General features: G+C 46.1%; 1 protein-coding gene across 1 annotated transcript; it reads left to right on the top strand.

Moving 5' to 3' along the window:
* The first annotated feature begins 4,278 nt into the window (after positions 1–4,278).
* Positions 4,279–31,129, top strand: MRPS5 (mitochondrial ribosomal protein S5). The gene is made up of 12 exons (XM_055399735.2): positions 4,279–4,523; positions 8,129–8,209; positions 10,600–10,737; positions 14,941–15,066; positions 16,337–16,570; positions 18,237–18,271; positions 20,542–20,632; positions 22,107–22,153; positions 23,356–23,413; positions 23,713–23,775; positions 26,610–26,746; positions 28,991–31,129. Exons 1-12 carry the CDS (start codon positions 4,466–4,468, stop codon positions 29,213–29,215), a joined length of 1,293 nt encoding a protein of 430 aa, XP_055255710.1. The 5' UTR covers positions 4,279–4,465; the 3' UTR covers positions 29,216–31,129.
* Positions 31,130–71,823: the final 40,694 nt, after the last annotated feature.

Genomic DNA, 71,823 nt, shown 5'->3' on the forward strand with positions numbered 1-71,823 from the left:
TTGTCACCCTGCTTACTTAACTTCTATGCAGAGGACATCATGAGAAATGCTGGGCTGGAAGAAGCACAAGCTGGAATCAAGATTGCTGGGAGAAATATCAATAACCTCAGATATGCAGATGATACCAGCCTTATGGCAGAAAGTGAAGAGGAACTCAAAAGCCTCTTGATGAAAGTGAAAGAGGAGAGTGAAAAGGTTGGCTTGAAGCTCAACATTCAGAAAACAAAGATCATGGCATCTGGTCCTATCACTTCATGGGAAATAGATGGGGAAACAGTGGAAACAGTGCCAAACTTTATTTTTTTGGGCCCCAAAATCACTGCAGATGGTGACTGCAGTCATGAAATTAAAAGACGCTTACTCCTTGGAAGGAAAGTTATGACCAACCTAGACAGCATATTAAAATGCAGAGACATTACTTTGCCAATAAAGGTCCGTCTAGTCAAGGCTATGGTTTTTCCAGTGGTCATGTATGGATGTGAGAGTTGGACTGTGAAGAAAGCTGATCGTCGAAGAATTGATGCTTTTGAAATGTGGTGTTGGAGAAGGCTCTTGAGAGTCCCTTGGACTGCAAGGAGATCCAACCAGTCCATTCTGAAGGAGATCAGTCCTGGGTGTTCATTGGAAGGACTGATGCTAAAGCTGAAACTCCAATACTCTGGCCACCTCATGCGAAGAGTTGACTCATTGGAAAAGACTCTGATGCTGGGAGGGATTGGGGGCAGGAGGAGAAGGGGACGACAGAGGATGAGATGGCTGGATGGCATCACCGACTCGACGGACATGAGTTTGAGTGAACTCTGGGAGTTGGTGATGGACAGGGAGGCCTGGCATGATGCGATTCATGTGGTCACAAAGAGTTGGACACGACTGAGTGACTGAACTGCTGGGTCTTAATTGTGACATGTGGATCCCTCACCAGGGATCAATCCCATGTCTCCTGCACTGGCAGGCATTCTTTACTGCTGAGCCACCAGGGAAGCCCACATGATGGGTATATACATCTAAGTATTGAAAGCAGGGATTAGAAAAGCTATTTTCGAGTATTTACATGACTGAACACACACCCCATGTTCACAGGAATATTATTCACAAGAGCAAAAAGGTAGAAGCAACCCAACTGTCCATCGGCAGATGAATAAACAATACAGTATAGAGTGGAATATTATGCTGTGCTGAGTCACTTCAGTTGTGTCTGATTCTTTGTGACTCCATGGACTGTAGCCCACCAGGCTCCTCTGTCCATGGAGTTCACCAGTCAAGAATACTGGAGTGGGTTGCTGTGCCCTCCTCCAGGGGATCTTCCTGACCCAGGAATTGAAGCTGTATCTTCAGCGTCTCCTGAATTGTATGCAGGTTCTTTACCCACTGAGCCACCTGAGAAGCCCCACAGTGAAATATTATCTGGTCTTTTAAAAGGAAGGAAATTCTAACACATCCTGCACATGGATGAACCTTGAGGACATAATGCTAAGTGAAATAAACCAGTCACGAGAGGAGAAAAACTGTATGATTCCCCTTTTATGAGACAATTAATCCAATTCATAGAGTAGAATAGAATGGTGCTTGCCAGAGACTAGAGAGACAGTGGAATGGTGAATTACTGCTTCATAGGTACAGAGTTTCTGTTTTTCAAGATAAAAATAGTTCTGGAGATGAATCTTAGGGATGGCCACACAATAATGTGAATGGACTCTATGCCGCTGAAGTGTTCACTTAAAAATGGTTATGATAGTAAATGTTATGTTATGCATATTTTATAACAAAATTTTTTAAATGTCAAAAAGGTACATGAATGTTCATGGCAGCTTTGTTTGAAATAGCCAAAAACTGAAGATAAACTATATACATATTCTACAATGATGAATGGTTAAACAAAATGGAAGAAACTACTGATGCATTCAACAACTTGGAAAGACATTAGGGGTATTATGCTGTAATCTCCAAAGGACATGTAACTAACTCCATTTACATAACATTCCCCAAATGACAAAATTTTAAACATGGAGAACATATTAGTGGTTGCCAAGGGTTAGGGATGGTGGAGGAAGACAGAAGAGGGAGAAAGTGACTCTTAAGAGAAAGCATGAGGGATCTTTGTGATGACAGCTCTACCATGATGGTGGTGGTTACAGAAATCCACACGTGATAAAAACGGTACAGAACTACACACTCCCACATCACCCCCACCCCCACGAATGCACGTAAACTGATAGAATCCAAATGAATTCTGTGAATTTTATCAGTAGTACAGGGGTTTTGATACTGTATTATAGTTGACCCTTGAACAACATGGGTTTGGACTGTATCGGTCCACTTATATGCAGTTTTTCAATAAATATTGTCGTACTGCATGCTATGCTTTCTTGGTGGCTCAGTGTAAAGAATCTGCCTGCCAATGCAGGAGATGTGGGTTTGATTCCTGGGTTGGGAAGATGCCCTGGAGAAGGAAATGACAACCTGCTTCAGTATTCTTGCCTGGGAAATCCCATGGACAGAGGAGCCTGGCAGACTACAGTTCGTGGGATCACAAAAGAATGGGACACGACTTAGCGACTAAACAACAAAAACATGATAGGCAATTGGCTAAATCCATGGATATGGAACCATGAATTCAGAATACCAACTATGGGACCTGAGCACCCATGGATCTTGGTATCCATGGAAGGTCCTAAAACCCATCCTCTGTGGCTACTAAGGGATGAGTGTAGAAGACGCTACCATTGAAAATAACTGGGTGAAAGGTGCAGGAGCCCTTTCTGTACTATTTCTGCAGCTCCCTATAAATCTATCATTATTTTAAAGTAAAAGAAAAAACAAAGCAGAACCTGAACGCTTGGCTATGGGCCAAATTCCCTTGTAATCTGAGCTGTCCATCATGAACTGGATGCCCTCTACTCTTGAGGGCCGTGACCATGGCCTCTACTCTTGCTGTATTATCCTCTCCCTTCGACCCTGACAGCTTCACGGTAACTTCCATGTGACCAGTTGCCTGAAGAACAAAACTCTTAGGTTCTGCAAGGTATGTAGGCATGGCCTAAAAGGACACAGCTGCACAAAATTCCACTTTGGGAAAGCTCTGAGGAACAGAGGCGGAGGAAAATCCTCTCAGTGGACAAAACTTTGAGCAGTGCACTTGGTTGTTCATTTTGCGTGATCAGGTGTATAGACCTATACTTTTTCATGGACCATGGCTAATGGCTTGGCTGGATTATCAGGTACTTGAAAGGAATGCGATTAGAAAATTCAAGGAGGCGTGGGGAAGAGGGTGTGGACAGACTTCTCTAATTTAGCATAGAATGTGAACTTAATTATGTTCCATGTGAATGCTTACCAAATAGGAGGATTTTAATGAGGTGGACAGAATAACCAACCTGAGAATGTCAGTCTGCTTCCTCCCCCAGCCAAATGGACTCAAGAGCGATGCACTAGGGATGGAAGTTATGTTTGAGTGCAACAACACAGACTTTCACTTAATGGCATCCCACTCCAGTACTCTTGCCTGGAAAATTCCATGGATGGAGGAGCCTGGTAGGCTGCAATCCATGGGGTCGCTAACAGTCGGACACGACTAAGCGACTTCACTTTCACTTTTCACTTTCATGCATTGGAGAAGGAAATGGCAACCCACTCCAATGTTCTTGCCTGGAGAATCCCAGGGACGGGGGAGCCTGGTGGGCTTCCGTCTATGGGGTCGCACAGAGTCGGACACGACTGAAGCGACTTAGCAGCAGCAGCAGCAGGGCCAATATGGCTATAGCCACTGCCGAGCGTTCAATATTCTAACATCAGGGACTAACACTGAGCCCCCAGTATGATAGAACACCCCTAAGGATCAGTCAGCTACCTTGTTGCAGATTGACTACATCGGGCCAGTTCGACTAAGGAAGGAGCAGCCCCTTGTTCTGACACTCTGGATATGGATTCGTCTTCATCGCCCGCAATGCTTCTCCCAAATCCAGAGCGTTACTGGAACTGGGTATGAAACGGATTTTTTATTCTTCCGTGTGCACCATTCTCCGCTTCGACCTTCACTTAGACCTCGCTCCGAGATCGTCCGTACCTCTCATTTCGGTTTGGGAAGCCCAGTATCAGCTTCATTTAGTGACAGGATTCTGTCAGCGGTCCACGCGCCCGCGGCTCTTTACATCTGAGGGTCCAGCCGGGAGAAGACCGCACGCCAGCCCCGCCCACCCGGCGGCCAGCCCCGCCCACCCCGGCGGCAGGCCCAAGCCCCGCCCCTGGGTCCTAACGCGAGGACCCCGCAGGGGGCTGTCCGCGGCGAGGCCGGATTCATCTCACCCCATTGCCTGTCCGGACACCCCCTCACTCGGGCCTGCGCTGCGGCGCGGCCCCCGGACCTCGGGGATTCAGTCTCGGGCTGAGGTCAGCGGCCGGTAGATGAAGAGCAGTCACGACAGGCGGTAGGAAGGCTGCTCGGCCGGAGGCGCTCGTGGCCTCCACCATGGCGGCGGCGGCGCGCGCTGCGGGCTTCCTCCCAGCTCTGTGTGGCGCTTCGGCGGGTGAGAGCCGGGACGCTGGGAGCCGGAGCTTTGGGCCGAGCGGGAGTGGGGGTGGGGGCAGCTCTCCCGGGGCTTGCATTCGCCCGGGCGGGAAAATGCAAGAAGCCGCAGCTCCTGGGCCCTCGTGCCGGGTTACCGGCTCATTGGGGTCTGCTGTGTGACCTTGCGTGCGTTCGCACCCTTGCTGGGTCTCAGGGCCTGGGTGTGTAAAGTGAGGATGAACTGGACGCGGTCCAGGTTCCCTTGCAGTTCACCAGACGGCTCGAGCATGCTCGGCTAAGTGAGGAGGATAGTTGCAAGCCAGCATCGCCTTCCCCGCAGGCGCGACTTGCGGGTAGATAGAGGCCAGAGAAACTCGAAGGGGAAATAGGCTGTCCTCCAGCTTGAGTCGGATAGGATTCGTGTCAGTTATTTTAGAATTCGGGCTGATCAATGCTCTTTATTAAAAAGAAGGATGTTGGTATTGTTCCCCACCCCATGTTCGTTGTTTGCAGCCCGAGGAGAGGCAGCCTACTATCCTCTAGCGCAACGTTTATTTCTAGGAACCAGTATAGGATTGACCTGACCTGTGATCGCTCTATTTTATTATAAACCTGCAATCCAGCATTCGTAATTCTGAAATCTAAAGACCTGTGAAAATCGAAAAGTTCTTTTTTGTAACTTGTTTTGTTAGGAAACTTGACCTGAAATCCTTTGTCGGAAAATTTGACTTGAGAAATATTTTTACTTTTATTTTTGTGACCACTCCTCTTTTTTCAAGGTCCTGTTCAAATAGCACCTAGTATCTGCAGCTTTCTTCCGTGAGTTCTTATGTGTAGCAGGGTCTATCTTAAACTCTGTGCATTTTTCCTTCATCTTCACAATGTGTTTATGACATAGATACCTTTACATTCCCATTTTACAGATTAGGGAATTAGGACACGCAGGTTGAGAAACTTGTTCAAGGTTAGACTGGAAGGACATCAGGTTTTTGCAGGCATACCACCTGGTTCCAGAGCCTTTTTCTTTCTTTTTCTAGTGTGTAAAAATTTTTTTTTGATAGTGGTTTTATTGGGATGTAACTTACACACCATATGATTCACTTTCTTAAACTATACAGTTCAGTAGTTTTTAGTATACTTACAGAGCTGTGCAAAAAAGATCTTCACGACCCAGATAATCACGAAGGTGTGATCACTCACCTAGAGCCAGACATCCTGGAATGTGAAGTCAAGTGGGCCTTAGGAAGCATCACTACGAACAAAGCTAGTGGAGGTAATGGAGTTCCAGTTGAGCTATTTCAAATCCTAAAAGGTGATGCTATGAAAGTGCTGCACACAGTATGCCAGCAAATTTGGAAAACTCAGCAATGGCCACAGGATTGGAAAAGGTCAGTTTTCATTCCAATCCCAGAGAAAGGCAATGCCAAAGAATGCTCAAACTACCGCACAATTGCACTCATCTCACACGCTAGTAAAGTAATGCTCAAAATTCTCCAAGCCAGGCTTCAGCAATATGTGAACTGTGAACTTCCAGATGTTCAAGCTGGTTTTAGAAAAGGCAGAGGAACTAGAGATCAAATTGCCAAATTCTGGATCATGAAAAAAGTGAGAGAGTTCCAGAAAAACATTTCTGCTTTATAGACTATGCCAAAGCCTTTGACTGTGTGGATCACAATAAACTGTGGAAAATTCTGAAGGAGATGGGAATACCAGACCACCTGACATGCCTCTTGAGAAACCTGTATGCAGGTCAGGAAGCAACAGTTAGAACTGAATATGGAACAGACTGGTTCCAAATAGGAAAAGGAATACGTCAAGGCTGTATATTATCACCTAGCTTATTTTACTTCTATGCAGAGTACATCATGAGAAACACTGGGCTGGATGAAGCACAAGCTGGAATCAAGAGTGCCGGGAGAAATATCAATAACCTCAGATATGCACATGACACCACCCTTATGGCAGAAATTGAAGAAGAACTAAAGAGCCTTTTGATGAAAGTGAAAGAAGAGAGTGAAAAAGTTGGCCTAAAGCTCAACATTCAGAAAACTAAGATCATGGCATCCAGTCCCATCACTTCATGGCAAATAGATGGGGAAACAGTAAAAACAGTGTCAGACTTTATTTTTGGGGGTTGCAAAATCACTGCAGATGGTGATTGCAGCCATGAAATTAAAAGACGCTTACTCCTTGGAAGGAAGGTTATGACCAACCTAGACAGCATATTGAAAAGCAGAGATATTACTTTGCCAACCAAGGTCTGTCTAGTCAAGGCTGTGGTTTTTCCCTTGGTCGTGTATGGATGTAAGAGTTGGACTATAAAGAAAGCTGATCGCCGAAAAATTGATGCTTTTGAACTGTGGTGTTGGAGAAGACTCTTGAGAGTCCCTTGGACTGCAAGGAGGTCCAATCAGTCCATCCTGAGGGACATCAGTCCTGAGTATTCATTGGAAGGACTGATGTTGAAGCTGAAACTCCAATACTTTGGGCACCTGATGCGAAGAGCTGACTCATTTGAAAAGACCCTGATGTTGGGAAAGATTGAGGGCAGGAGGAGAAGGGGACGACAGAGGATGAGATGGTTGGATGGCATCATCGACTCAATGGACATGAGTTTGAGTGGACTCCAGGAGTTGGTGATGGACAGGGAGGCCTGGTGTGCGGCTGACTGTGGGGTCACAAAGAGTCTGACACGACTGAATGACTGCACTGACTGACTGAGAGCTGTGTAACCATCCCCATAATAAATTTTAAAACATTTTAATCACCTGAAAAAGAACCTTAGCTATGGTGCTCCTCAGTTCCCTATTTCCCAGCCCCCAGAAACCACTAATCTTCTTTTTTCCTCTATTGTTTGCATGTTCTGGATGTTTCATATAAATGAAATCATGTAATACATGATCTTTTATGACTGTCTTTTTTCATTTAGCATAGTGTTTTTCAGATTTGTCCATGTTGTCGCATAAGTCAGTACTTCTTATGGCAGAATAGTACTCTATTTTGTTTTTGTACCACATTTTTGTTTAGCCATTCATCCCTTGAGCATGTGGGTTGTTTCTACCTTTTGGCTATTATGTTTAGTGTTGCTGTAAGTGTTTGTGTGCAGTGTTTTTGTGTGTCTGTTTTCATTTCTCATGTTTATGTACCTGGGAGTGGAAATGCTTGATTGAATGGAGACTCCATGTTTCACTTTTTGAGGAACTGCTAGACTGTGTTCTAAAGTAGCTGCACCTTTTTACATTCCCACCAGCATGAGGATTTTTATTACTCTACATCCTTGTCAACACTTACTGATTTTCTGTCTTTTTAACTATGATCTTAGTGGATGCGACGTGGTATAAATTTGTAGTTTTGATTTGCACTTGCCTGATGGTTAATGAATGCCTCTCTTTGAGGAGAATGTGTGAGGCTTGGTAACAGGTCAGGTGTGAGTGTGAAGCAGCCAGTGTGATGTGATGTCATCTACTTGGGCAAGTGTCCATGGTGCCCAGAAACTCTTCCTTTACTTGTTTTGGTTCTTTTATACTATAGATGTTGCTATTCCTTAGATGTTAAAAATGTTCCTTTTCATGTAGAAATATATCTTAACCTTTGTTTTTGATTTTTTTTTTTTTTAATTTACAGGTCATTTATGGTCCAGGCAGCTTTACCTAAACACCTTTCCAACAACTTCCATTTGGGCATTGAAGGCTGTTCCCAGCAATGGTGAGATTATTCATCTAACTCCCTTTTCTTCTAAGATCTGATGTAAGAGTACTTTGTGTAGTTTCTAAAATGTAATGAATGAAGTACATTTTTTATAATAGAAATGGGTAAGTTCTAAAGAGTATTTTTCAAATTTTTAATGATAATGGCTGTTATAATTCAAGGCTCTAAGACATAATAGCCACAATTTGTTGAATAATCATTTGTGTGTCAGGTAATAGTATGTTATCTTGGTTAATCCTCACACCAGCTTTTAGTGACGGAGTTGTTATTCCCATTTTACAGATGCTAAAGTGAGTCTCTTACAGGCTAAGTACTTGCTTAAGGTCACACAGCCAGTAATGGCAGGACTGGGTCCTGAGGTGTTTTGAATATTGTGACGCCTCCTTGAAACACAGTGTTTGCAGAAGGTTTTTGTTCCTTCTTGACAGTGCCAGGCCCTCTCTTCACTCACTCTCCGAAAAGGAAGGAAGCCAGCGCTTGCTGAGCCCATGTTACGCTTGGTGGTTGTTGTTTAGTCACTAAGTTGTGTCTGCCTGTCTGTGACCACTGGCCATAAGCATAACATGATATCCCCAGGTGGCTTGCTCAGTGGTAAAGAACCCGCCTGCCGATGCAGGAGATGGGAGGTCAGTCCCTGAGTCGGGAAGACCCCCTGGAGAAGGGATGGCAGCCCACTTGCCTGGGAAATCCCACGGACAGAGGAGCCTGGCGGGCTGCAGTCCTCGGGGTGGCAGAGTTGGAGGACTGAGGCGGCTTAGCGCTCACACACTAGGCGTCACATTATACCTCTGTCACTGACGGGTGTTGCCTTTGTATCAGTTTGAGGGACGTATACGAACCTTACCTCTTTGTGACCCTGTGAACTGTAGCCCTCCAGGCTCCTCTGTCCATGGGATTTCCCAGGCCAGAGTACTGGAGTGGGCTGCCATCCCTTCTCCAGGGGGTCTTCCCGACTCAGGGACTGACCTCCCATCTCCTGCATCGGCAGGCGGGTTCTTTACAGCTGAGCAAGCCACCTGGGGATATCATGTTATGCTTATGGCCAGTTCAGTCCTGCCTCTTCCGCGTGGTCTCTGGTTAGGGCAGAGTTGAAATCTCACTGTGTCCTCTCCGTGCTGGACTTTGCCTTTAGTCTTCCTCCTTTCATCTTGTTAGCCCTGCAGTTGAGATGCCTTTGTGCGTGTTCAGGTGGTCCAGCACAGGAGAAGTTAAAACAAAGTGTCACTGGAAAATGAGAAGGCCTAGCAAAGGGAAATGGTTTTAAGGTAAAAACCTTTTGGTATGCCTTGGAAGAGTAGTATTTTAAGATAGCAATCTTCAAAGTAGGAACTACTCTCCTCAGTCTGGGGCGCTGGCTCTGCCTGCGTTTGTTTCTTTCTTTCTTGTTCAGGTGATGTGTTCAGTCGTAAACTACTTACTCTGCCCTTGACTCTGAGCCAGGCAGAGTCCCAGCCTGAGCTGATACGGGGCCTCGAGAAGGGTTCTGTGAGAAAGGCCAGAGAGCAGCACTCTTGCTGGGCGGACAGCCCCACAGGAGGCTCTGGGGCGAGGAAAGGAATGACTGGTGGAGTGAAGACGCAGTTCTCCACTGTTTCTGCCTGTGCAACCGTGACCGAACGACACCCTCAGTTTCCTTGTTATAAAATGAGGACAGTAGTTCCTACTTTGAAGATTGTTATCTTAAAATACTACTCTTCCAAGGAATACCAAAAGGTTTTTACCTTAAAACCATTTCCCTTTGCTAGGCCTTCTCATTTTCCAGTGACACTTTGTTTTAACTTCTACCTGATTCTATTTCCTAACAGATAGTGTATATTGTTCTTTTCCCTGTTAACATCGTCATGCTAATTGAAGATTTAACCAAGCCTTATCTCTGCTTTTTCTGCACATAGATGCAAGCACAGTTTTGATGCAATCTAAATCCCATGGACAGAGGAGCCTGGCGGGCTACAGTCCATGGGGTTGCAAGAGTCAGATATGAGGGAGTGACTGAGCTGAGCTGAGCTATTTCAAGGACTGCAACATTAAACCGCAAGAATAAATTAATGTGTACTTGGTATTTTGTTGAAGATTGAGGGAGTTACAAGAAAAACTAAAATGTGACCCACATAATAGGATTTAGAGTGATTGTTGAAGACCTGAATTTATTTAAAATGGAAAGCCACTAGTTTCTATTTACTTTTAACTGAACCATTTACTCAGTAAGCTGACAGGCCTGGAGAGATCTCCCTGTGTCATCTGAGCCAGTGTCCAAAAGTTTGCTTTTATTTTTTAAAGAAAATACGATTCTTAAAAGTTCAGCATTTTAGTGACTTGTTTTAATCAATAACAGTGTTTCTGCACAGGCGTGGAGCATCTAACGAAGTTTTATTCTTGTCTACCTACAGGCCCTTTGTCGTCTGCAGGAACCAGAGACAGCTGCCGTCTTACCCGCTTGGCCCATGTGCTACAGACACAGTGCTGCATTTCTGCTCCCAGCAACTTGATGGCCCAGCAGTACAGATCCTATAGTTTCTTCACTAAATGTACGTAGTCTGATCACAAACTTCCCATTTCATGAAACAGGAAAATAAAAGGTGCTTTGGTATCTTAATTTTTCATCTTTTTCTCTTCTTAAACAAATTTACACTTCAGAGGTTAATATGATGTACAGGCATACCTCGTTTTATTGCACTTTGCTATATTGTGTTTTGAGGATATTGCAGTTTTTGCACATTTAAGATTTGTGGCAACCCTGTTTTGAACAAATCTGTCTGCACCATTTTTTCCAACACTCTTTGCTCACTTTGTGTCTCTGTGTCATATTCTGGTAATTCTTGCAGTAGTTCAAACTTCTTAGTTATTATTATATTTGATATGGTGATATGAGATCAGTGATCTTTGATGTTGCTACTTTGACTTGCTAAAGATGAACACTTTTCAGTTCAGTTCAGTTCAGTCGCTCAGTCATGTCCAACTCTTTGCGACCCCATGAATCACAGCACGCCAGGCCTCCCTGTCTATCACCAACTCCCGGAATTCACTCAAACTCATCTCCATTGAGTCGGTGATGCCATCCAGCCATCTCATTCTCTGTCTTCCCCTTCTTCTCCTGCCCCCAATCCCTCCAAGCATCAGAGTTTTTTCCAGTGAGTCAATTCTTCGCATCCGGTAGCCAAAGTATTGGAGTTTCAGCTTTAGCATCAGTGCTTCCAATGAACACCCAGGATTGATCTCCTTTAGAATGGACTGGTTGGATCTCCTTGCAGTCCAAGGGACTCTCAAGAGTCTTCTCCAACACCACAGTTCAAAAGCATCAATTCTTCGGCGCTCAGCTTTCTTCACAGTCCAGCTCTCACATCCATACATGACCACTGGAAAAACCATAGCCTTGACTAGACAGACCTTGGTTGGCAAAGTAATGTCTCTTCTTTTTAATACGCTATCTAGGTTGGTCATAACTTTCCTTCCAAGGAATAAGCGTCTTTTAATTTCATGGCTGCAATCAGCATCCACAGTGATTTTGAAGCCCAAAAAAATAAAGTCTGACACTGTTTCCACTGTTTCCCCATCTATTTCCCATGAAGTGATGGGACCAGATGCCAATGATCTTAGTTTTCTGAATGTTGAGCTTTAAGCCAGCTTTTCACTCTCCTGTTTCACTTTCATCAAGAGTCTTTTGAGTTCCTCTTCACTTTCTGCCATAAGGGTGGTGTCATCTGCATATCTGAGGTTATTGATATTTCTCCCGGCAATCTTGATTCCAGCTTGTGCTTCTTCCAGCCCAGCGTTCCTCATGATGTACTCTGCATATAAGTTAAATAAGCAGGGTGACAGTATACAGCCTTGACATACTCCTTTTCTTATTTGGAAGCAGTCTGTTGTTCCATGTCCAGTTCTAACTGTTGCTTCCTGACCTGCATACAGGTTTCTCAAGAGGCAGGTCAGGTGGTCTGGCATTCCCATCTCTTTCAAAATTTTCCACAGTTTATTGTGATCCACACAGTCAAAGGCTTTGGCATAGTCAATGAACATTTTTAGCAATAGAATATCTTTTAAATTAAATTATATACTGTTGTTTTAGGCATAATGTTTTAGACATGATGGTTTTAGATATAATGCTGCTGCTTGCATGCTAAAGACTATGGTATAGTGTAAACATAACTTTTGGAAGCACTTGGAGACCAAAAATTTGTGTGACTCACTTGATTGTGCTAGTCGCTTTGTTGGCAGTGGTCTGAGGCCAAATCCAGATTGTTCTTGTTGTTCTTGTTCAGTCGCTCAGTCATGTCCGTCAATCTCATGGACTGCAGCATGCCAGGCTTCCCTGTCCTTCACCATCTCCCAGAGCTTGCTCAAAATCATGTCCATTGAGTTGGTGATGCCATCCAACCATCTCATCCTCTGTCGTCCCCTTCTCCTCCTGCCTTCAGTCTTTCCCAGCGTCTAAGTGGTCAAAGTATTGGAACTTCAGCTTCAGCATCAGTCCTTCAAATGAATATTAAGGACTGATTTCCTTTAGGGTTGACCGGTTTGATCTCCTTGCAGTCCAAGGGACTCTCAAGTCTTCTCCAGCACCATAGTTCAAAAGCATCAGTTCTTTGGCTCTCAGCCTTCTTTATGGTCCAACTCTCACATCCATACATGACTACTGGAAAAACGATAGCTTTGACTAAATGGACCTTTGTTGGCAAAGTAATGTCTCTGCTTTTTAACATGCTGTCTAGGTTGGTCATAGCTCGTCTTCCAAGGAACAAGAGTCTTTTAATTTCATGGCTGCAGTCACCATCTGCAGTGATTTTGGAACCCAGGAAAATAAAGTCAGCCACTGTTTCCACTGTTTCCCCATTTATGTGCCATGAAGTGATGGGACTGGATGCCATGATCTTCATTTTTTGAATGTTGAGTTTTAAGCCAACTTTTTCTCTCTCCTCTTTCACCTTCATCAAGAGACTCTTTAGTTCCTCTTTGCTTCCTGTCATAAGGGTGGTGTCATCTGCATGTCCAAGCTTATTGATACTTCTCCCAGCAATCTTGATTCCATCTTGTGCTTCATCCAGCCTGGCATTTTGCACGATGTACTCTGCATATAAGTTAAATAAGCAGGGTGACAACATACGGCCTTGATGTACTGCTTTTCCAATTTGCAACCAGTCCATTATTCCGTGTCCTTTTCTTCCTGCTGCTTCCTGACCTGCACACAGGTTTCTAGGAGGCAGGTCAGGTGGTCTGGTGTTTCCGTCTCTTGAAGAATTTTCCAGTTTGTGGTGATCCTGTCAGTCATAGTCAGTGAAGCAGTAGTAGATGTTTTTCTGGAATCCAGATTTATCTCCGTTAAAAGTGCTCGCACTGTGAACTTTCAAGATTTTGATGGCATTTGTAGATACCATCCTTTTTGAGGAATAAAGAAAGTCAGTGTTTAGTGAGAGTTTAGTTTGAGGTTGGTAATTTTATTTCAAACCTGTGGTTCTCTTAAATGAATCAGTGTCGGTTTAAAGTTTGAGTTTAACTCTTTGCTTTGATCAGGAATACACAAAGTAGCATGTGATGTGGAAACTGACCTATTTTTCTGAGCTTCAGTTACAAAGATGATATGTAATAATTCTAATAATATGTGTATTTTGAAAAACAGGGTACTCTATAGATGCAAAATGTTAAAAAATACTGTAAATCCAAAACATTTTCCCCTTTTCATGTATCAAACCAAAGGATCAAAGTATAAGGCCTTTCAGGAAGCAGGCAGGTAGAACCTTTAAAGCCTAAGGGCTCATAAGGAAAGGAAAATGACTCATTTGACTTCTAGAATGTGTTTAGTATGTCAGGCATGTAGATATGTGTGTCTTAGATTTTTGACTAGTACAACATTTGTATGGCTCTGATTCTTTATTAAATCGGTAATGGAATAATTGGTCGTCATAAAATCAGTTGGTGATAACGTGAAAGGCAGAGTCCTTGTGAAGACAGTTTAAATCTAATAAACAACATGGCTATACCAATACAATTCAGACGTAGTCAGAAGTAAAGAATCTGAATGTTCCACAAGTACAGAGGGGAAAATACTCTCTGCAATGTATGGCAGGAAAGATTGGGGGAGCCCAGAAATTCACAGATGGAAACAAATCAGTGGTGTCAGGGTCTGTACATTAAAGTCAAAGATAATCATCTAAGAAGTACAGACATGCATGTGCAAGAATTAACTGTCAGACCCCATACATGCTCATCCTTTCCCAAGTATTAGTTAGGTTTTCATTAGAACTGAAGTCGAATTTGGGCATCTTGTTTTGAAGGATATACAGAAATACAGGGCATTTTCAGAATAGAGCAGACAAATAAATGATTAAGATTTATGGGTTCAAATTGCAGAGTTGGTTCTTTGGGCTAAGAGACCTGTATTGGGAAGGCTAGTTATGGATTATCTCAACAGTTACAGTGGAGGCAAGAGTGCCAGGAAGAGCCCTGTCACAGGTGATAAAGTGTTCAGGAAACACATCTATAGGAAAGTAACTGGGATATAAATGTTGGTTGTCTTTTGTGCTGGGGAGGCCATATTTGGTAAAAGGAGTAGTGTCAAGTCTTGCGCTTTTCAAATGGAAATCATGTGAAATGTGCAAAGGATGTTTTAATTTTGCTTTCATTGCCATAATGATGCAGGTGACCCACCTTCTTCCAGCCTTTTTTACTCAACAGGAATAAATCAATAGGCCCTGAATCACTGCTTGAAGAAATTCTGTAACACCGTTTCTTTACAGTGACAGCAGATGAGCTCTGGAAAGGTGCTTTAGCAGAAACTGGTGCTGGAGCAAGAAAAGGAAGAGGCAAAAGAACCAAGAGAAAAAGAAGGAAGGATTTGAATAGGGGTCAGATCATCGGTGAAGGTAAATTTACTTATAAAAACAGCTATTGTGCTTTCTAAGATTTTTTTTCTCTCCAAAACTTTATAGATGTTTTACAAACTAGAAACATCAAAACGTTTCTAATGAAGGGCATTAGGAAATGTGGTTTTAGAGTCCAGCCAAATGGCTTATTGTCCCATGATTCAGGGGAAGAAGATCCCATAGAAAGAGATTCATTCATTGAGTTATTCATTCCACAAGCCTTAAGTGCCCTTGTGTGGCATCTGCTGCGAAAGGCCCTGTGCTCAAAGAATTTACAGTTCAGTGGTAGAAAATTAGAATTAGCTAACTTTCTCTGCTCAGGGGCAGGAAGTAAGTATTGTAAGCCTTGTGAGCCCCATGGTCCCTGTTCCAACCATTCAGCTCTGCTCTTGTAGCAGAGGAGCAGCTATAGGTAATACATAACCAAACAGGCACAGCTGTGTTCCAATAAAACTTTATTTACAAAAACAAGTCTGTGGGAGTCTTAGTTCGCGGACTGGGGACCCCTTGAGTTGAAAGTGAGGAGTCTTAACTGCTTTGCTGCCAGGGAAGTCCCTTCCTGCCTTTTTTATTTTCCTCAATCCCAGTTGCCTCTGCTAAGGAAACCACTGATTTCATTTTGATATGTTTCCTTCTGACATTTTATTTTTTTTCTTAATTTAAACTTTTTATTTTGAATTGGGTTATAACTGATTAACAATTCTTCTGACATTTCTAATGCTTTTGTATACATAAAAACACTAAGAGGAATATACATTTTCTTTTAAAAATAATTAGATTATATCGCATGGTACATATTCTCTTATACTTCACTTTTTTTTTCACTCAATAATAGGTCTTAGGAATTATTCCATATCAGAACTTACAGGACTGCCTTATTCTTTGAGTTTAATGCAGCATATTTCATAGGTTGGATATGCCATAGTTCATTTTGCTGTTTCAATATTGCTAGACGGTTAGATTGTTTCTCTTTTTGGCCTTTACAAATAACACTTCAGTGGACATCCTTGTTCAAGCATACATTGCTTCATAACCGAGTGGCAGTGTTCTCTCGGCAGTACCGTTACGTGGACTTATTGGCTACTACAATGGGTATGTTTAAATTTTAAATTAAAATTTTAGTAGATGGTGCCAAGTGGCCTGCAAAGTGAGTATGTTATTTTAAGCTCCCACCAGCAGTATCTATCTGTATGCCCATTGGCTGGCATTTTAATACTCAAGAAATGAATGCTTTTAAAAGAATTATTTCTATGTGTTTTTAAACCTTCAGGGCGTCGTGGCTTCCTATGGCCTGGTCTGAATGCCCCACTTATGAAAAGCGGAGCTATACAGACCATCACTCAAAGAAGCAAGGAAGAACAAGAAAGGGTGGAGGCTGATATGGTCCAACAGAGAGAAGAGTGGGACCGGAAGAGGAAGATGAAGGTTAAACGGGAGCGAGGATGGAGCGGAAACTCGTGGGGCGGCATCAGTCTTGGCCCCCCTGACCCCGGTCCCAATGGAGGTAGCAGAGCCCTGGTTTCACTTACGCTGTGATGGAGAGGGCACTCCTAGTTTCTGGAATTAGATTGCCCTTTTCTAAAACAAGGATTTGAATGTCACTGCAGTAGCTTCCCATTGTTAGCCAGCTGTCTTTTCTGAGACCCTGGAGCCCTGTAGCCCACGTGCCCTGCAGATGGGGTGCAGAGCACCGGGTTCCGGTGTCCTTCTGGGTGGCCCCTCAGTGCCGTTGCGTGTGGGGGTGTGCATGTGCCTGTTGGAGCCACCCACAGTACGCAGGTGCCCGAGTGCTGTTGGCCATGGGGATGGAGCAGCATGCTGTGGGAGTGCTCATTAGATAACAGAAGAAACCAAATAGTTGTCATTAAGCATCCTAAAAGAGCACATGAAATAAAAGTCGATAATATTTGTCAGATGAAATTAGAAAGCAAAGTCATCTCCTCCACTGTTTCCTGAGTATGTAAAGAAGTAAAATCATCTGAAAAATTCGTTCATGTCTATGGACAGGAGATGAGAAAGTAGGCAAGAGTCTGGCTGCTTTCTTAAGTTTGGCTTAAAGAGGAGAGGAGAGGTTGAGAGGCCAGCACGCTGAGGACTTAGAAGAATGCTTCCATCCGGAGAATGATGATATGGTGGGGGGGGGGAGGGGAAAAAACCATGAACTTAAGTCCCTCCTGGGGGTCCAGATTTAGCCTGTAGATAAATGGATGAACTTGTAACAGAAGAGAGGGCAGTGGACAGAGTCAGGTGAGCTGTATTTTGACAGTGTGAGTGTCGTCTCTCCAGAGGCTTCCTTGAGTCTTTGAGAAGGAGATGGGAACATGAACGAGTGTGGCCACCAGAGTGTGTTGATGAAAACGTAATGTATTCATTACGTTACGTAATGAATTACCCAGTGGAGTGGCAATTGGACCGAATTTAGAGGAAAGGAGATTGCCGTGAGTTGATAGTCACTGAAGCCAGCTAATGGTACATAAACTTACATTTTGCTGGTTGTTTTGTTGTCTATGAATGTGAATTTCCTGTAGTCAGAAGAACAGGGGGTGTTTGAAATGGCTGCTGCATTGAGAAGAGAAGAGGGAGACCTAAGTGAAAGGATGTAGAAGGCCCGCAGACAGCAGAGAGGACTCGGCTGAATCGGAGACCATGCGTTTTTAGTGACCCAAGTGTGTGACGTGCTTTGACTTCTCTGTCATGGCGCCCAGCAGGTCAGGTGTGGCCAGCCGCTGCACTGACTGCATCCTGGATGGTGTGGTGGACTGGGGGAGGTGAGCGAGCTGAGGCCATTCACGGGACCTAGCGGAAGTGCTGCACGGTAGTGTCGCGACTGAATGGGAGACGCGGGAAGACCAGAGGGTGGTGGAGAAAGGGGCGCGGGGCTCAGAGTCTGGAGATGCTGACCACGCCCCAAGAACCCTTGCCTTTGAGTCAGTGAGTGAGAGTTGGAGGGGTAGGAGCATGCGGTCAGGAAGGAGGTGACTGAGTTTATGAATTTAGGGCTGGAACAGTTGCTGGTAGTGACGAGGACCAGGGTGCGGCCTTGAGAGTGGCACAAAATATCTGAGATTCTCAGTGCAAAGTCAGTGATGGTGCCAGTGTTAAAAAGTGCTGTCATACACCACTTACATGGACACATTTATCTATATTCCTGTTTTTCCTTCTCCCTGCAGAAACGTATGATGATTTCGATACCAGGATACTTGAGGTAGGCATGCTGAACTAAATACCCAGTTAAGCCTTCGGAGAAGTTGGGGTAGTAGATTTTGAGGGAATGCGGCAAGAGGAACAGTGAAGAAAAGCCTTTGATGTGTGACTTTCTGAGCTACAGGGCTGCTTTATGTAAGGAAATGATGAAACTTCAATTTCAGTTCTCTTCTGACTGCTGCCCTTTTGGGGGGCTGCTCATCAGGGTCTCATGGCAGGGTGACTTCAGTGGAATTGTTGATACCAGAATTTGGAGATTGCATTAAATTTCTTCCTTCTTAAAGCAAAGGTTGCAGTAGCAATTTCTCGCGGAATCAGCTGTATCTGACACTTCGTTCAGGAAGCAGAGGTTGAGGGGAGACATGGGGAGGGGTAGAAAGCTTGGAGTTACTGTGAATGTCCAGCTCTTGCTGGGGAAAGGTTCTGCTGGGCTGCTTATAGGCTCCTGAAACTGAAGTCTCTATCAGGTCAATTTCAATCACTTTTTCCAGGGCGTTTCCTGAAATGGTCAACTTCCCTTTGAGCCCACACTTGGCGTTAAATGCCATATGGAATGTGTTGAGATTGTGATTGTGTATGTTATTTCTTTAGTATCAATTACATTCAAGTTTAAAATACATTTACAAGTACTTTACGTTTTTGGGTCCTGGTGTACCCCTTGTGGAAGTTACTTCCTTTGAAGAATTTTATCTGTGGGGGTGATTTCCAGGAAGAGGATCCACAAGAGTGGGGTTGAGCTCCCTTTTTCTTTAAGTTCACTTTATGGGAAAGGGGCTGCCACATAAGCAGCTAACAGTTTCATAGTTCTTGGTGAATGTATAAATATGCCGTCAAATGTAGATTTTTCTACAGTGCATAACAATCAGGTATTTCAGAAGTTTCTGTCTTCTTTTAAGTATAATCCATAGAGATCTACTTCTGTGCTGATTATCTCTGAACCCTGCATTTTATCATTTGTAAGATTCACACTTTTTCATATTTTAGTATCTCTGCTATTGGGATGTGTCAGTCAGTCACTTACCAATTGTGTTAAAGTTTAATCAGCAACTTTTATTTCTTTCTTGCGGTGCCTTCATTAAAATATGATAGACTGTGTTTTACAGTTTCAAATCTCTTTAAAAGTTATATCAGTCAGATCGTCTAACCAGCTTGTAAAATAAGAAAAGAAAGTCCTATTTCCATCTTACTCCTGAAGAAAGAGCCCAGATGGAGGTTTCCGTTGGAGGAAGTGTGCTGTTCGTACTCATGGGAGTGAGGGACGATGTGTGTGTTCACCGTGTGTGTGTGTGTGTGGGATGATGTGTGTGTTCACCATGTGTGTGCTTGTGTATTTATTCCTCTCCTTCCCTACTTCAGAATTTCCTTGAGGGGTAACATTTATGGCCTGTGTGTGTGTGGTGTATGTGTGTTGTGTGTGTGAGTGAGGGATGATACGTGTGTGTGTGTGTGTGTGAGTGAGGGACGATGTGTGTGTTCACCGTGTGTGTGTTGTGTGTGTGTTCATTCCTCTGGTTCCCTACTTCAGAATTTCCTTGAGGGGTAACATTTATGGCCATTGTGTGTGGTGTGTGTGTAGTGTGTGTGTGTGCTATGTGTGGTGTGTTTGTGTGTTCACCATGTGTGCATGTGTGTGTGTAGGTTCCACTGTTCCCCTACTTCATAATTTCCTTGAGGGGTAACATTTATGGCCATTGTGTGCGGTGTGTGTGTGCTGTGTTTGTGTGTTCACTGTGTGTGCGTGTGTGTGTGTAGGTTCTGCTGGCTCCCTACTTCAGAATTTCCTTGAGGGGTAGCATTTATGGCCATTATGTGTGTGTGTGCTGTGTTTGTGTGTTCACTGTGTGTGCGTGTGTGTGTGTAGGTTCCGCTGGCTCCCTACTTCAGAATTTCCTTGAGGGGTAACATTTATGGCCATTATGTGTGTGTGTGCTGTGTTTGTGTGTTCACTGTGTGTGCGTGTGTGTGTGTAGGTTCCGCTGGCTCCCTACTTCAGAATTTCCTTGAGGGGTAGCATTTATGGCCATTATGTGTGTGTGTGCTGTGTTTGTGTGTTCACTGTGTGTGCGTGTGTGTGTGTAGGTTCCGCTGGCTCCCTACTTCAGAATTTCCTTGAGGGGTAACATTTATGGCCATTGTGTGCGGTGTGTGTGTGCGGTGTGTGTGTGCTGTGTTTGTGTGTTCACTGTGTGTGCGTGTGTGTGTGTAGGTTCCGCTGGCTCCCTACTTCAGAATTTCCTTGAGGGGTAGCATTTATGGCCGTTTTGCCCCTAGGTGAGAAATGTTTTCAACATGACGGCGAAAGAGGGAAGGAAGAGGTCCGTCCGTGTCCTGGTCGCCGTGGGGAACGGCAGAGGAGCTGCAGGTGAGTGGGGGTAGGGCGTGAGGAGCTGGTTGCGGGTGGACAGGCATGGCCTGGGCTCAGCTGTGCACTCAGTGGCCTCAGGCTTTTTCCACTGATTATCTTTTAGTGGCTTAGGCTCACAGATCTTGTGGTGAACGCAAGTAATTCCTTAGAGGGAAAAGAGATCTTCCTACACCTGCTTTTTTCCATGAGGACAGTGAATATTTTAAAAGGTTTAAAACACTATTGTATTATGTATAATAGTAAAAAAATGGGGTGGAGAGAGACAGTAAATATGCCACAACAGGGACACAGTTACCAGCAGAGTATATATAACCACGCACGTGATACTCTACAGCTATTAAACAAACAGTCATGCGAAATTACTTACAAAATACTCATTAGGTCATACAGACAAACTAAAAACCACTTCGTATAAGACTATGATATAATCCCAGTTTTTAAAAAGTATGTTTGTATGCAAAGAAAAGCCTATAAGGATTGGAAGAGTATACACTGAAAAGATTAAAAATGTTTAATTAGTATGTTTGCCAATTCTTCAAGTTTCTACTTGATACTCTTCAGTAAAGTTTCCACAGTGAGCATCTGTTTTTGAAATGTATGCTGCTGCTAAGTCGCTTCAGTCGTGTCTGACTCTGTGCGACCCCAAAGATGGCAGCCCACCAAGCTCCCCCGTCCCTGGGATTCTCCAGGCAAGAACACTGGAGTGGGTTGCCATTTCCTTCTCCAATGCGTGAAAGTGAAAAGTGAAAGTGAGGTCTCTCAGTCGTGTCTGACTGAGTGACCCCATGGACTCAGCCTACCAGGCTCCTCCATCCATGGGATTTTCTAGGCAAGAGTACTGGAGTGGCTTGCCAGTGCCTTCTCCGAAATGTATACGTGAATGTTTAAAGGAAATAAAACTGGAAAACTGCCTATTTACATCCATACTGACACTTTTAAAACAGGTATTTATAATATCTATAGATAGAATGTTGCCAAAGGAAAGGAGTCTTTAACAGTTCCTTTTCTTCCCAGAAATCCTTTGTTCCTATGCCACCATATATTTTCTGTAGAAATGATTTTATTTATTTTGGCTGCCCTGGGTCTTTGTTGCTGTGCAGGCTTTTCACTAGATGTGTTGAAGTGCAGTGCACGAGCCCCTCACTGCAGTGGCTTCTCTTGTTGCAGAACGTGGGCTCTGGGTGCGGGAGCTTCAGTGGGTGCGGGAGCTTTAGTGGGTGTGGCTCCGGGCTGTAGAGAGCAGACTCAGCTCTCTACACGGGCTCAGCTGCTCCACCACATGTGGGATCTTCCCAGATCGGTGATCAAGCCTGTGTCTTCTGCAGGCAGATTATTTACCACTGAGCCACTGGAGAAGCCCAACAGTGAGCTTCTTGTCATGTCATTTATTGTACTTTCGCAAGTATATTGATAGGGGAAATTTCTTAGAGTGAAATTGCTACCTCAAATATTTTTACATTTTCTTTAAAAGGTTTTGCCATTGGGAAAGCCACTGAACGGGCAGATGCCTTCAGAAAAGTATGTACATTTTTTTCTTTGTTAACAGTAAAAGATCAGTAATGTCTGTGCTAGACTTTGTGGGAACCACAGAAAAATACTTCCTATCACAGGTTCAGTTCAGTTCAGTTCAGTCGCTCAGTCGTGTCTGACTCTCCGCGACCCCATGAATCACAGCACGCCAGGCCTCCCTGTCCATCACAAACTCCCGGAGTTCACTCAAACTCATGTTCACTGAGTCGGTGATGCCATCCAGCCATCTCATTCTCGGTCGTCCCCTTCTCCTCCCGCCCCCAACCTTTCCCAGCATCAGAGTCTTTTCCAGTGAGTCAACTCGTCGCATGAGGTGGCCACAGTATTGCAGTTTCAGCTTTAGCATCAGTCCCTCCAATGAACATCCAGGATTGATCTCCTCTAGAATGGACTGGTTGGATCTCCTTGCAGTATAAGGGACTCTCAAGAGTCTTCTCCAACACCACAGTTCAAAAGCATCGATTCTTCGGCGATCAGCTTTCTTCACAGTCCAACTCTCACATCCATACATGACCACGGGAAAAACCATTGCCTTGACTAGACGGACCTTGGTTGGCAAAGTAATGTCTTTGCTTTTTAATATACTATCAAGGTTGGTCATAACTTTCCTTCCAAGGAGCAAGCGTCTTTTAATTTCATGGCTGCAATCAGCATCTGCAGTGATTTTGGAGCCCAAAAAAATAAAGTCTGACACTGTTTCCACTGTTTTTCCATCTATTTCCCATGAAGTGATGGGACCAGATGCCATGATCTTTGTTTTCTGAATGTTGAGCTTCAAGCCAACCTTTCCACTCTCCTCTTTCACTTTCATCAAGAGGCTTTTACCTATCTCATAAAAGGCAATTTCAGAAGGACCTGTGTTCTTGCGTCATTTCTGTTAGCCTTTTGATTGCTTACCAGAACTATGAGACAATGGGGAACGTTTGAACACCAACAGAACATTAAACAATATTAAGGAATTATTGATTTGGTTTCGGTTTGGGTTTGTTTGTTTTTTTTTTGCTGTGATAGTGATGTTATTTATTTATTTCAAAATTAAATCCTTGACTTTTGGAAGCATCTACTGAAATTTTGGTGTAAATTTGCAATTTTCCATAATAAAATATTTTATAAAAGGTATTTTTTGGAGCTCTGAGAGAATGTAAATTCCCAGGAGGAGATTTAAGAAAATTATTTTCCTTTTCTTTCAGGCAAAGAACAGAGCCGTTCACTATTTGCATTATATAGAACGATATGAAGACCATACCAGTGAGTGTTAATCTTTTTAAAAATTTTCAGGCTTATACTTGTTTCTTTATGTGTGGCATTCTCTGTGGGTATTTTTGTGTTTCTCTGCGTGTTACCACCTTCTTTCATATAAATATATAAAATGTAGAACAAACTTAACTCTCATGAGAAGGTTAGTGATGAGTGAAATCAGAGTTGGTAACTCATCCGCAGCCAACGCATGATGGCTGCTTAGGGTCGTGTTGGTTGCTTTGTGGTATTTGCAAGGGCATTAAAGCTATAGACCTAACCCTTCTTATGTCTCTGTTTTTACCCTCCAGTATACCATGATATTTCCTTAACATTTAAAAGGACGCATATCAAGATGAAGAAACAACCCAGAGGTAACTAAAAAAATTCTTATGTGTTGGAGGGAAAGCAGAGAAATTGTACCAGTTTCATCCTGCGCCGTTTTTGCTCACCTTTGCCTGAACTCATTTTGGAAACACCAAAATGGACAGGCCTAAGTTAGATTTAAGTAGATTGGGGTTTTGGGGGAAGTAAAAAACAGTCAGCCTTGGGACTTGCCTGGTGGGCCAGTGGTTAAGACCTCAGACTTCCAATGCAGGGGGCTCAGGTTCGATCCCCATTTGGGGAACTGAGATCCCACATACTGCAAATCACGACAGAAAATAAATGAATTAAATGTATAATTCAATGGTTTATTTAAAAAAGTAGTGAAACTACTTAGACTCATGATTACAGACACATTCCAGGGTAACTGTAGGCAGGAAGAGCACTTAGTGAACAGGAGACAGCCGCTGGGTGAGCAGTTGAGCTTGTAGTGGGAACGCTGGTTCCGTCAGTCAGCTCAGGCGCTCAGCCACGTCCGACTCTTTGCGACCCCGTGGACTGCAGCACTCCAGGCCTCCCTGTCCATCACCAGCTCCTGGAGCTTACTCAGACTCGTGTCCATTGAGTCGGCGGTGCCATCCAGCCATCTCATCCTCTGTCATCCCCTTCTCCTCCCGCCTTCAATCTTTCCCAGCATCAGGGTCTTTTTCCTGATGAGTCAGTTCTTCGCATCAGGTGGCCGAAGTATTGGAGTTTCAGCGTCAACGTCAGTCCTTCCCGTGAATGTTCAGGACTGATTTCTTTTAGGATGGACTGTTGGATCTCCTTGCTGTCCAAGGGACTCTCCAAAGTCTCCTCCAACACCACAGTTCAAAAGCATCAGTTCTTCAAAAGCATTGGTTACTCCTAGAGAATTCACTGATGGATGCTACAGATGGTTCTTTTCCAATAGTGTATTCAGTTCCATTAATTTACTTTCATCAAGTGTGAATTGAACAACGTTGGTGAGCCAGGTGCTCCACTAGGCTCTGAGGATCTGGCGATGGCCCTTCTTCCTGTCTTGGGAAGAGCAAGCAGGCAGAGTTTAGGGTCATGGGGCTATGCCAGTTATTCCCAGTATACTCCGGCAGTGGGATTCTTAAACATTCTGATATGTGTTTCACCTGTGCTTCTACAGTAAAAATGGGTTTGTATAACTCTAGGTAATATCTTAAAAAGTCTGGTTCAGAACATAGAACATACACAGTATTTAAAGTTTTCATGCCAAAGCTTCTAGTACAATTTTGCTATTGGAAATAAGAAAGAAAGAAAAATCAAATACAGTACCAATTATATTAGTGCACCTGAACTTGCCTTCTGTTTCAAAATCATAAGTAATCATTCATATGCCAGATAATAAAAACACTTATCATTAGAAAAAGTATTGAGTTGAACACTTGGACATTAAAGTTTAAACCTGTGCTGTTTCATTTGGCCTTTGTCTACTTGAAAGGTGACTTCTGGGAGTACCTGTGTCTCATACCACCAGATTTCGAAGGCTCCATATGAAAAAAAAGAATAAGGAATAGCTCAAAAATATTATGGTATTGATGACATGTTGAAATGATAATGTTTTGGACATACTGGTTTCATAAAATACATTATTAAAATCAGTTTTACCTCCTTTTAAAAAATCTTTTAAAAATTATCTGCAGGATACTTTGAAAACATATATGTGGCTTGCATTTGTGACTTGCATAATGTTTTTGTTAGACATGTTACTTTGGATACATCTTTATCTGAATGATTTTTGAAAGACTGCTGGTTTTAATTGCAGAAGTTTCTCTTTTTTAAAAAATCTTTGCTGTCTTCTGATTAAAGCTGTATTTTTCAGCTCAGCTTTAAGGTATGTGCTGAGTTTTATGCCTGGCTAATCAGAGTGCTAGAGAACTTCCCAAGTGGTGCAGTGGTAAAGAATCTGCGTGCCAATGCAGGAGCCGCAGGAAATGCGGGTTCGATCCCTGGGTCGGGAAGATACCCAGGAGAAGGAAATGGCAGCCCACTCCAGTGTTCGTGCCTGGAAAATCTCATGGACAGAGAAGCCTGACGGGCTACAGTCCTTGGGGTCATGAAGAGTTGGACGCGACTAAGCAACTAACTAGCAACAACATGGGAAGGGATTACAGGTAGACAGGAGTAGGGTGTGTGGCTGCAGAGGAAATCCCCGAAGATTTAGAGGCCAGCATGGAGGTGAGAGGGGCAAGCCAGTAACTAGGAGGCAGTCTGGGGGAGGTAGGAGGAAGTGGGTGATTTCTCTATTCAGTGCAGCTGACCATTCAGGAGGGTGAGAACAGATGTGTCTGGTGAGCCTTAGTTAACATGGGCATGGGGGCCAAGAAACTTCAGGCATCCCTGTATATCTTAACAGCCCTATTTTTTGTCCATGTGTCTGACAGACTTACAGGTATATACATTCTAAAATTAATCAGTTAGTTAGTTTTTTGTTGTGCTGGGCCTTTGTTGCTCCTCACGGGCTTTCTGAGGCTGCGGTGTGCGCACAGTCAGGAGTTGTGGGGCACAGGCTTAATTGCTCCGAGGCATGTGGGATCTTCCTGGACCAGAGGTCAAACCCACGGCCCCTGCATTAGCAGGCAGATTCTTCACCACTGAGCCATCAGGGAAGTCCAGAAACATGTATTATTTACTTAGTCCTTATAACATCTCATGTAAATCAGTGTCATCCTTGAAGTTCAGGAAGTTGTGAAAGGTCACCCAGCTGGGCAGTGATGAAGCCACAATGTGAACCATCGAAACCCAGAGCTGGAAGCCGTGTGAAGCCAGCAGGTGGCGCCACCTGCATTGTGGGTGAGTGGGCAGGCGTTTGACTTGATTTTCCTCTTTTTAGGCTACGGCCTCCGCTGCCACCGAGCCATCACCACCATCTGCCGGCTCATCGGCATCAAAGACATGTACGCCAAGGTCTCTGGCTCCATCAACATGCTCAACCTCACCCGGGGCCTCTTCCAGGGGCTCTCTCGCCAGGTAAGTCAACCCTGCGCTCGGAAACTGAAGAGCCAGTTTGTATTTCAGCGGTGTGCTCTGAGACCAGCATCTCCTGGGCCGTCCTGGAGTTGCTCTTGGGCCACCTGAGGACCAGGCATTCTTTGTCTGTGACTGCATCAGGTTAGTTAATCCAACTGAAGAGGTAATTCATGAGGATTATCCTTTAAAAGAAAACTGTATGGTTTTTGAAATTTTAAAATTAAGTATTTATAAAAGCCAGTAATTATAATCTACTTTTATTATGGAAAGAATATTTGCTTGTTCGAAAACTCCAACAACATAAAAATGTTAAATAAAAAGAGAAAGTCTGTTTCCTAAGTCTGTCCTTTCAACTGAAACTGGGGTGAAGGCCCCTGGGCACTTCCACTCAAGAGTGGTCTCGAGTCAGTTTCATGTCACCTGCAGAGGTCGTTCGGGGGACATCTGAGTCAGTAGGAACTGTGCACTTGATAGTGCAGGTTATTTCTCCACATAGGTGGGGCCGCTGGGCCCTGCCCAGCTCACCCCCTCAGCCTGGGCTGGGCTCACAGTCACACAGGGGCAGGGAGGAAGGGCTGTCATTGCAGGGGCCTCTCCTCCCGCTCTGCACGGCTGGCTTGTCTCTTGAAAGAAAGGCTGGGTGGACCTCAGCAGAGCTGAGTGAGCAGAAAGACAGCCGGGTTCAAGAGGCATTCACGGACCTCCATTTGCTGAGGACTTTGGCAGGGTGACAGAGTGCGCTGGCTGTTTCTGAATAAAGTGATCCATGGAGTAATTGTAGTGGTCACTGTTTAAAATAGGACAAATAATTGAAAGAAAAGTTTTGCCTAAAAGAACTTTTTTGATCAGCTGTGTGTTAGTACTATCTGAAAACATCTTTCAAAAGCACTTCTAAATTTAAACTTACTTTTAGAGACTTAATTGTTTGATGTAACTTAAAATATTTGTTTCTAGGTTATATTCATGGTCAAGTAGACCTGTTCTTTTTTTATGTGATATTTTGTTTTGTGTTAGTACTTTGAATCTTTGGCTACAGTGACTACATACCATCTCTTCTAAAATGGCATCAGCTATAAACAGTTGCATTGTGCTACTCAAAAAAATGACACCAGTGTAAGCGACATACCACCGATGATAAGACACTGATTTATTTATTTATTTATGAATTAGCACTTCTCTCCTCTAATTTCAAGTATATGCAGAATTAGAATAGTACAAGGTGTACTATTCTCACGTATTTTAGATATTTTAATATACTATCTGTAAACCATCTATTGAGTTTACTCACCTGTGTCCAGACTTTTATGGCTGCCGTCTGTTGCGAATCCTCACGGCTCTGTTACACACTAACAGTTAGCCGCTCATGCACCCCCAGCCAACCCCAGTCATTTTGAACCAAATCTCAGACATCAATTTGTCTCATTCATAAATATTTCATCATGTATCTGTAAAAGATAAGGATTAAAAAGTACCAGACAGTACTACTATCATGCCTAAAAAATTACCAGTAACTCAATATCAGACATCTAGTCAGTGTTCATAGAAATGTATCCATTTGTCAGATTAAAAAGCATTTTTTATATAGTTTATTTGAATCAGATGGCAGAAAAGATCAGTACGTTTAAAATCTTTGCTGTGTCTTTTAAATCACTTTTAATCTGGAAGTTCTGTTTTTCTTTTTTCTCTTACGTTTTTTGTTGTTGAAGAAATCGGGTTGTTTGTCCCAGTCTGCTGCTGGATATCTGAGGAATCTTGACATCCTCTTTCCCTGCATGTCCTTTAAATTGGCAGCTAGAGCAAGGGCAAGTTCAGTTTGGGGCACAGCATAGCACATGACTGGGAGGGTGAGGAAGACAGGAGACCAGAGGCCAAGGCCCTTTCTTCATGCCCCTTGGGGGTGGGGAGGTGGGGTGGGATGCTTCTGCCCCCAGCAGGTCACCATTAGTATAGCCACAGGAAGTTCCTGCTCTTTAAGTTAAAGACTTCAGATTTCTTTGTGTGTGTGTGTGTGTGTGTTTTTTTAAGTAAAATCTTACTTTCAATGACTCTTACATATATTCAGTTAGCTAATAAACTTGATATTATATTACCTGGGCCACCTTTCCTGCTATAATAATCACCCTCAGTTAATGAACTCTTAAGTGTTGCTCCCTTTTAATCAGCCAGACAGTTCTGCCGTCAGATGAACATCAAGGGCAGCCTCACAGACCTAACCTGGAGTTCTCTCCGTTTGGTTGTGCCCAGGAAACCCACCAACAGCTGGCTGATAAGAAGAGTCTCCATGTTGTGGAATTCCGGGAGGAGTGTGGCCCTCTGCCCATCGTGGTTGCCTCACCACAGGGGGCCTTGAGAAAGGATCCAGAGCCGGAAGATGAGGTTCCAGACATCAGGTTGGACTGGGATGACGTCAAGGCCGTGCAGGGAATGAAGCGCTCTGTGTGGTCAGGTTTAAAGAGAGCTGCCACGTAGGCCGCCCTCCTGCCTAGGCCAGCCTGGCACGGGGTGCTTCCAGCACCTGGGAGAGACTCATCCTCTCACACTTGAGATTGTCTTTTTTTTAAAAAAAGGAAAGGCCAATCTTACATTTCTTTATTTACAAATAATAAATAATGCAGATGTAGTTGATTGAGCATGTCACACATACCAGTCACTGATAGAAACTTTACATACGTGTCTTAGTAAAACTACTTCAAATATTTATTTAAACTAGTAAAAATCAAATGAATTGGGGAGGCAGGGCTTCTAGTCTGACCTGATAAAAAGTAATGTGCAGTCAAGTTATAGTTACTTGACTGTAACACGCAATTAGAAAGCTGAGGAAGGCATGCACACTTAGTTCTTTTTGACTCTAGGAAGTCTCGTTTTAGGCAGCCTCTTTGTACCCGTGTCTTGGTGGCTGCTCTAGGTGTTAACTCAGCGGTAAAGAATCTGCCAGCAGTGCAGGAGCTGCAGGAGATGCCAGTTTGATCCCTGGATTGAGAAGATCCCCTGGAGGAGGGCACAACGGCCCACTCCAGTGTTCTTGCCCAGAGAATCCCATGGACAGAGGAGCCTGGCGGGCTACAGTCCATGGGGTGGCAAAGAGTTGGAGGGACTGAGGCGACTTAGCGTGCACACACTAGGTGTCACATTATGCCTCTGTCACTGACTGGTGTCACCTTTGCACTAGTTTGAGGGAGGTATACGAACCTTACCTGCCTTCAAATCCCTCTACCTCCCCTGTTTGTATAATTGTTCTAGAGTTTCCTCTGCCTGCATTGAGAACCACGTTAGATTCATTATACTTTTGAGTATATCAAACATAATATAAAACTCAAGAAGAAGAAAAAAAGCCTATTTTATTTACCCATGTTTTTGCTCTTTCAATCATTCCTGATATTCCAAGAGTCCTTTTGTCATTTTGAGTGGGGCAAAGCCAAGTTCCCCTCCTGTGTGTGCCTTTCACTCACATGATGGCCACACTTCTGACACCAGATGTGGGGGTGGAGTGGGGGAGTCTTTCGTTCCCGAGCAATCCTCTACAACACCAGCTGGATGTCCTACAATTTAACTCAGTTCTGACACTACCTCCCTGGAGGTTATGTCGAGACTCCACTGGCTAAGGGCTCAGTTCCCCAGGACTGCCCAGCCCACTTCATAGCCAGTCACAAGTGTGGTTGTTACTAGGCTTCGGACTGATCAACTATAAATCAGAAGTTGCTGTGACTTTCTGCCTACCAGTTTGGTATAAAAGGATATGATAAAGGGTACACATGAATTTCCAGGTGGGAGAGGTGCAAAATTTTTAAATTTTCATAAAGTCTAGTTCATTGTTTTTTTTAATTGTCTGTATCTATGGAGAAGACTCTTGAGAGTCCCTTGGACTGCAAGGAGATCCAACCAGTCCATTCTAAAGGAGATCAATCCTGGGTGTTCATTGGAAGGACTGATGCTAAAGCTGAAACTCCAATACTTTGGCCACCTCATGCGACGAGTTGACTCATTGGAAAAGACTCTGATGCTTGGAGGGATTGGGGGCAGGAGGAGAAGGGGACGACAGAGAATGAGATGGCTGGATGGCATCACCGACTCTGTGGACATGAGTTTGAGTGAACTCCGGGAGTTGGTGATGGACAGGGAGGCCTGGCGTGCTGTGATTCATGGGGTCACAAAGAGTCAGACACGATTGAGCGACTGAACTGAACTGAACTGATGGCATTCATTGGAGAAGGAAATGGCAACCCATTCCAGTGTTCTTGCCTGGAGAATCCCAGGGACAGAGGAGCCTGGTGGGCTGCTGTCTATGGGGTCACACAGAGTCAGACACGACTGAAGCAACTTAGCAGCAGCAGCAACAGCAGGGCATTCTATACAGGAAATGATTGTTAAATCCAGTGTCATGAAGCTTTTGTCCTGTGTTTTCTTCAAAGTTTTATAATTTGGGGTCTTACATTTAGGTCTTTGATTTCTTTTGAGCAAATCATCATGTAGAACACCTTAAACTTCTTCAGTGTTATATGACAGTTGGATCTTAATAAAACTGGAGGGAACAAATGGAGGGCAGTAGGGCAGGAAGACAAGGGAGCAGCTGGCAGAGGGTGCCCAGAAGGCCTTCAGCTGAGTGCCAGCCCCAGCACCAACCCACTGGATGCACTTGGCTGGTCTCTTGCCCTCTGCAGCCTCCTGTTCTTCATCTGTAATGTCCCCAGCCCCTCCTAGGACTGCTGTCCCCTAGGGCGGGTGTGGGGCAGACTGAGGGTGCTTAGGCCTGGCTACTCAGGCTGTGTGGGACTTGGCTCTTTGTTCCATGAATTTAAAGACACTGTTACCTTCTTCACAAAGCATCAGCTGGACTGGCGGGGGGCCTTTGTTTTGTGGGGGCTGCAATATGGACCTTTGACTCTTGGTCACATACAGACATCAGGTTCTGACTCCTTTCTCAGGCCCAGGGAGGATCTTAGCTTTGTTCCTTGAACTTAAAAACACCCAAGTATACACCTTCACAAAGCATTGGTTGAACAGGGCACTTTGTGGGGGCTGCAACGTGGAGCTCGGTAGTTGCCTGAATGGGCCTGGCCTTGACTCTGCAGCTCAGAGCAGACAGCCCCTTTCAGGAAGTGCACTGTGCCCAGGACCTGGACTCAGCCGCGTGGCCTCCTGCAGACTCCGCTCCTGGTCCAGGGCTGCCCCTGTGCCCGATGTCACCACCCTCTGATGTCCTCTGCCCACTGGCCTCAGGTCCACTACAAGGTCTTGTCTCACTGTCACTTCCTGAGAAGCCAGAGGACAGACCTTCGTGGGGACAGGTCTGGGCACCTGAGGGCAGGGAGTGACTACAGAGCTTCAGGGACAGCAAGCCAGCCCCACCAGCTCCAGTTCTCACCAGCGAGTGCACCCATCTCCCTGCCTGTGAAAGGACAGCCGTAGCCCACTGGGAGGATAACAGCAGGCTCTATGGGAGGTGCCTGGCCCAAGACAAGAGTTCCAAATGTGGCAGGCAACAAGGCCACAGTGCAGATGGGGGTCCTTTGGGCTGTTGTGTTTGAGTTTTGGTGTGACCGGCACTTTGGTCCAGGACAGGGCTACCAAGCAGACAACCTCTAGGGCATGTTCCACTGTCCTTGGGGAGGGCAACAAGTTTTGCCCCAGAGGAAGTTGGCTCCTGCTCAAGACCCAGAGGCAGAACTGAAGAACTGAGGGGCCTGGGGAGCAGACAGCACCCGCACCTGGAGGTCCCAGCACAGAGCAGGTGCTCCTTCATCCACTGTCTGTGGTCTGAGGACTTTGTGCTGTTGCCCAGCTTCTTACATGCCCTCTTCGCCAGGTCGCATGGGTTTCCTGGGGGCACTGCACTTAGCAGCGAGGACTGCCCACAGGCCAGAACTCGTACCTGCGGGCACTTCCTGAACAGCGGGATGCAGACAGAGCTGAGCAATGAGGTGCACCAGCAGGAAGACTGGACCGAGGTTTGCTGGGCGTAGGGAGGCGAGTGGTCTGGGTGAAGGAAAACAGGGAGGGCATTTTTTGAGGCTGCCCATCCTCATTACATCCAGTGCGAAGAGGATGCAAATCAAATGCCCAGTGAAATTGCACGTTATAAAAATGACTCAGGATACGAGGAATGAGGAAGTCACATCAGAGAATCTTCTGCAAAGCTTGGGACTAACGAGGCTTTAGCGTTAGACAGCTGGCAACTGAAATGGGAAAGAGAGAGCAAGTCACAGTGTCTTTATAAAGAGAATGACTGTAATTTCAAAGCCTTGAGGAAACTTGGGAAATTCAACCAAGCCTGCAGTTTCTTTTTTTTGTTGGGGTTGAACATGAGCCTGTGTTAGCATCACTGGTGCTTTATGAAAAAGTGAGACTTCCTCGGTCAACACTTGTTTGCAAATTTTGTTAAACATGTGACAAACTTCCTATCATTTCTTTGTATTTAAAATTTTCAGTAGAAGCCCTGATCAAATTTTTGCTCCTAATTTACTGCAACATTTAAAAAATTTATTTGGCTGTGCTGGGTCTTAGTTGTGGAATGTGGGACCTAGTTCCCTGACCAGGGATTGAACCTGGGCCCCCTGCATTGACAGTGTGAAGTGTTAGTCACTGGACCACCAGGGAAGTCCCTACTGTAACATTTTAACTGAAGTTTTAAGTAGACTCAGTGAAAGTGGCCTTTTCTGGTACAGTTACTCTGGAATAACAAACAGCTGTCATCTGAACTGCCCTTTGACGCTGCTTCTGAGATTTGGTCTAAGCAAGGATTGCTTAGAAAGAAAGCTGACATGATGGTGTTGCCCACAAGGGAGAATAAAAAACACAAAAATAGCCCCATGAGAGTATTGACCATAAAGGCACTTTACAAATTATTTGAAGAGTTTATCGTGTTTCATCCTGCGCATCGGTAAATATTTGCTGGGAGAGTTTTATTCTCTTTGACAACTAGAATATCTTTGAAGATGTAAGCTATCCATGAAGACCTAGAAACATGCGGCAAGATGGATACTCAACAGAGCCCATGGAAAATTGCAATCGACAGTAACAAAGACAGTCCAGAGACCAGTGGGGGATCCTTGTTTTGTGTTCTCTCAGATCACAGTCCCCACTTCCCACTCCACCACCCCCTTCAATAGGAAATGACCCTAGAAAGACTTCTTAACTCTTGGAGGCTAACAGTAACAAGCCCTTTACCCTGACACGAAGGTACATGAACAGTCAACATAGCACCCACAAAGAAAGAGAACGCCGCTTTTTGTTTTCTTTTTCCACCATCGAGAGCAATTCTACAGCCTCAGATGTTATGCTGGAACGCAGCCTGATTAGTGACCACTGTCTGTGTTTTCAGGAATGTTCTCTGTTCCTGTCGGAACCTTGCATCTGATTAAAGAGAACACGGCATGGACTACATACAGCAGTGTGACTATGATTGAAAACACCTGAAACCAAGAAAAATAACCATTAATGGAGATGCCTGGTGAGAGGGCAAGTCACGGGCCTTCCAAGCTGGGCTGGCTGCTTGCATGACGCTTGGCCCTGAAGTGTGTGGACTGCCATTGCTTCCCATCACTCGCACAGTCATCCTTTCCTGCAGAGCCCAGGTGTAGCCCAGAATGCTCTAGGCACCGACTCCAGGTGCCCTATGGCATCTCCTGACCTTGGCATGCAAAGTCAACCATCTGCCATCACACATCTCCATCTGGTGCCACCCAGTTGGAAACGAGGGTCCTCAAAGACCCCTCCAAAGAAACTTTCAGGCAAATATCCCCTGCTCTTCATGGAAAACTTCCTTCCTGCACACCAGGGCGACCAGAGTCCACCAGCTGTGATTCCAGCAGCCTTGGCTCAGAGAATATGACTGCGTGGGTTTGCTGGCTCTGGCTAAGGTCTCATTGCTGCCTGGATGTCCTCAGGCCCCCACCAGAATTTTACACTAAGGTCCTGAATTTCACAAGCACAGGCCAGGAAGCCAGGACACCGGAAGTGAGGGAGTGGCATGGAGAGGAGGAGCTTTGAGCTCTTGCTGAAAGGAGGGGTTTACTGAGAAAGCTGCTGGGAGCAGAGGCTGAGAAATGTGGCGAGCAGTCACACTGAGCCTGGCCAAGTCCCTGGCCTGCCATGTCTTCACCGGGGCACCGTCTATCCTATCACCCAGCTTGGAGTGGCTGGCCCCGAGGGCTGCCTGCTCGCAGGCAAACATCTGCATCTGGCTTGGCCTTGGGTGTGGGGTCAAGAGTTTCCAGCTGCTGGGGTTGGGATGAGGGAGGTACCTATGGGTTCTCTACTGTGCAGGGTGAATAAACAGTCACTTGAAGGTGACGGAGGTGGCGGATGACCCTCCCAAGGGGAGGAAGAGCAGCCCAGTGCTGCCTTGCTGTAGTTGGGCGCCATCTTGGGAGATGAACTAACATGGGAGAGGCTCCCACTCTCTGGGACAGTTGAGGGGGTCCCAGGGACCATGAGGAGGCCCTGCTTGTGGAACTGGGGAGCGGCTGGGAGCTGAGGAGCATGTGGCTTCCCCAGGGAAGGGGATGGGCCCCTGGAGGCTAGCAGACAGGCTTCGAGGTGCTCTCCCTGAGACCCCTCCCTCTGGGAGCAGGAAGGGCACCCGCACTAACCCCCTTCCCAGAGCCCAGCGGCACCCACCCCGTGGGCTTTTCTCAGCCTCTATTCTGCTGTTCACTCGGCTGTGTCCGACTCTGTGATCCCGTCGACTGCAGCACGCCAGGCTTCCTTGTCCTTCACCATCTCCTGTTTGCTCAAGTTCGTGTCCACTCCTAAGTAAGGAGTAATGTTTCTTCAATTTTTTCTTGTTTTTTAAACAATGTTCATGGTTAGAAATACATCTGATATGAATTAGCACCCTGATGCAAGCCTACACAAGCACAACTCTGGAAAAGAGTTCTAGGAAACAATATATTCTTATTCCCTGCCATTCTTTTTTTTTTAATTTATGTATTTTTAATTGGAGGGTAATTGCTTTACAATACTGTGTTGGTTTCTGCCATACATCAACATGAATCAGCTATAGGTTATACATATGTCCCCTCTCTCTTGAACTCCCTGTCATTCTGATCCATTTCAGCAACGAGAAAATTAGGTCATGATCTCATGGCCTGATAAGGGGTCTTGTCCCCGCAGTGAGAGGATGTTCCTTTTAGAGCTTAGGGACCTGCAGGCAAGGTGCCCCCTGAGACATGGTCTCACCCCATCTATTCTCCTAATGGGGTGAGGGAGGTTCCGGCCCCTGTTCTACCAGTTGCTACCTGGGAAGCCTTGGGAGGAAGTGGTTTAATAGCCCTCTCATCCTCCAGGGAAACAAAAAGAATTGTTGTCTTATTTTATAGGTGAGCAAACTGAGGCTCAGAAGGCACAAGAGACTTGCAGAAAGAATGAGTGTGAAGTTCTCACCCTCTTACTGCACAGGTTCTCAGAGTTGTCAGGGAGGAGACACCGTGGATAAGAGACAAAGGTCTAATCCCAGAAGCAAACACCCACAGCTAGAGGTCTAGACATGGTTGTGCCTGGAGGTGCCTCCCCGCAGCCCCAGAGCGAGGGCCTGGGAGACACTGGCCGCTCAGTTTCCCATCCCTGGTTTCAACACTGCCCCCGCCCTGACTGTCAGCTTCCCTGGAACACCCTCACGGACAGCCTGGAACCCAGGTGGGGAGACTCTCTGCTTACACTTGTGCTAAGAGTGTGGGTAACAGAGCAGTTGGCCTGGACCCCAGGCCCCTCCAGTTCCTGGTCACCCCGGGGGAGTTGTGCATGCTCTTGGGGCCCTGGTTCCCCATCTGTGAAATGGGTGTGATAACAGCACCTGCATCCTCGGGCTGCTGTGAGGGGAAAATGAGATTGTTCACAGGGGCTCTGACCGTGCCAGGCCCTCATGGTCACGCCCCCTCCTGCATCTGCCTCCTCAAAGCCCGCCCAGGCTCAGACCCCTGGCCAGCCCAGGCCTGGGCACTGCAGCACTGACTGTGCCCGAGGGGGTCTGGGCGGATCAGTTCCCTCGTCTGGGGCTTTGTTTTTCCAGAAATGAGGGGGAAGGTTTACTTGGTTGAGAAATAAGCGAACTAAGGACCACCAGGGAGGACTCAGGAACCCTTCTGCTCAGACGCCCCATCAGTGGGCCGGGGAGCTGCGAACACTGAGGCTGAATGGGGACTCAGCACAGCGGAGGTGTTTCCACTGCACTGTGTGTGTGTCGTCTTGCAGGCGGATAGTGACCAGAGTTTCCAGGGCAGAGGCGCTGAAGTGAAACAGGGCGGTGAGGCAATGGTAGGCCGTGTCCTGCAGGTCAGAAAGGGCCGTCAGAGAGATGGGGTGCCAGTGGTGACATGGGCAGCTATGGTCCCAGAGGGGCCCACTGACCCCACCTGTCCCTGCCTGGCCAGGCCCCTCTGTCACCCTCCGCGGTTTCCGTTCACCCCTTCCCCACCCCCAACCTCTGATCCATCCCCAGCTCCCTCCTCACAAGGACTGATTAACTAACCAGGGCTGCTCCTTGGTTTGGGAGCCAGTGAAGTTGCTCAGTCGTGTCCGACTCTTTGCAACCCCATGGACTGTAGCCCACCAGGCTCCTCCATCCATGGGATTCTCCAGGCAAGGATACTGGAGTGGGTTGCCATTTCCTTCTCCAGGGGATCTTCCCGACCCTGGGATCGAATCCAGGTCCCCGGCATTGCGGGCAGACGCTTTAACCTCTGAGCCACCAGGGAAGCCCGAGGAAGGGCTTTTAAGGAGGAGGGACTTTCACCTGAGATGAGGTCGAGGAAGGGCTGGGAGGGGGCCTCTTGGATTGTTGGGAATTGGTTTTGGACATGAGATGTGTTATCCACGGTCACAGTCCGGAGTTCAGATGTGGTCTTGGTGGCAGTGCAGAGTGAGAAGGTCAGGCCGTGTCCATGGTTTTATTGTTCATTTTGGGGGGTAGTCTACTGGGGCTCCAGGTATAGTTAAAAGGAAAAAAGTACTAGAACGGGGCTTTGAGTACTTGTGAATGGAGGGGGTTTCTAAAGTCTAGGCTGGAGGCCTTTGGAGAGTAAGAGGCCTGGCTAACGGCCCCACCCCGTCCGGGGGAGGTCAGGGCAGGTGACCCAGGTGTCCGTTTCCACCCTTCATGGGCCTCAAGGCAGAATTCACGCGGAAGAGAGATCACAGGCCATCCCTCTTCCCCGGCCAGGCTCCTCTCTGGTGACCCCGCGTTAGAGGCGGGACGGGAGCGGGGCAGTGAGCACTCCTCACACTGGGCTCAGGACCCCCGGTGGCTCCCCGGCCCCTCCCTGGAGGTGAAAGCCAGTCCTGCTGGGTGGTGGGAGACCGACCCCTGGCAGGTGCAGGAGGGACAGGGAGGGATGCTGGGCTGCTGGTTTCCAGGAAAGGGGTGATCGCCGAGGAGAAGGCAAAGCAGCCCCCGGAGAACCAGGCAGAGACAGCGTCAGTCAGCCTCCTGCCGCGGGAGCCCTGGGCCGCTGTGGGCCGCTTGGCCTTGGAGGACGGGCGGGAGACATCCACAGGGCTCCTCACCCAGCACTGGGAAAGCCCGCCTCCCGGGAGAGCATCCGTCACTACCGCCTGCCCCCAGACACGCAGGGCTGGACTCACCAGGGTGATCCAGAAATTCCAGTTCTTATGGGCACCCACAGTGTAGAGGAGAAGCGGGAGAGTGGTGACTGTGAGGCAGGGCACAGACACGGACAGGACCCTGCCCTGGACCGGGGCACAGGCACCTGGGTCAGGAGGACGAGGAGCCACACCAGCCGCCCAGAGACCTGCAGAGGGAGGGCGAGAAGGGGTGAGGGTCGGACCAGGAGAGCCCAGGCCCAGAGCTGACACTGGGCAGCCGGGGAGCTTTACGAAGATTCACTCAGTTAAGCCTCATACAAAACCATTTGTGAGATGGGCAAACTGAGTCATGTACAAGGTAAAAATTTGTTAGCATTAGAAAGGATTTATGCCATCCAGTTTTATCATTAGAAGAGCTAATTCTGAGGTAATATCCTTCCTAATTTTTGGATGGCAGAAAGCAAAGAGGAACTAAAGAGACTCTTGATGAAGGTAAAAGAGGAGAGTGGAAAAGCTGGCTTAAAGCTCAACATTCAAAAAACTAAGATCATGGCATCCGGTCCCATCACTTCATGGCAAGTAGATGGGGAAACAATGGAAACTGTTGTAGATTTTGTTTTCTTGGGCTCCAAAATCCAGTGACTGCAGCTGTAAAATTAAAAGATGCTTACTCCTTGGAAGAAAAATTATGACAAACCTGGACAGCGTATTAAAAAGCAGAGACATCACTTTGCTGACAAAGGCCCGTATAGTCAAAGCTATGGTTTTCCCAGCCGTCACGTACAGATGTGAGAACTGGACCATAAAGAAGACTGAGTGCCAAACAATTGATGCTTTTGAATCGTGGTCTAGAGAAGAATATTGAGTCTTTTGGACTGCAAAGCGATCAAGTCAGTCAATCCTAAAGGAAATCAACCCTGAATACTCATTGGAAGGACTGATGCTGAAGCTCCAAAATTTTAGCTGTTTGATGCAAAGAGCCAACTCATTTGAAAAGACCCTGATGCTGGAAAGATTGAAGGCAGGAGGAGAAGGGGATGACAGAGGATGAGATGGTTGGATGGAATCACCAACTCAATGGACATGAGTTTGAGCAAACTCTGAGAGATGGTGGAGGACAGGGAACCCTGGCATGCTGCACTCCATGGGGTCACAGAATCGGACATGACTGAGCAACTGAATAACAGCAAGTATTTTTGATATAAAAATATACATTCTTTTATAAAATGGTAGTGACTAGTTGACCCTTTTGGTCTTTACTTTGCAAAATGAATTAGTTGCACTATGTTAATTAGCATTTTAAAAAATTGGCCCCTAAATGTCCAAGTCCAGGACCCAAGAGGGCCTAGTCTTGGACAACCTAGGGCAGGCATGAGAGAAGTACTCTTTTCCTCGTCATTATCCAGAAGACACCCTGCTTGGTGTCCTCAGGGTCAGGGAGCCCCCGGGATCCTAAGGACAGACGTAGGGGTCATGACCTCAGTGCACCAGTCCAGCTCCCCCTGTGGACAAGGCACAGCAGTGCTGGGAGTCTCTGTACCTGCCTCCCCTTCTCCTTGTCCCTCTCCATCCCAGTGAAGTCACCTCCGCCTCCCCCAGCGTCCCCACCCACGGAAGGTCTGGACTGGGACACAGGTGGGCACAGCTTTGCAGTCAGAGGGTCCCAGAAGCTGCAGAGCTTGGTGCCGTCCTCCTGAGGGTCTGGGGGCTGAGGACGGGCACTGCTCCCCCTGTCGTTATCCAGAAGACACTCTGCTTGGTGTCCTCAGGGTCAGTGAGCTCCAGGAGCGTAAGGACAGACTTAGAGGTCATGACCTCCAATCCACAAAGTCAGGGGCTTGTAGACAGGTTAGCCCTTGTTAGCCCTTCCCTCCCTGTGCCCACTGGCTTTACCCAGCAGGATACAGAGGACTAAGGAGGTTTCATGAAAAATATGAATGTCAACTGTAAGAGACAAAAAACATCCTTGGACGCTTAGATCAGACAGGAGTGGGTTCTGTGCAGGAAAAAAAAGAGCTCTGATGGGAGGCACCCAGGGGGCCGGCAGCACGGTGAGCTCACAACAGTGCGCGTGCGGCAGTGAGCAGAGCGCCCTCAGCCGATGGAGCTGCTCTGCGGGGCCTCAGGTTCTCTCTTTGGGGATGGGTGTGGGTGTCAGTTTTACCCTTCTGCCCCTGTGGTCGAGGATTCTCTTCTGATTCATACACATTGGCCAGGTAGGAGATAAATGCCAGTCCCTTTCCTGTGGACTCATGCTGAGAACTAGTGTCTCAGAGAGCCCAATGTGTGCCAGGGACATGGGCAGAGTCATGCATCAGGCAGGGGACAGACCCCAAGACTGGCCTGCAGTACAGGAAAGGGTGCTCTCAGAGTGGGCTTCCAGGTCAGCTGGGTGTGAAGGACTTAGCCGCACCGGCACCCACACTGGGGCACCATGAACGGAGACTACTGAGGGGCCGGTCTGTCTTAGGGAAGAGTCCTAAGACGTAAGCGCTGGTTGGGTGGTGCCCTTCTTTCCAGGTCCCTTGATCAACAGTGTCTGACTTATCAGCAGGCAGCTGGAGGGCACGATGGAGGCTGTAGGAGATTGGGGGCAAGGTTTAGTGCCAGCAGGTGCCCTCGCCCTGAAACAGTGCCCTGCCAGATGGTGATAAACTGACACGACCACAGATCATGTTTGAAAAGTTTAACCAGGCCCAGTGGTAACTGCTCCTATGCCTTCTGGTAGATAAAGCAATTTGCTATTAATACGTGCTCAGAATTCACAAAGCTTTCCCCAGGGTCCTGGCACTGTGCTGGTGCCACCCTGAAGGCACAAGACAGGAGGGGCAGCCACAGCATCCTCTTCTCCTTGGTCACCACACCTGGTCAGGCTGGCCAGAGCGGCTCCTAGCAGAGGACCTGCCCACTTCTGCGCTCCATTTCCCCTCTTTGAGGAGAAGAGTCTTTGGGATGCCCCTATTGAGATAGGTTATCTGTGTGGTACTTGACCCCAGAGACAAGTTAAATGTTCCCTAAACAGCCTCACCCACTCCCAAATCTACTCAGCATCCTGCCTGAGAAGGGCATCTAAAGAAAAGGTGGTGTAGATCATCCTTACTGCCCCTGCCTGCTCCCCACTTGCCCCCTTTCAGCACACACTAGCCGGGTGATCTCAGACCATGCATTTGAGGTATTAATAAATTAATAATTACACCTGATTGCTACTGAGCAGTAACTGTGTGCATCAGTTGTCTTAAGAGCTTTGTGTATATGACATTCACTTATTCCTCACAGCATCCCACAGACTTATACTGTCATGGCCCCATTTTACTGATGCAAAAACTGAGGCACAGTTGCCTGCTCACATCCCCACAGCTGCTGAGTGCCAGCTCTGACAGGCTGGCTGTGGAGCCCAGGTCAGGACCTCTGTGTGTGTGTGACAGTTACACAAGGTGATTCAAGAGCAGTTCACCTGACACTGCCCTCACATGTAGGGCTGGCTTCAGTAATGGCCAGGAGAAGAGTCACACAGGTGGAGAGGAGACTGCCCCATGAGCCTTGCTCCTGCTCCCAGCCGCCCCTCGGCCCTGGGCTGGTGAACTGCAGAGGAAGTGCCCTCCCGCCATCCTCCCCTGGTTCAGCATGCTCTGTTCTGTGACCCCACTTCTGGCAACAGCTGCGTGGGGCGTGGCTCAGAGAGATAGGCTTACACCACCCGGCCATGCCTGTCTTCCTCTTCCTGTGATGGCCCCGCAGCCTTCAGAGGTCAGGAGCTCCAGGGTAGGGGTGCAGGCCCCGGGAGAGCTGCCACGCCCCACCCGAGGTACCGCTCTTCCCTGCTCCTGGGCAGTTTCCTGGTCTTGGTGGGGGGAGTAGTGTCCACCCTGCTGATCTGGAGTCTGCAACTCCTAGGCTATTGGGAGGTCAGGTATGGGAATATGGACTGGGAGTAAGCAACAACTCACTGCACCACAGATTTAAAAAATTGATCAAGCCTTTCACACCCGTTGGACTAGCAGAAAATTACAAAGTCTGACTCTACCGAGGCAAGGTCTGGGAACAATGGAGACTTTGATAAGCTGCTGGTGGGAGTCAGGAAGGTTATACAATATGGGAACCTTCTTTCTAAAAGAATGCAAAGCAAGCCAGAGTCTTGAAAACAGTCTGCGCAAGCAGGGGTCCTGAGCTTAATTAATATTTATTAGCTTCCTGGTAACTTTGCTCCTGGGCTGTGTAAGGGGGAATAACCCTTTTGGACAGTGATGTGCTAACATCTGGGAATAGGAGGATGTGCAACCCCTATGACCCAGCAAGTCAAATCTCTGTGTGTTCCTGAAAGAAATTCCCCACATACAAGTAGAGGGAATACAAGTGTGTTCTTTGGCAGTGCCGTCTGCAATATCAAAATGAAGCAGATGGGAAATTGCCCAAATGCCCGTCAATAGAAGATGGATAAAGAGTGTCAACATATGCATAAACCTCAGAACAAGGCTGCATGAAAAGCAGAAGGATATGTACAGGTCAACAAATTTCATAAAGTGAGAAAACGTAAAACCACACCATGTGTGTCATAAGTAACTAGGGGTGTGGTCAAGTTTTAACCTTGAACACACATTCAGCCCAGGGGTGGTTCTGTAGCTGGAAGAAGAGACAGTAATAAGCAGAATATCTAGGGGGCTTGGATGTCATCTGAAAGTTCTATTTCCTTAATACTGAGAGGAACATTAAGATTTGACAAAGTTGAGTGATAATTACAGGGTATTCATTAATTCATTAAAGTATTATATATAGTGTAGTGTTAGTCACTCGGTTGTGTCTGACTCTTTGCAACCCCATGGACTGTAGCCCGCCAGGCTTCTCTTTCCATGGAATTCTCCAGGCAAGAATACTGGAGTGGGTTACCATTTCCTTCTCCAAAGATATTATATATATTTTTCTTTTTTTTTTGATCTTTATTCTTTTTTTATTTTACAATATTATATTGGTTGGTTTTGCCATACATTGACATGAATTCGCCCCAGGTGTACATGAGTTCCCCCTCCTGAACCCCCCTCTCACCTCCTTCCTCCCTTTATCCTCCCTCTTGGTCATCCCCGCACACCAGCCCCGAGTATCCTGTAACATGCATTGACCCTGAACTGCTGATTCGTTTCACATATGACAACATACATGTTTCAATGTCATTCTCTCAAATCATCCCACCCTCACCCTCTCCCACAAAGTCCCAAAGACTGTTTGATACAACTGTCTCTTTTGCTGTCTCGTATACAGGGTTATATACTTTTCTATAATATTTGAAATAGTTCTTAATTTTTAAGAAGCTGAAGTGGAGGATTTTCCCTGGTGGCTCAGTGGTAAAGAATCCACCTGCCAATACAGGAGAGGCCAGTTTGATCCCTGGTCTGGGAAGATCCCTCGTGGCTCAGACTTAAGTCCGTGGGCCACTACTGAGCCCGTGTTCTGGAGCCCATGCTGCTGAGGCCCGCGTGCCCTCGAGCCTGTGCGCCGCGAAGAGAGAAGGCAGTGTGACGAGGCGCCCACACACCACGGGGGAGTGAGCCCACTCCCATAACTAGAGAGAAGCCCGCACAGCAACGACAGCCCAGCACAGCCCAGATAAATAAATTATTATTTTTTATTCACTTTTTATTTATTTATTTTAATTGGAGGCTAATTACTTTACATTATTGTATTGATTTTGCCATACATTGACATGAATCCTCCATGAGTGCACATGTGTTCCCATCCTGAACCCCCCTCCCACCTCCCTCCCCGTCCCATCCCTCTGGGTCATCCCAGTGCACCAGCGCCGAGCACCCTGTGTCATGCATCGAACCCGGAAAAAACAAATTGATGTGGAATTGGCACAATAGGAGATGAATCATTTCACATTGACCAGTTCGGCGGTATTTAGTACATTCATGATGTGCAGTCCACCATCTCTAACGCCAAAACATTTTATCACCCCAAAAGGAAACACCATGCCCATTAAACTGCTCCCCATTTCTCTCTCCTCTCAGGCCCTGGTAAACCACTAATTTGTGTTCTGTGTCTATCAGTTCAGTTCAGTTCAGTTCAGTCGCTCAGTCGTGTCCGACTCTCCGCGACCCCATGAATCACAGCACGCCAGGCCTCCCTGTCCATCACCAACTCCCGGAGTACACTCAAACTCATGTCCACAGAGTCGGTGATGCCATCCAGCCATCTCATTCTCTGTCGTCCCCTTCTCCTCCCGCCCCCAATCCTTCCCAGCATCAGAGTCTTTTCCAGTGAGTCAACTCGTCTCATGAGGTGGCCAAAGTATTGGAGTTTCAGCTTTAGCATCAGTCCCTCCAATGAACATCCAGGATTGATCTCCTTTAGAATGGACTGGTTGGATCTCCTTGCAGTATAAGGGACTCTCAAGAGTCTTCTCCAACACCACAGTTCAAAAGCATCGATTCTTCGGCGATCAGCTTTCTTCACAGTCCAACTCTCACATCCATACATGACCACGGGAAAAACCATTGCCTTGACTAGACGGACCTTGGTTGGCAAAGTAATGTCTCTGCTTTTTAATATACTATCAAGGTTGGTCATAACTTTCCTTCCAAGGAGCAAGCGTCTTTTAATTTCATGGCTGCAATCAGCATCTGCAGTGATTTTGGAGCCCAAAAAAACAAAGTCTGATACTGTTTCCATTGTTTTTCCATCTATTTCCCATGAAGTGATGGGACCAGATGCCATGATCTTTGTTTTCTGAAAGTTGAGCTTCAAGCCAACCTTTTCACTCTCCTCTTTCACTTTCATCAAGAGGCTTTTGAGTTCCTCTTCACTTTCTGCCATAAGGGTAGTGTCATCTGCATATCTGAGGTTATTGATATTTCTCCCAGCAATCTTGATTCCAGCTTGTGCTTCTTCCAGCCCAGCGTTCCTCATGATGTACTCTGCATATAAGTTAAATAAATCTGTGTCTATAGATTTATCTATTCTGTACCTTTCATATAAATGGGGTCCATGTGACCTTTTGTGTTTGGCTTCTCAGCATAGCGTTTTCAGATTTATTAACTCTATAGTATGGATCAGTGCTTCATTCCTTTCTAAGGCTGAGTAATATTCCATTGCATGGACTATTATAATTTCTTTATGTCCCCCATTGATGGGACACTTGGGCTATTCCTACCTGTTATTTATTGTGAATGGAGCTGCTATAAACATGCATGTTTATGTACCTATTCAGGTCTCTGTATTCAGTTCTTTTGGTCATAAACCTAGGTTTGGAATTGCTGGGTCATATAGTAATTTTTATTATGTTTTTAAAGTTTTAATTAAAAATTTTGATTTCATATTGGAGGATGGATGATTAACAAAATTGTGTTCGTTTCAAGTGTACAGCAAAGTTATTCATCTATACATATACATGTACCTATTCTTTTTCAAATTCATTTCCAATTTAGGTTATTGAACAATATTGACCAGAGTTCCCTGTGCTATACAGTAGGTCCTTGTTGGTTATCTATTTAAAATATAGCAGTGTGTTCATGTCAATCCCAAACTTCCAGTCTATCCCTGCCCCCCACCCTTCCCCTGGGTAGCCATTAATTTATTCTCTGTGAGTCTGTTTCTGTTATAAATAAGTTCATTTGTATAATTGTTAAAAGATTTGCATATTAAGCAATATCATATGATATCTGTCTGACTTATTTCACTTAGTATGGTCATCTCCAGGTCCATTGATGTTGCTGCAATTGGCATTATTTCACTGTTTTAAATGGCTGAGTAATATTCCATTGCATGTATGTGCCACATCTTCTTTGTCTATTCATCTGTCAATGGGCATCTAGATTGCTTTTATTTCTTGGCTATTTTAAACTGTGCTGCAAAGAACACTGGGGTGGATATTTCCTTTCAGACCGTGTTTTTCTCCAGATATGCGCCCAGGAGCGGGATTGCAGTGTCATACGGCAGCTTCATTTTTGTTTTTAAGGAATCTCCACACTACTATTCTCTACCGATGTGGTTCTACCGATTCACCTTTGCACCAACCGTGCAGGAGGTGTTTCCTTCTCTCCACACCCTCTCCACTATTGTCGTAGATTTTTGTGATGATGGCTGGTAATTATTTCTGAGGAATTACCAAACTGTATTTCATAGCAGGTGAACACATTTACAGTCCCACCAGCAATGTCTGAGGGTCCCAATTTCTCCACATCCTAGCCAGCACTTACTTCCAGTTTTTTGATAACAGTAGTCCTAATTTCATGTGAAGTAGTAGCTCATTGGGTTTTTAAAAATATTTTGCGTTTTTATTTTGTTTTCACTGCTGTGCAGGCTTTTCTCTGGTTGCGGAGAGCGGGGCTCCTCTCGAGTTGCAGTGCACAGGCTTCTCATTGCAGTGGTTTCTCTAGCTGAGGCGCCCAGGCTCCAGGGCCTGCAGGCTCAGTAGCTGTCGCACAACGGGCCAGTAGTCACTGTGGCTTTGATTTCACTTTCCTAATGATTAATGATGATGGGTATCTTTTCACACGCTTATTGACTATTTGCATGTCTTCTTTGGAGTACTGTGTATTCAAGTCCTTTGTCCATTTTCTTAACTGGGTTGTATATGTTTTGTTGTTGAAACAGTTCATAATAAAAAAAAAAAAAAAGCAACCCTCCCAGATTGGCCAGCTCTTCTTAGTCCTTTAGTTCTCTACTCTTTCCACACATCAAAACACATACAGCTTTGTATGTGTACAACTTGTACAGATGAAAATATAAAGAACGGGCATCTGCTTTCTTTTCTGCCCTCCCAGGCACCCTGTGAGTCCATCCCCAATTCAAGGAGGAAGTAAAAAATTTGGGATGACACTGAGGCATCAGGGCCCTCCGGAAGCGGGAGGGGTGTGATCGGGAAAGCAGGGGCTGATGGGGAAGAGAAAAAAATTACATCCAAGACAGGAGTGAGAGAAGTATCTGGGGCAAAGGGGACATTTCTCTTAGAAACCGCTACTATCTGCAGGCATCAGAATGACTCATTTCAGGTAGTCCCTAGATCTGAGATTTCCTCCACCTGGTTTTCTACTTTTGTTGATTCAGGGGGATCCTCCTCATCACCTAGGACTCCCCGCAGCAGGCTGGGCTCATTCTTCACCCTGGGCACTCCATCCACTAAGCTGTGATGACAAAGGAGGCTGTCCCTTCTATGACGCCAGGATCCCCCTACCCCCAGCACACACACCTGCTGCCACTTGGGCCAGACCTTTTCTGGGCAAGAGGAGGAGGGCGCACCAGAGTCTTCTGCCTGAAGCCCAAATAACCCACTCTCTCGTGACTCTTGCTATAACGCTCCCCATACAAAGACAGAGCAAGCCACTCATCAGGGCAACCTATGAGACACTAGCAAGTCCTTTTGTTGCTTAAAAAATCTCTCTGCCCCACCACACCTCACATTTAGCCAGCGTCTCTTTTGGTCACAAAACTTGCCTTTGTAAATACAGTAGGCTCCACCCATTCACTACTTATTCCCTGGTCATAGGTTCTACAGGATCATTTCCAGCCTTGAGCAAGCACAGGCTCAGTGCTGACTGGAAGCACAGAGATGAGTGGTCTGGGAAGGAACATTGTAGTGGATGCCAGTCCTTTCCACCCTGGGCCTGAGTGTCCCCACCTACAAATGGTGTGGCTAGGTCTAGAGGTGTCCAGGGCTTCTCCTAGATGTCAGTTCCTCCACAGGGGTGCGACCAGGCTACCTTGACCCCTTCTTCCATTTCCCCCAACCCTCCAGGGAAGACAGAACCTGCTCCCTTTGCTGTTCACATCTCCTTGACAATCAGGAGACAAGAAGCTGGGGTCCCGTTTCTCAACAGGTTTGAACGTTTTCTTTTCCAAGGGACTCTCCAGGTGGCCATTTCTGCGGTGGGGGTGCAGGGAAATGAGTCTCATGGCTTCTGGCGTTAAAGCCACAGAAGGAATACAGCCTGCCTGCCACCCCTCCACCCTGCCTCCCTCAAGGCAAGGCCCTGGGAAGTTTAGCCTGAGTCCCACAGGAAGCACTTCACAGGAGCCCAGAGAAGGAAGCGCTTTCCCACAGCCTCGGGTTGAGGCTGTGTGGCCCCAGTATAAGGTGGGACCAACAACAGGGGCAGGAGTCCTTGGATGTTCAAGGTCAGCCAAGTCAGACCCCAGCTCTCACAGGCCCCTCTCCCTCCCTCCCTCACACTGGGCAAAATGACTGTGGCGAGCAAACGACGGCCGGTTTTATCATTTCCAGATTGCCAAAATTTTGTTCACTCACCAGAAACGTCCAGGAGAAAATAATCTGGATTCGGTTCCTCCTACAACACCAACCCTATCTCCACACCTCTTTTGGTAATACTTAATCTTTCTTTTCCAAATTTGCTGGCGTATTGAGTGCAGCACTTTCACAGCATCATCTTTCAGGATTTGAAATAGCTCAACTGGAATTCCATCACCTCCACTAGCTTTGTTCGTAGTGATGCTCTCTAAGGCCCACTTGACTTCACATTCCAAGATGTCTGGCTCTAGGTGACTGATCATGCCATCGTGATTATCTTGGTCGTGAAGATCTTTTTTGTACAGTTCTTCTGTGTATTCTTGCCACCTCTACTTAATATCTTCTGCTTCTGTTAGGTCCACACCATTTCTGTCCTTTATCGAAACCATCTTTGCATGAAATGTTCCCTTGGTATCTCTAATTTTCTCGACGAGATCTCTAGTCTTTCCCATTCTGTTGTTTTCCTCTATTTCTTTGCACTGATTGCTGAGGAAGGCTTTCTTATCTCTCCTTGCTATTTTTTGGAACTCTGCATTCAGATGCTTATATCTTTCTTTTTCTCCTTTGCTTTTAGCTTCTCTTCTTTTCACGGCTATTTATAAAGCCTCCTCAGACAGCCATTTTGCTTTTTTGCATTTCTTTTCCATGGGGATGGTCTTGGTCCCTGTCTCCTGTACAATGTCATGAATCTCCGTCCATAGTTCATCAGACACTCTATCTATCAGATCTAGTCCCTTAAATCTATTTCTCACTTCCACTGTATAATCATAAGGGATTTGATTTAGGTCATATCTGAATGGTCTAGTGCTGCACTCAATATGCCAGCAAATTTGGAAAACTCAGCAGTGGCCACAGGACTGGAAAAGGTCAGTTTTCATTCCAATCCCAGAGAAAGGCAATGCCAAACAATGCTCAAACTACCGCACAATTGCACTCATCTCACACGCTAGTAAAGTAATGCTCAAAATTCTCCAAGCCAGGCTTCAGCAATATGTGAACCGTGAACTTCCAGATGTTCAAGCAGGTTTTAGAAAAGGCAGAGGAACCAGAGATCAAATTGCCAACATCCGCTGGATCATGGAGAAAGCAAGAGAGTTCCAGAAAAAACATCTATTTCTGCTTCATTGACTATGCCAAAGCCTTTGACTGTGTGGATCGCAATAAACTGGAAAATTCTGAAAGAGATGGGAATACCAGACCACCTGACCTGCCTCTTGAGAAACCTTTTTGCAGGTCAGGAAGCAACAGTTAGAACTGGACATGGAACAACAGACTGGTTCCAAATAGGAAAAGGAGTACGTCAAGGCTGTATATTGTCACCCTGCTTACTTAACTTCTATGCAGAGTACATCATGAGGAACGCTGGGCTGGAAGAAGCACAAGCTGGAATCCAGATTGCCGGGAGAAATATCAATAACCTCAGATATGCAGATGACACCACCCTTATGGCAGAAAGTGAAGAGGAACTCAAAGGCCTCTTGATGAAAGTGAAAGAGGAGAGTGAAAAGGTTGTCTTGAAGCTCAACATTCAGAAAACAAAGATCATGGCATCTGGTCCCATCACTTCGTGGGAAATAGATGGGGAAACAGTGGAAACAGTGTCAGACTTTATTTTTTGGGGCTCCAAAATCACTGCGGATGCTGATTGCAGCCATGAACTTAAAAGACGCTTACTCCTTGGAAGGAAAGTTATGACCAACCTAGATAGTATATTAAAAAGCAGAGACATGACTTTGCCAACCAAGATCCGTCTAGTCAAGGCAATGGTTTTTCCCGTGGTCATGTATGGATGTGAGAGTTGGACTGTGAAGAAAGCTGATCGCTGAAGAATTGATGCTTTTGAACTGTGGTGCTGGAGAAGACTCTTGAGAGTCCCTTGGACTGCAAGGAGATCCAACCAGTGCATTCTAAAGGAGCTCGATCCTGGGTGTTCACTGGAAGGACTGATGCTAAAGCTGAAACTCCAATACTTTGGCCACCTCATGCAAAGAATTGACTCACTGGAAAAGAGTCTGATGATGGGAGGGATTGGGGGCGGGAGGAGAAGGGGACGACAGAGAATGAGATGGATGGATGGCATCACCGACTCGATGGACACGAGTTTGAGTGAACTCCGGGAATTGGTGATGGACAGGGAGGCCTGGCGTGCTGTGATTCATGGGGTCGCGGAGAGTCGGTCACGACTGAGCGACTGAACTGAATCTTTCTTTTGCCGATTTTTATATTTTTTAAACAAATTCCTAACCATGGAGAGAGCTGGGCGCCTCTACAAGGACGTTGATCGCCAAGAAGCCCATGGGAAGCAAGTAGGGAGCGCAGCTTTGGACTCGGCGCGCTGCTGGTGGACCTGGGCCAGCTTCTGACCACTGAGCCGTGTGAATTTGGTTTTTCCACCTAAGCCCCGGTGACGGTCTCCCCGTCGTCGTGGGCTAGAAGGGGCCAGAAGACTGCATGTGGCGGTGGGGAAGAGACAGTCCTCACCGGCCTTCTCTACCCGACCCAGCGCTCCCGGGCCAGGGACGCTCCGGGACGGGCGCGCGGGCAGAGCGCGCGCGGCACTGCCCATCCCATCCCAGCCCGCCCTCCCTGGCGCTCAGCGACTCACAAACTCGAAGATGAAGAGCAGGTCGGGGAAGGTGGTGAAGACCGCGGAACCCCTGGTTAGCCGGCCGCCGCCGGGAGCCGTTCCGGTGGCCATGCAGGCGCGCGGGTTTCCGCCTCGGAATCAGAGGCGCGCGTCTCTAGCTCCGCGCTGATCGAGCACTTGTTCGGGGAGCCCGGTGACCCGGGTGCACCCACGCGGGTTGAGGCCGGGATTTCGGGGCCAAGGAAAGAGGAGCCCCAGGCCGCTGCCGGCGGGGCCCTGCCACCGCCCTAGACCGTCGGGCTTCACCTTGAACCACCCGGGAGTAGTGGCGAGGACTCGGCTCCTGCGTCCCAGGTCTGCGCGCCACCTCCAAACAGGAGCTTAACAAAACCACTTCGGCTAGGCGCTTCGCACACTTTGGGTCTTAGCAAGTGACGATCACCATCCCTTAAGAATGATCTCTGTCAAACACCAGCACTCAAAACTCCTTGTCTTCGCCCTCCTCCGGTCACCGTTGCTCCAACCCTTCTTTCCTCTTTCTGCTGGGTGAGTTAGTATTTGCAACCTCTGGTTCCAGGCTCCAGGAGGGGCCAGTTCCCAGTCCTGCCCACAGCTGCAGGGGCGGTGCTGAGACTCCCTCTGGCTCCCCATCCCATTTCCCTGAACCCTAGGAGCCAGCACTGGGAACCTTGCCCCCCGTGGTACTGCTGGAGCTGCTGGAGCTGCTGGGCGATGGATTAAGGGCAATCACAGCGGCCTTGAACCTTGGAGCTGGGAGGGAGCCAGCACTGCCCAGTGCTTGCTAAGTGCCTAGCACCCCATAGGTTCTTTGTTTACGTGACCTCATTTGATGCTGGGAGGAGAGTGCAGGGAGACCCAAGAGCACCCACCGGCCCAGCCCGGCTTGGGCTCGGGGTCCAGGGAGCTTGTGGAAGAAGGGACCCTTGAGGAGTGAGCAGTGGTTACCTGGAGGGAGGAGGCAGCCTTCCCTACAGAGGAGCAGCAGGCACCGGGCCCTGGAGGATGGTCAGGCCCTGCTCCTCATGCTGCGAGGCTGCAGGATAGATATGGGAATCCCTGAGGGGACCAGAGCCACTCTGCTGGGGGAGCAGGGGGAAAAGCGAGGCATCCAGGGCAGAAGGAAACAGTCACAGACGGGATTTGTGAGAGGACAGGGAGAAGAGCCTGAGCAAGAAGAGCGGGGCAAGGTGAGCCTGGAGAGTCCTGGAGGCTGAAAAGGCTCTGATCTCCGTGGGGAGCAGAGTGGCTCCTGGGGCAGAGCTGGAAAGGCCAAGGGCAGGCCGGGCTCAGGAGGAAAGAGGCAAAATTTTGTATATGTTGTTGTTGTTGTCCAGTTGCTAAGTTGTGTCCAACTCTGCGACTCCAGGGACTGCAGCACGCCAGGCCTGCCTCTCCCTCACCATCTCCCAGACATTGCCAAGTTCTTGTCCACTGAATAGGCGGTGAAATCCAACCATCGTATCTTCTGTCGCTCTCTTGTATGTGTTAATGAGCTTCATCATTGAATCAGAACTTAAAAAATTGGTGTTACTTGCCTCAAAGACAAACCTGCTAAAGAAACACAGGCCATGGCGGTTTGAATTCTGGGTGTAGAAAAACTCAAAAGAGTTTTTTCCTCTTCTCATTTAAGATGAAAAATACTCCCCCTTCTTTTGTTTTTTTAAAGTAACTACGTCAAACTAAGTAGTATAAAGCGTATCTCAACTTAGTCTTGTCCCCCCATTCAGCCCTGAGACTAATCTGACTCAATCTCCTTGTCCCAAGGAGGGGCGGCACCCTGTAGCTCTGCAGCAGAATTTGCCACCTGCCCAGCAAGTTGCACCCGGAATCTGACCCAAATCAAAGGCTGATCTGAGCTTACCAGGTAGCGCTAGTGGTAAAGAACCCGCCTGCCAGGGCAGGAGACACAGGAGATGAGGATTCGATTCCTGAGTTGGAAAGTTCCTCTGGAGAAGTGGCAACCCATTCCAGCATTCTTGCCTGGGAAATTCCATGGCCAGAGGAGCCTGGTGGGCTATAGTCCATGGGGCTGCAAAGGGTGGGACTGAAGTGACCGAAGCGACTTAGCACCCAGTGCATGGAGCACCATGCACCCAAAGGATGATCTGTGTACATCACCACTGCCTCACTTTGAACTCTTAAAAGAGGTCCTCATGGCCTTGCAATCCTAGGGAAGGAAACAGTTTCAAAAAGGAAGTAGAATTTTCATCAGCAAATAAAATCTCTCAGCCCAGGAGACACCCACCCTTGGTGGATGCGTTCCTCCGTGGATCACCCCATTGTGCATACAGTATCATCAGCCGGATGTGAACCAAGGACCGTACCTCCCCGACCCCGGCCCTTAGCAGGGCAGTGGGCTTACTCTTCTCTCCCTCTCCCCAGCTCAGTCACCCAGCCAGCCTGCTGTGGGCGTTCCACCTTGGGGCCTCCTGGGACTGTGGGGTGAATGAGGCCCACCCAGCTCACAAGTAGGTACAGAGGCAGCAGCCCCTTCGGGCTCGGTCTGGGGTCAGCCATGGTCACTGGGGTTCTGAGCAGCTGCCTTCAGCCCAGAAGTTTCCATTTCTCCCTCATGAAAAGCTCAGGCCTCGGGTCCAGCACCTCCGGCTCAGAGGGCCCGGGTCCTCTCACCCTTCCCACACCTGCGTCCAGCTAGTGTCTGAGTCCTGGCGCAGGAGGTGGTGAGGACAAGCATGACCCCCTCTCCTAACCCCAGGGCTCCCCACCCCCCTTCTCCTCTCTTTTCCTGCGCCCCCCTTTGCAGGGCTCCCCACCCCCCCTTCTCCTCTCTTTTCCTGCGCCCCCCTTTGCAGGACTCCCCACCCCCCTTCTCCTCTCTTTTCCTGCGCCCCCCTTTGCAGGGCTCCCCACCCCCCCTTCTCCTCTCTTTTCCTGCGCCCCCCTTTGCAGGACTCCCCACCCCCCTTCTCCTCTCTTTTCCTGCGCCCCCCATTTGCAGGAGCCCCTCCCTGCCCCCAAACCGGCCCAGGCCCAGCGCAGTCGCAGTCTGTCCCTCTCTGGACCTCTCTTGTAGCTCATGCAATAGGTTTACGTCTGTCTTCCCATGACACTGTGTGGGAGTGCGGTGCCTAGTTGTGCAAACAATGAGGGACCCTTTTTGCTCCGGTAGCTCCCTGGGCTCACTATTTTACATACGTTCTCTCATTAATTGCTGACAACTCTACTTGGAACACTGTTTTTTAATTGTGGTACGGACATGAGTTTGAGTGAACTCCGGGAGTTGGTGATGGACAGGGAGGCCTGGCGTGCTGTGATTCATGGGGTCGCGGAGAGTCGGACACGACTGAGCGACTGAACTGAACTGAACTGAACACTTAATACTCGCCGTCTTCACCACTTTTGCGTGTATAGTTCAGTGCAGTCCATTCCCGCCATTTGCAGCCGTCAGCACCATCACCCCTGAACGCTCTTCCTCCTGGGAAACTGCATTTCCTTACCTCCTAAGCAACAAATGCCCATCCTCTCCCCTCAGTCCTGGCAATCACTGTTGTATTTACTGTTTCTAACTTTGATTATTCTAAGTACCTCATGCAAGCTGAATCAGGCAATTTTTATCCCTGCCCATTGGACTTACGTCCCTTTGCATAATGTCCTTTAGGTTCATTTGTGCTATTGCTTGCATCAGAATCTCCTTCCTTTTTAAGACTGAATAGTATTTCATCGTATGCATGGACTGCCGTTTTCTGGTCTGCTTATCTTTGGATCGAGACTTCAGTTGTGCTGTGAATAGTGCTGCTGCAAGCGTGGGTGTACAAATATTTCTGTGAGATCCTGATTTCAATTCTCTCAGGAATATACTGAGAAGTGAACTTGCTAGGTTGTATGGTCATTCTAATTTTAATTGTTTCAAGAACCCACCATATTGTTTTCCACAGCAGCTGAACTATTTTATAATCCCATCTACAATGTGTAAGGGTTTCAGTTTCTCCACATCTTTGCCAATACTTTTTATTTTCTGCTTTTTAAAATATTAGCCATTCTAATGGATGTGAGGTGCTCTCTCTTCAGAATTTTCATCTGCATTTTCCTAATGAAAATTATATTGAGCATCTTTTGATGTGCTTATTAGCCTTTTATGCATCTCCTTAGATAATGTCTGCTCAAGTCCTTTGTTCTTTTTCTCTTTTTGGCTGCACTGCATGGTCGGTGGGATCTTAGTTCTCCAATCAGGGATCGGAGCCACACCCCCGGCAGTGGAAGTGCAGAGTCTTAACCACGGGACCACCAGGGAAGTCTCTTTGTTCATTTTTGAATCAACCTACTTGCTTTTTCATAGTCAAGTTTTCACAGGCCTGTGTATTTTGGATACTAATACCTTGTCATTTATATGATTTGCAGACATTTTCCACTGTTCTTTAGGTTGCCTTTAGATTCTGGGGATAGAGTTGCTTGATGGACAAATATGAGAAACTTTCATGAAATCCAATTTGTGTGTTTTTTTTCTTTTAACACTTGTGCCTTTGGTGTCCTATCTAAGACATCATTACTAAATCCTTGTTTGATGTTTCTGTCATTTGTTTTCTTTTAAGAGGTTTATGTTTTACATTTAGATTCAAGAATACATAGGACACTTACCACTATGGTCCAGAAGACAAGTTGCAATCAGTATAAAAGGATTCAAGTCATACAAAGTGTATTTCTGATCAAATGTTTTAAATTAGAAATCAATAATATCCGAAAAATATTTGGAAAATATTGTAAATAGCACAAGGCTGTGAGAAAATTAAATGGGGCAAATTAGAAAATATTTGGGATTAAAGTAGACTATAAAGCTGGGCTCCCCTGGTGGTTCAGATGGTAAAGAATCTACCTACAATGTGGGAGACCTGGGTTCAATCCCTGGGTTGGTAAGATCCCCTGGAGGAGGGCATGCAACCCACTCCAGTATTCTTGCCTGGAGAATCCCCATGGACAGAGGAGCCTGGGGAGGCTATAGAGTCGGACAAGACTGAGTGACTCAGCACAGACTAGAAAGCTACAGAAATTGCGATGTATGGTATTGGTATCAATGTAGACACATAAATCAATGGAAGAGAATAGAGTGTATAAACATACATCCACCAAACGTGATCAGTTGAGTTTCAACAGATAAAGGCAATTCAGTGAAAAAAAGATATAACCAACAGTGTTGGTATAGTTGGATCAGTTCAGTTCAGTTCAGTCCCTCGGTTGTGTCTGACTCTTTGCAACCCCATGGACCGTAGCATGCCAGGCTTCCCTGTCCATCACCAGCTCCCAGAGCTCGCTCAAACTCATGTCCGTTGAGTCAGTGACGCCATCCAACCATCTCTTCTTCTGTCGTCCCCTTCTCTCCCACTTTCAGTCTTTCCCAGCATCAGGGTCTTTTCAAATGAGTCAGTCCTTTGAATCAGGTGGCCAAAGTATTGGAACTTTAGCTTCAGCATCAGTCCTTCCAATGAACATTCAGGACTGATTTCCTTTGGTTGGATCTCCTTGCAGTCTAAGGGACTCTCAAGAGTCTTCTCCAACACCACAGTTCAAAAGCATCAATTTTTCAGTGGTCAGCTTTCTCTATAGTCCTACTCTCACATCCATACATGATCACTGGAAAAACCATAGCCTTGACTAGACGGACCTTTGCTGGCAAAATAATGTCTCTGCTTTTTAACATGCTGTCTATTTGGTCATAGCTTTTCTTTCAAGGAACAAGCGTCTTTTAATTGCATGGCTGCAGTCACCATCTGCAGTGATTTAGGAGCCCCCAAAATAAAGTTTGTCACTGTTTTCATTGTTTCCCTATCTATTTGCCATGAAGTGATGGGACTTGCTGCCATGATCTTCATTTTTGAATGCTGAGTTTCAAACCAACTTTTTCAGTCTCCTCTTTCACTTTCATCAAGGCTCTTCCCTTTCTGCCTTAAGGGTGGTGTCATCTGCATATCTGAGGTTATAGATATTTCTCCCTGCAATCTTGATTCCAGCTTGTGCTTCATCCAGCCTGGCATTTCACATGATGTACTCTGCATTTAAGTTAAATAAGCAGGGTGACAATATACAGCCTTGACATACTCCTTTCCCAATTTGGAACCAGTCTGTTGTTAGAACCTGCCCAATTCTAACTGTTGCTTTTTGTCCTGCATACAGGTTTCTCAGGAGGCAGGTAAGGTGGTCTGAAGAATTTTCAGGTGGTCTGTGAAGAATTTTCCACAGTTTGCTGTGATCCACACAGTCAAAGGCTTTGGTATAGTCAATGAAGGAGATATTTTTCTGGAACTCTCTTGCTTTTTCGATGATCAAAAGGATGTTGGCAATTTGATCTCTGGTTCCTCTGTCTTTTCTAAATCCAGCTTGAACATCTGGAAGTTCATGGTTCACGTCCTGTTGAAGCCTGGCTTGGAGAATATTGAGCATTACTTTGCTAGCGTGTGAGATGAGTGCAATTGTGCAGTAGTTTGAGCATTCTTTGGCATTGCCTTTCTTTGTGATTGGAATGAAAACTGACCTTTTCCAGTCCTGTGGCCACTGCTGAGTTTTCCAAATTTGCTGGCATATTGAGTGCAGCACTTTCACAGCATTATCTTTTAGGATTTGAAATAGTTCAACTGGAATTCCATCACCTCCACTAGCTTTGTTCATAGTGATGTTTCCTAAGGCTCACTTGACATTGCACTCCAGGATATTTGGCTCTAGGTGAGTGATCACACCATCGTGATTATCTTGGTCATGAAGATCTTTTTTGTACAGTTCTTCTGTGTATTCTTGCCACCTCTTCTTAATATCTCCTGCTTCTGTTAACTCCATACCATTTCTGTCCTTTATCGAGCCCATCTTTGCATGAAATGTTACCTTGGTATTTCTAATTTTCTTGAAGAGATCTCTAGTCTTTCCTGTTCAATTGTTTTCCTCTATTTCTTTGCATTGATGACTGAGGGCTTTCTTATCTCTCCTTGCTATTCTTTGGAACTCTGCATTCAAATGGGTATATCTTTCTTTTTCTCCTTTGCCTTTAGCTTCTCTTCTTTTCTCAACTATTTGTAAGGCCTCCTGAGACAACCATTTTGCCTTTTTGCATTTCTTTTTCTTGGGAATGGTTTTGATCACTGCCTCTTTTACAATATCATAAACCTCCATCCATAGTTCTTCAGGCATGCTGTCTGTCAGCTGTAATCCCTTGAGCCTATTTGTCACTTCCACTGTATAATTTTAAGGGATTTGATTTAGGTCATACCTGAATGGTCTAGCAGTTTTCCCTGCTTTCTTCAATTTAAGCCTGAAGTTTGCAATAAGGAGTTCATGATCTGAGCCACGGTCAGCTCCCAGTCTTGTTTTTGCTGACTGTATAGAGCTTCTCCATCTTTGGCTGCAAATAATGAATCAACAAAAGGGTCTGAAATGCAGTACTTGGATGCAATCTCAGAAATGACAGAATGATCTCTGTTCATTTCCAAGGCAAACCATTCAATATCACAGTGATCCAAGCCTATGCCTTGACCAGTAATGCTGAAGAAGCTGAAGTTGAATGGTTCTATGAAGACCTACAAGACCTTTTAGAACTAACACCCAAAAAAGATGTCCTTTTCATCACAGGGGACTGGAATGCAAAAGTAGGAAGTCAAGAGATACCTGGAGTAACAAGCAAATTTGGCCTTGGAGTACAAAATGAAGCAGGGCAAAGGCTAACTGAGTTTTGCCCAGAGAACACACTGGTGATAGCAACACCCTCTTCCAACAATAGTTGGATGTCCATATACAGAAAATGAACTTTGATTCATATTCCAAACCATATACAAAAACTAACTGAAAATATTTCCTAGACTTATTTGTAATACCCAAATCCAAAATTTATAGATGGAAACAGAGGAGCAATCTCTGTGACCATGGGTTAGGCAAAGACTTCTCAGATACAATATCAAAGACATGATCCATGAAATACTGGTAAATTAAGCTGCATCAAGTTTAAGAATTTCTTCTCCTCAAAGACTCTGTTGAGGATGTGGAAAAGATAAGCCACAGGCTGGAGAAAATATTCACGAATCACTTGTCTAATAAAGGACTTGTACTCAGATACATATAGAATTATGAAAACTCACAATAAGAAAACAAATAATCCCATAAAAACTGGACCAGACACATGAACAGACACCGCACCAAAGACGATGCAGCACTGGTGAACAGGCCTGAAAAGGTGTTTACCAAGGATTTTTGTTTAGTTGCTAAGTCGTGTCCAACTCTTTGCAACCCAATGGACTATATGGCCCACCAGACTCCTCTGTCCATGAGATTTTCCAGGCAAGAATACTGGAGTGGGTTGCTTATTTCCTTCTGAGGGGATCTTCCCAACCGAGGGATGGAACCCACGTTTCCTGCATTGGCATCACTGGCAGGCAGATTCTTTACCACTGAGCCATCAGGGAAGCCCTTATCAATAACTGCCAGGTTGCTTCAGTTGTGTCTGACTGTGCAGCCCTATGGACCGCAGCTGCCAGGCTCCTCTGTCCAAAGCATTCTCCAGACGAGAATACTGGAGTGGGTTGCCCTGCCCTCCTCCAGGGGATCTTCCCTCCCAGGTATTGAACCCATGTCTCCTGCATCTTCTCCATTGCTGGCGGATTCTTTACCACTGAGTCACCAGGGAAGTGAAGTGAAGTGAAGTCGCTCAGTTGTGTCCAACTCGTAGCGACCCCATGGACTGCAGCCTACCAGGCTCCTCCGTCCATGGGATTTTCCAGGCAAGAGTACTGGAGTGGGTTACCATTGCCTTCTCCAGGGGATCTTCCCGACCCAGGGGTCGAACCCGGGTCTCCCGCATTACAGACAGACACTTTACCGTCTGAGCCACCAGGGTAGTTATCAATAATTAGGGAAATGAAAATAAAAACCACTAAGATACCACTAGCCCCAATTCGGATGTCCAAAATTAAGATTTACTATCAAATGTTGGTGAGCATCTGGGATAACTGAAGCTGCTGTGCGTTGCTGATGGGAATGCAGACAAACACACCCACTTGGAAGCAATTTGACAGCTTAAACATCAGAGATACCCTTACAACTTGGCCGTTCTCCCTCTAGGCATGTATTCAAGAGAAAGCAAGCCTTACCAAGACTGGAGTATAAATGTTCATAGCCGCTTTATTCATAATAGGCAAAACCTGGACCAATGCAGGTATATTTCAGCAGGTGAAAGTATACACGCCCTGGACTATGCCCACGTGAGGATTATTGCTCAGAGACAAGCAGGATACATACCCAACACGGATGCATCTCAATAACCATGTTGAGTAAAACACACCAGACAAGATTTATCTCACTGTATGATTCCTTTTCTGTAATAATGTATAATGTGCAAGTTAATGTGTAGTAACAGAAAGTAGATCAGTGGTTGCCTGGGGACAGGAGAGGGTGGGGAGAGGCGGGAGGGGGGATGACAGAAGGGTATAAGGCACTTTGAGAGCAACAGGGATGTTCATTATCTTGACTCTGGTGATGCTTTCACTGTACACGTGCTTTCACTGTACACGCAATGTCAACAGTTTCCATAGTGTATACTTTAAACATGTGTCCTTTGTCATTGAAACGTCATTAAAATGGTTAAAAAGTTATAGTTACGAGACTTCCCTGGTAGTCCAGTGGTCAAGAATCTGGCTGCTAATGCAGGGGACGCGGGTTTGATCCCTGGTTTGGGAAGCTTCCACATGCTGCAGAGCAACTAAGCCCTGGGCCACAACTACTGAGCCTGAGCTCTAGAGCCCTGCTGTGCAACAAGAGGAGCCGCCGCAACCAGAAGCCCGTGTACTGCGACTGGAGAAAGCCCACGTGCAGCAACGAAGACCAAGCTCAGCCAAAACTAAATAAATAAAAGTAAATTTAGAAGTTATAGTTACAACCACCAGGGGGCAGGCAGAGCTCCCCCAACAGTCCCCGTGCTGCTCACGGAATGAGGCGGTGCCTGCTGCTGCTGCTGCTGAGTCGCTTCAGTCGTGTCCGACTCCGCGTGACCCCATAGACGGAAGCCCACCAGGCTCCCCGTCCCTGGGATTCCTGCTGCTGCTGCTGCTGCTGCTGTGTCACTTCAGTCGTGTCCGACTCCGTGTGACCCCACAGACGGAAGCCCACCAGGCTCCCCCGTCCCTGGGATTCCTGCTACCCTGCAGAAATTGATCATTCTAGTGGAAAGTCCTCTCTCTTGTCAAAGAAATATTGTGCAGTTGGAAATCCTTACCCACTACACAGGTAAATCATTCCAACTTGAACTGCTGGATATGCGATTCCAGTAGCAGCAGCATCCCAGTTCAAGTTAAACATTTTCCAGATTTGTGCTACAAAAACTAGTCTCAAAAGAATCCCGTTTTCTCTTCCTCTCAGGCAGGGCTTGCAAATGGTGATTAGGTGGCATTGGAAATCTTCAGAAGGTTCTTTCTTTGATTAGTGATGCAAAGAGAGAGACTATGGACTAAGGGGCAGAAAGAAAAAAACCTTTTCTTCTTCAACAGATGGAAGACTTAGTCCAACCTCTGCCAGATGATAAATGAAGAAGTCAGAAAAAGCCAGCTGTGTGGGCTGGGGCTGCTCTTACTTCTCAGGGTCTCTCTTTCCTCCTATCTGAAACAAGGAGATAAGGCTTCCCTGGTGGTCCAGTGGTTAAGAATTCACCTTCCAATGCTGGGGACACGGGTTCGATCTCTGGTCGGGGCACTAAGATCCCGCCTTCTGTGGGCCACCAAAGCCCATGACTGCAACTGCAGAGCCCACCTGCTCTGGACAGGCACGCCACACTAGAGAGAAGCCTGCACGCCACGAGGGACGACCCCACGTGCTGCAACCAAAACCCAATGCAGCCAAAAATAAATAAATACAGATTTTTGAAATAAAATAAGTAAAAAATTAAAAAATAAAACAAGATAGACCAAGTGGCTCCTTAACCAAGGCTGAGACTGTTGTTCCAGGCGCATGGGGAACAGTTCCTGACACTCAGTAGGCACAGCCCCGGGTCCCTGGCCCCTCACTCAGGAGACTGACACATCCATGACACCCTCACTGGAAGCCCTGCCTGAGTATACAGCTGTAAGTCCTGAGCTTAAGTTTCACTTTGGACAATGGTGATTTCTTAGAGAGAAAATTGTCCCTGCCTCTGGGGGGATCCACAGGGGCCCACACAGCAGGGATGAGCTCAGTATAAACTCAGGTAAACTTAAACTTGGAGTCTGTCTCTTTGGGAGCATCGCAGATATAACCAAACAATCAGGGTAAGATTTTTCTTCTTACAAATGGAGCTGTTGCTATGGAAGTGGTGATGACTTCTGGTTCATAGTAGCTCTGTGACTAAGATTCATGTTAACAAATTCTCTTTTTTAAAAAATTTTTTATTTATTTGTGGCTGTGCTGGGTGGTTGTGGCTGTGCAGGCCTTTCTCCAGCTGCAGCGAGCGGGGTTGTTCTAACTGTGGTGCACAGGCTTCTCAACGCAGTGGCTTCTCTCCTTGCAGAGCTCTAGAGCACAGGCTCAGTAGTTGTGGTACATGGGGTTAGTTGCTCGACAGCACGTGGGATCTTCCCAGACCGGGGATCAAACCATGTCTCCTGCATTGGCAGGTGGATTCTTCACCACTGAGCCACCAGCAAACACTCTTAAAAGCATATCATCCTGAAGGCCAGGGAGAGAGGCCCAGTACATGTTCCGTCTGCCTCCTGAGCCGGGTCTGGGACACGTCTTCTGGGGCAGCTACCAGGGAGCATCATGGGTGAGGGGGATTGCCGTCCAGACGGCCAGGGTCATTCCTTGAAGCCCACGAGCCACATTCTCTGTGGCCCTCAGGAAACCCGTGTGTGTCCTTTTAAAGGGGACTTTAACCTCAGGCCCTCTGCCAATGCCGGGACCACAGCAGTCCTCAGAAGAGACCGCCTTGGCCGCAGCCCTTCCTGAAGTCCCGCTTGGTGACGTGCTTTCCGGTCATCTGCAGTCTCCTCCTTCCTGAACCTGTCCTGCCCTTTCCAGAGGCCCCGTGGGGATGTGAGTAGCACTCCCCTTCTGAGTCCCAGACTGCTAGTGGGGAGCAAGACTTCCCTCCAACCTCAAGCTGTCCTCACCCACCACCCTGGGGGGTTTATTTCTGTTTACTCCACACCCACCAGCTGTGAGCAGGCTTCCAAGAGCCCTCACCCTCTGCTTCCAGGGTTGGCGAGAGCCTCCCTCCTACCCAGAGCCAGTAGCCCTCCCTGGCAGCTTATGCCCAAAGCTGGCAGCCTCCAACAGAGCAAGAAACTACTCCCACCACCGGGTCCCATTCAGTCCCTCCTTCCCTTCTACTGAGATAAAAAGAACCTGAAGGAATTCCTGTTATTAAGCTGTACAGCAGGAAGGCAGCTTCCAAAGAAACTGCTCCAAAGTGCTAGAGCAGGAAAGGGTATTTCAGGATTTGGAAATGGAGATACTCGGAGACCAAATGGCATAACTTCTGAGAGTGGACACAAGAGCAGAGATCTGAGCATGTGTTATGTCAGCTTTAGCAAAACAGAGCACTGGTTGGCAGGAGGGAGAACAAGAAGGTCGGAGGGATGATTTTTCAGAAGCTCAGCGGGACAAATAGGATTTCCTAGCTGAAGTGAATGGGCTTGGGGGAAAAGCCATGAGAACAGGGTGGAGATTCAAGACAGTTCAGGAGGGACTTCCTGGGTAGTCCAGTGGTTAAGACTCTGTGCTTCCAATATTGGGGGCTGCAGTTCAATCCCTGGTCAGGGAACTAGATTCCACATGCTTCAACTAAGAGTTTGCATGCTGTATCTAATGATCCCGTGTGTGTGTGTGTTCAGTCACTAAGTTGTGTCCAACTCTGAGACTCTATGGACTGTAGCCCACCAGTCTCCTCTGTTCATGGGATTTCCAGGCAAGAATACTGGAACGTGTTGCCATTTCCTACTCCAGAGGATCTTCCCGACCCAGGGATCAAATCCAGGTCTCTTGCACCTCCTGCATTGGCAGGCAGGTTCTTTACCACTAGTGCCACCTGGGAAGTCCAATGATCCCATGCTCAGTCATTCAGTCATGTCCGACTCTTTGCAACCCCATGGACTTCAATCTGCCAGGATCCTCTGTCCATGGAATTCTCCAGGCAACAATACTGGAGTGGGTTGCCAAATGATCCCATACGCCCCCAACAGAGTTGGAAGATCCTGCATGCCACAACCTAGATCCAGCATAGCCAAATAAGTGAATAAATAAATACGTATTTTTGAAAAAAAGATAGTTCAGGAAAATACAGTCTTTTACTTACATATATGTGTACAAACGTACACACAAGCACACACACACAAACACACACACACTCTCACACTGCTGCATACTCTCAAATGGCAGCATTGTCCGGGCTTCTGTGTCCTGGGACTCATAGGATCAAAGTCTGCCCTCCCCTCAGCAGGAAGCCACGTGGGACTTCCAGTGGCCAGGACATCTGATGTGAGCCTGTGAGTCTACACTCACTAGGTCTCTCCAAATTTACTGCTTGGTCACACCTAGAGAGGGGCCTTGAATTTGGCTCGGCAGTGAGGGCTTGCTCCCTGTGTGCTGGGGCCTCACAGCAGGCTCTGAGGCTGCTAGTGCACAGAAGTTAGGCATGCTGAGAAACCCCTAAGAATGTGAGTCAGCCTCAGTAGGGCGGGGAGGCATCCGCTTGGATGGCCGCCAGGTTGCCTCCCCCTCCTGCATGGGTCAAATGGCTCCCTCCCTCCTGAAGCCTCCCTTCCTACGAAGCCCTCACTGTCACAGACTGGTGTGGCTCAAATCTTTGATGGCATCTGGCCAGTAGGTCACCCCAGCGGGGCGGAGCTGGTAGGGGACGGCTGCTGGCCACACAGCTGCTTCTTAGCTCAAAGACCATTGCTGATTCTGGGGAGACCCTCTCCCCTCGAATCCCCAGCCTTTCCATGGATGAAGATCTCTATTTAGAATCTGGAAAACAAAAAATAAAAACCATATACTTGCTCCTTCCCCGAGGTATATCTAAGAGTATATGCAGTTCTAATGATTGCTGATAGAGAAAATAAAAACCAATAGAAAGCTGCTCTGAGTTTGGTTATGCTTAGCATCACAAACACATCTACACATATCTGAAAAAAAGCACTGAAGGGCATGGAGGAGCTTGAATTACAGATGATGCTCAGATCCAGTCCCCAAGGTCCTCAGGGTGAGGGCCATAGGTTCATAAAATCAGAAAGTCCCTCCTAGAGAGCTGGACTTGGCAGTGTGCATACACACACACACAGACAGACAGATACACACACACATTCCTGCTTCACTCTGGCTAGAGCTGGCCCTAGAGGATCATGCTGTAAGGTATCCGGGTGGTCACTGAGACCCCCTGTGAAACTCTAGATTTCAGTGATAACGATGCTGAGATCAGGGTCTTCCAAAAAGGATGTGAGATATATATATATATATTTTTATTTTTTCTGTGAATAAAAACATGATTGGCCAAATAAAAACAAACAAACAAACAAACAAAAAGGATGTGAGATATATATATACACAAACACCCACAATGGAATATTACTCAGCCATAAAAAGAAATGAAGTAATGCCATTTGCAGCAACGTGGATGGCCTTAGAGATTATCATGTTAAGTGAAGTAAGTCAGACAGAGAAAGACAAATATCATATGGTATCACTTATATGTGGGAGCTAAACAAATGATATAAGAGAACTTATTTACAAAACAGAAATAGGTTCACAGACATGGAAAACAGATGTATGGTTATCAGAGAGGATAGTAGAGGGTGGGGGGTAGATAAATTAAGAGTTTGGTTTTAACATACATACACTACTATGTATAAAGTAGGTAAACAACAGGACCAATTGTCTAGCACAGGGAACTATAGTCAATGTCTTGTAATAACCTATAATGGAAAATAGTTCAAGTTTGTCCAGGTTTTCTGTAACATCTTACGGAAGAACCCAAACAAACTTTTTGCCCAACTCCACATATATACAGATACACACACACATACATATGTACACACACACACAAATGCATATGTAACTGGATCACTTTGCTGTACACCTGAAGCTAACACAACACTGCAAATTAACTATACTTCACTTACAAGTGGTTAAAAAATGGACCTCACCGGTGGTGCAGTGGATAAGAATCCGCCTGCCAATTCAGGGGACAGGGGTTTGGTTCCTGGTCCAGGAAGATACCTCATGCCACGGAGCAACTAAGCATATGAGCCTCAACCACTGAGCCCACATTCTGCAGCTACTGAAGTCTGCATGCCCTAGAGCCTGTGCTCTGCAACAAGAGGAGCCATCATGATGAGAAACCCGAACACCACAATGAAGCGTAGCCCCGCTCTCTGCAACCAGAGAAAGCCCACACACAGCATCGGGGACCTAGTGCAACTAAAAATAAAATTTTAAAAATGGTTAAAATATGATAATAACACTCTAATCAGCTTTTTAAAAGTACAGATTCTTGTATCAACCTTGGGGCAAATGGATGAGAATCTCTAGGGCTTGGGCCCAGGGCTGTATTTCTTTAAAGCTTCCCAAGTCTGGGCAATACACAAAAAGACAACTCTATCAACCCCACATGTGCATCCAAAGAAAAATCCCAAATAAATTATGGCTTCCATAAATAACACTACAGCATTAGTATATTGGCTCCTGCTGGAATTATTCCTCTTTCTGTGTAAAGCTTTACTTTGATTCCTTTGCCGTCTGGGAGCAAAATTTCAAGACAACAAGACATGGAGGCCAAAGGACTGCTCATCCCTAGCCATCTCTCTACCCAAGGAGCAATTTCTCCTGAGCCTTAATGTCCTGGACTCCAGTGTTGGTGGCACCCTTGGTCCAGAGGTGGACTTGGAGGGGTTTGGGTACAATCCATAGCCAGGTCTCAAGGGCATGACTGAGGGTGAGGGTGGGTTGTTCTGAGTGCTAACTCTCTGAAAGCAGAAATCACAGGTCTGGAGCACAGCCTACCTTGGCTCCTTCCTCCTTCAGAACATGAAGAATGAAACTGTTCTCTAAACAATAAGCAAGCCTGATCTTCAAAGACTGGTCAGAAACGGAAAGTGTGCAGACCTACACAATGCTGCCATGTGAGCTTCCCAGATCCTGGTGAGACTAGCCTGAGCACATGAGCCCTGGTTTATTCTCTCTGTCTGATCCCCTGAGAGGGAGAAATCATCACATGATGGGGTTAGGGTGTCTAGGAGGCTGCCAGAACAATGGCTTCTGAATTGGTTCACTCGTCTATCAGTTTAATTTAGTAGTGTGTGCATGCTAAATCGTTTAGGTTGTGTCTAACTCTTTGTAACAAATAACAGCTTAAAAGAGAAAACCTTGGGATTGCTCCAAGAGAGGCCCAAAACACTGATCAAAGTTACACACACTCTTGAAAAGAATCTTTTGGCAAACTAGGAGGAAAGAGAATTTCCTTAATGTGATTCATTGTACAGACCAGAGTAAACCTGGAACTTAAGGGTGAAGCCTTAGAAACATTCCTTCCATTTAAGGATGAAATAGGACATGCATGCCCACTCCTCCACCATTAGTTCTGTCTCTGGGGTTGACCCAGTCTTCATTTGTGGTGGACATGATCCTCCTACATAGCCCAAGAAGATCGATGGACAAAATCTTAGAGCAAATACAAGAGAGACTTAGGATGGCCAGATACAGGCAACCCCATAGGAAATTGTCAAGTGGCCAGTGTCCCAGAATGACCAGTAACATAAAAGAGATTCTAGCCATGATAGCAACAGAAATTATAAAGAACACAAGAACACACATAACAGACAATGTGCAAAATTGCTAAGGGGGAAACAATAAATCTCCACTGAAAGATATAAACAGCTCAGTCAGATGGAGATGTGACTTTCAGGGGTTAGAAGACTCTGTAGGCAGTTGTGTCCATAGATCTGGAGCTGAGATAAAGGGAGATGGTAAATGGACTAAGGCATTCTTCCCATGGGTGTGAGTGATTTCTTCAAGGAAGAATGTGGACACAGAGCAGAAAGCAAGGTAGCTTCACATGGAATGATGCAGGTTACCAAGCCAGAGAAATAGATGGGAGACATGTGAAGTCACTGAAGCCCAGGAAGGAAGCAGTGTCAAAGCAAGGAGGCCCAATGGTATCAACTGCTGATGAGAGGTCGAGGAAGACTGGGGTTGACCCCAGGTCAACTATATTTAGTAAGGAGGAGTTACTTAGTGACCTACAAAGGAGTAGCTTTCTCGGGATAGATAGTGATGTTGAGATTCCTTCAGCAAACAGCCCATCCACATTACCCTTCAGTGACCCTCTAGGGATTCCCCATTTGAACTTCTAGCTCACATTTTAGAACTTCTGAGCAGCTTTTAGACCTCCTTAGAGATGTGAGCTATCACACAAAACTTCAGGTGCAGATTAATTTAACCAAACATTTTAAAAAGAAAATGATACCAATCCTGCCCAACTCAGAAAATGGAAGAGGAGAGAAAACTTCTCAACTTATTCTATGGGACAGGCCTTACCCTAATATTCAAACTAGACAAACACATTACAAGACTATTATAGAACAACAAACCTGATAAGCCAAGACACAAAAGACAAAATCTTTGGCAAATATTAGAAGATTGAATTCAACAAAAAGCATTTTTCTATAAATCCATTTAAAATACATCATGACCAAGTGGAGCTTATTCTACAATGCGAAGTTAGTTTAACATTTAAAACTCAACTGATGTAATTCTAAACAGACTAAAGAAAACTCATTTGATTATCTCAACAGATGATGAAAAAGCATTTGACAAATCTGACTAAATTCAGCAACTTTTCATGATTAAATCTCCCAGAAAATAAAAAACAGAAACTTCAACAACTTTAACCTGACAAAAACCATCTGTGAGATACCTCCAACAGTTGTTTGTTTAGCAATAAAAGACAGAATGCTTTCTCTCTGAGATTGGATACAAAGCAAGAATACTCACTCTCACTACAACTATTCAGGGTTTTAATGAGGTCCTAGATACCAACCAGTCCATTCTAAAGGAGATCAATCCTGGGTGTTCATTGGAAGGACTGATGCTAAAACTGAAACTGCAATACTTTGGCCACCTCATGCGACGAGTTGACTCACTGGAAAAGACTCTGATGCTGGGAAAGGTTGGGGGCAGGAGGAGAAGGGGATGACAGAGAATGAGATGGCTGGATGGCATCACCGACTCTGTGGACATGAGTTTGAGTGAACTCCAGGAGTTGGTGATGGACAGGGAAGCCTGGCGTGCTGTGATTCATGGGGTTGCAAAGAGTCGGACACGACTGAGCGACTGAACTGAACTGAACTGAGATAGTGTCATAAGGCAAGGAAAAGAAATGAAAGGCATCCAAATTGAAAAGGAAAAAATAAAATGTCTTTATTCACAGATGACATGATTGTATCTGTATAAAATCCTACAGAATCTATGAAAAACGACTGGAATTACTGAATGAGTTTAGCAAGGTCATATAAGATCAGTAAACAAAAACTGATTACATTTCCACATATGGCACCAAACATTTAAAAATGAAAATGTCATTTATAGTAGCATAAAAAGGAAGGATATTAACAATGTGTGTAAGATCACAAAAAACTAGTTGCTGGGAAGTTAAAGAAGATTAAATAAATGGAGAGATATGCCACATTTAAAGATTAGAAGACTCATATTGTTAAGATGTCAGTTTTCCCAAAATTGATCTGTAGATTCAGTGCAATCCCAATCATAGACTCATTAGGCAGAAAATTGATATGGAAATGTAAAAGACCAAGAAGAATCAAGCAATTTTGAAAAAGAAGAAAAAAGATGGCTTACAATAGCTGATTTCAAGACTTATTATAAAAGTACAACAGTGTGGTATTGACTAAAAGATAGACACAAATCAGGGGGTACACAAAAGAGAATCCATAAATAGACCTACATGTATATTGTGAAACCATTTTTGACAAATATGGCCAACTGATTTTTGACCCAGGCTCTAAGGTAATTCAATGAGGAAAATGATAGTCTTTTCAACACGTCATGCCGGAAGCCTTGGATATTTGTACAGGAAAAAAAATATTGACCTTACTTTAGGCTACACACAAAAATTAACTCAAAATGGAATGTAGATCTAAACATAAAAGTTAGATCAATAGAATTTCTAGAAGATAATGTAGGAAAAAGAATCTTCAAGATTTTGGGGTAGGCAAAGACTGAGGTGTCTTAGAAACACAAATGACACAAAAATGCGCCATTACTGAAGTGTAACCCAGTAGGGAGCAGGTGGTGACTGATTTTTGGTAAATCAGTCTTCATAAATATAAAATATTCTGCTTTTCAAAAGACAGTATTAAGAAAACAAAAAGCCAAACCACAAACTGGGAGGATAAATTCGCAAAGGTCTTGTATCTGCCAAATGTCTTGTATCCAACTTCAGTCATGTATTCCTCAATGATATGTACAATTATCGTTGTTGTTGCTCAGCTGTGTCTGACTTTTTGAGACCCCATGGACTGTAGCCTGCCAGACTCCTCTGTCTGTGGGATTTCCCAGGCCAGAGTACTGGAGAGGGCTGCCATTTTCTTCTCCAGGGGATCTTTCTGACTTAGGGATCGAACCTGTGTCTCTTGTTTGGAAGGCGGATTCTTTACCACTGAGCCACGAAGGAAGCCATATGTACAATTCAGTTCAGTTCAGTTCAGTCGCTCAGTAATGTCTGACTCTTTGCGACCCCATGAATCGCAGCATGCCAGGTCTCCCTGTCCATCACCAACTCCTGGAGTTCACTCAAACTCATATCCATCGAGTCAGTGATGCCATCCAGCCATCTCATTCTCTATCGTACCCTTCTCCTCCTGCCCCAAATCCCTCCCAGCATCTGCCTCTCATTAATTCTGGTTCTGTATTGTGAGTTGACCCACTTGCTAATATTTACCTGTAACCCCCAAATCAACCCTCATGGCACTCCTACAGTCGTTTGTGGACATGTGCAGACTACTTAGGAACTTGACTTGCCAGATACACAATTTTTGGCTGAGGTTGAACAAGGTGATGCTCTGCCTCCAGGTTTCAGCCCATGTCCTGATACTAAGCATCTTTTTCATGGTCCATTTAGTGCCTTGTGTTTTGCATTTTTGTGCTTTGTGTTGGTGATTTTGCTTTTTCAAATAGTGCCCAAGCATAATGCTGGCTGCTGTTGACTACGTACCAAAAAGCTGAAATGTGCCTTACAGAGAAAAAGCCTGTGTTAATAAGGTTCATTCAAGAATAAATTAGAGTGCTGTTGATCATGAGTTCAATGTGAATGAATCAACAAATTACATTAAACAACGTACCTTTAAATAGAAACAGAACAAATGATGTATTTGCCAGCTGGTGAAAATGTAGTGACCACAGGCTTACAGAACCCGAGCCTGTATTTACTCTAGGAGAAGTACTTCTTTATGTACTAAGCCAGAGTCTGTGGTGACATTACCAAAATAACTATGGCAAATAATGAGGTTCAAATATATATCTGATTGTGTGTGTGTGTCTGAAGCGTTGTCTTATTGCATTCACGATTTCAGAGTTGCAATTTCTTTCATGTTTGCAGAGAAATAATTTTCAATAAAGGTGGGACTGCTTCATAGGTTCTGGGCTATGGAGGGCGTGGTGTGTTCCTGGAGGTCTGGCGCAGGCGCACTGCTCCCTGAACCTCAGCCTGATGGGCGGGGCAGCGTCTGT

This window comes from Moschus berezovskii, chromosome 11 (assembly GCF_049115385.1).
Source record: "Moschus berezovskii isolate FMDL1 chromosome 11, NW_MosBer_1.0, whole genome shotgun sequence".
In the NCBI taxonomy this organism is placed as follows: Eukaryota; Metazoa; Chordata; class Mammalia; order Artiodactyla; family Moschidae; genus Moschus; species Moschus berezovskii.

Excerpts from the sequence above, each read along its gene's own strand:
- MRPS5 (XM_055399735.2), top strand. The coding sequence starts at position 4,466 with ATGGCGGCGGCGGCGCGCGCTGCGGGCTTCCTCCCAGCTCTGTGTGGC. Across the intron at positions 20,633-22,106 it reads GAACGGCAGAGGAGCTGCAG|GTTTTGCCATTGGGAAAGCC; the intron begins GTGAGTGGGGGT and ends TTTCTTTAAAAG. Across the intron at positions 26,747-28,990 it reads TCCAGGGGCTCTCTCGCCAG|GAAACCCACCAACAGCTGGC; the intron begins GTAAGTCAACCC and ends GGTTGTGCCCAG.